This window comes from Olea europaea, unplaced genomic scaffold, assembly GCF_002742605.1.
Source record: "Olea europaea var. sylvestris unplaced genomic scaffold, O_europaea_v1 scaffold622, whole genome shotgun sequence".
Classification (NCBI taxonomy): Eukaryota; Viridiplantae; Streptophyta; class Magnoliopsida; order Lamiales; family Oleaceae; genus Olea; species Olea europaea.
In genome coordinates this window covers 420,252-477,635 of record NW_019264576.1, presented here as the reverse complement: position 1 = coordinate 477,635, position 57,384 = coordinate 420,252, and the positions used below count along the sequence as shown (strand labels likewise).

General features: G+C 33.8%; 6 protein-coding genes across 12 annotated transcripts in view; 5 read left to right on the top strand and 1 right to left on the bottom strand.

Annotated features, from left to right (window-relative positions):
* The window catches only part of LOC111389805 (F-box protein At5g07610-like), a 9,156-nt gene extending 7,771 nt beyond the window's left edge, over nucleotides 1-1,385 (top strand). The window contains exon 2 of the mRNA XM_023014783.1: nucleotides 641-1,385. Coding sequence (XP_022870551.1) covers nucleotides 641-1,385 — 745 coding nt within the window. The remainder of the gene's footprint in view (nucleotides 1-640) is intronic.
* A 1,905-nt stretch (nucleotides 1,386-3,290) lies between these two features.
* On the top strand, nucleotides 3,291-9,248 carry LOC111389783 (probable GTP-binding protein OBGM, mitochondrial). 3 transcript variants are annotated; one of them, XR_002701794.1, is made up of 7 exons: nucleotides 3,324-3,386; nucleotides 6,005-6,304; nucleotides 6,428-6,536; nucleotides 7,001-7,083; nucleotides 7,225-7,287; nucleotides 7,403-8,731; nucleotides 8,868-9,248. XR_002701794.1 is itself a non-coding variant. In XM_023014752.1 (6 exons), exons 2-6 carry the CDS (start codon nucleotides 6,173-6,175, stop codon nucleotides 8,603-8,605), a joined length of 1,590 nt encoding a protein of 529 aa, XP_022870520.1. In that variant the 5' UTR covers nucleotides 3,291-3,386; nucleotides 5,989-6,172; the 3' UTR covers nucleotides 8,606-9,248. The 3 variants fall into 3 exon arrangements, 2 of the variants coding, with proteins under 2 accessions (XP_022870520.1, XP_022870519.1); XM_023014752.1 differs by having other exon boundaries at nucleotides 3,291-3,386; nucleotides 5,989-6,304; nucleotides 7,403-9,248; XM_023014751.1 differs by having other exon boundaries at nucleotides 7,403-9,248.
* A 1,316-nt stretch (nucleotides 9,249-10,564) lies between these two features.
* Nucleotides 10,565-12,424, top strand: LOC111389796 (myb-related protein 306-like). Its single transcript, XM_023014770.1, has 3 exons — nucleotides 10,565-11,069; nucleotides 11,212-11,341; nucleotides 11,533-12,424. The coding sequence occupies exons 1-3, from the start codon at nucleotides 10,937-10,939 to the stop codon at nucleotides 12,197-12,199; spliced, it is 930 nt and encodes a 309-aa protein (XP_022870538.1). The 5' UTR covers nucleotides 10,565-10,936; the 3' UTR covers nucleotides 12,200-12,424.
* Nucleotides 12,425-31,481: 19,057 nt separating this feature from the next.
* On the top strand, nucleotides 31,482-38,077 carry LOC111389792 (probable zinc metalloprotease EGY1, chloroplastic). Its single transcript, XM_023014761.1, has 7 exons — nucleotides 31,482-31,962; nucleotides 34,542-35,006; nucleotides 35,143-35,283; nucleotides 35,575-35,676; nucleotides 37,035-37,246; nucleotides 37,580-37,630; nucleotides 37,709-38,077. Exons 1-7 carry the CDS (start codon nucleotides 31,636-31,638, stop codon nucleotides 37,839-37,841), a joined length of 1,431 nt encoding a protein of 476 aa, XP_022870529.1. The 5' UTR covers nucleotides 31,482-31,635; the 3' UTR covers nucleotides 37,842-38,077.
* A 3,193-nt stretch (nucleotides 38,078-41,270) lies between these two features.
* On the top strand, nucleotides 41,271-50,170 carry LOC111389791 (probable zinc metalloprotease EGY1, chloroplastic). The gene is made up of 10 exons (XM_023014760.1): nucleotides 41,271-41,723; nucleotides 45,037-45,501; nucleotides 45,638-45,778; nucleotides 46,070-46,171; nucleotides 47,560-47,771; nucleotides 48,106-48,156; nucleotides 48,235-48,304; nucleotides 49,154-49,222; nucleotides 49,612-49,662; nucleotides 49,782-50,170. The coding sequence occupies exons 1-10, from the start codon at nucleotides 41,397-41,399 to the stop codon at nucleotides 49,938-49,940; spliced, it is 1,647 nt and encodes a 548-aa protein (XP_022870528.1). The 5' UTR covers nucleotides 41,271-41,396; the 3' UTR covers nucleotides 49,941-50,170.
* Nucleotides 50,171-50,869: 699 nt separating this feature from the next.
* Nucleotides 50,870-56,466, bottom strand: LOC111389794. Of its 5 annotated transcripts, XM_023014768.1 has the most exons (6): nucleotides 56,336-56,466; nucleotides 53,707-53,834; nucleotides 53,262-53,580; nucleotides 52,726-52,893; nucleotides 51,520-51,763; nucleotides 50,870-51,291 (listed from the first exon to the last, which is right to left on the bottom strand). In XM_023014768.1, the coding sequence occupies exons 2-5, from the start codon at nucleotides 53,733-53,735 to the stop codon at nucleotides 51,551-51,553; spliced, it is 729 nt and encodes a 242-aa protein (XP_022870536.1). In that variant the 5' UTR covers nucleotides 53,736-53,834; nucleotides 56,336-56,466; the 3' UTR covers nucleotides 50,870-51,291; nucleotides 51,520-51,550. The 5 variants fall into 5 exon arrangements, with proteins under 5 accessions (XP_022870536.1, XP_022870532.1, XP_022870533.1 ...); XM_023014764.1 differs by having other exon boundaries at nucleotides 53,262-53,834; XM_023014765.1 differs by having other exon boundaries at nucleotides 50,934-51,369; nucleotides 53,262-53,834.
* Between the last annotated feature and the right edge of the window lie 918 nt (nucleotides 56,467-57,384).

Below are 57,384 nucleotides of genomic sequence, written 5' to 3'. Positions count from 1 at the left end.
GGGTGTTTTAATTTATCAATTTTGATTAGATCAAAATAATATTTCACGTCGTTAGGCATCGTGGTCGGGAACCTAATGGGTCACACACAAAAGAGAATTGGAAGATTGCAAATTGCCAATTGATTAATTTAACAATCGTTGGATAAATTAATTAATTGGATTTGTTATTTATATTTTCGAATTAATTAATTGGATTAATTAATTCACGGACCGGGTTTAATTAATTGGATTAATTAATTATTGGGCCGGACCGGGCCGAGCCTATTTGGGTTTATATAAATACATAACTAGGGTTTGAGGTTCATTAAGGTTTTCATTATTCTTGCTAGCACAAGAGAAAACCCTAGAGGCTGCAATCAAATTCTCTGTGTGGATCACCGTTGGAGGCTGGACAATTGGACAGCTGTGGTGGCGAATCAAAGTTGTGGAACGAAAAGAAAAGCAAAAGGATTGCAGATCTGGAAAAGGTACAATCTTATCACAATTCCTAACCAAACACAATGAGATCTATTGGATGGGAATCGAAATATATTTTAAATTCCGCTGTGCATGTATAAGTAGATTCCCAACAATTATTGCTCAAGTGTTCTAGTCCAGAAACTGCCGTTGAGGACTAGTTGATTTACAATCCAATCACTAGGCAATCGAGGAAAATAGCGCTATACAGCGATGAAAAGAATGCAGGTACAACTGTTCTGGGACTTAGCTTAGCCTTCGATCCTTCAGAATCACCCTATTATAAGGTTGTTTGCCTGAGGACTACGGAATATTCGATGTATTCGTATCAGATTGAAGTGTATGATTCCAAGACTTGCACATGGAACCGCTGGGGGGATTTTGTGCTTCCATATGACACGAAATTCTGCAATGGGGTTTACTGGAAAAATTGCATTTATTGGATTAGACCGACTGGAGAATTGTTTCACTTTAATCGCCAATATGGCACTCTTGAAAAGCGAACTGGTGCTCTCCCCGGTTCCATCAGGGCATATTTGGCAGGAAGCGAGACTTTCCTCACAGAATCAAATGGCCATCTGCACATGATGCTTTTGCTGTCTGAAGCGAAATTTTTATCGGTTTGGGAGATGCGGATGGACAAACATGGTTGGTTTCTCAAGTACAGTGTCGATCTGATTACAATTCCAGCTGCATTTGCTGTGATCAGCGGTAAAGCGGTTAGTGTTCTGGATATCATTAGAGGAGAGTGTGAAAATGATTCCACCCTGGTGTTCCATGTGTCGGGCAAGATTATGGCTTACAGGTTTTGTACCAAGAGTTTTGAGGTGCTTGTAGACTTGCGAACAGAGGAATTTTACCAACCGGGTTCATTGCAATTTGGATGTTCTGATGCTTACCAATTCATCGAGACGCTAGCACCCGTCTGAGATTGATGCCCGTAGTTGAATTAGTTGTATGAATTCTCTAGGGAGGATTATTCTTTTCAATTCTGAGAATAGGTGCATAATCTCCTTGATCCTCCTGTAAATTGCCAAGTTTGAATTTTATTTATTTAGCAGTGTTTGGTTTGATAAATCTATGTTGGTTGTGAGAGATTTGTAATTGAATCGTTCATTAACTGATGCCTTAACCAAATGAGGATTTGAAATCTCTATTCAAGCATACTGGAGAATGAGGTCAGGCAGCAATAGCATTAGATAGACAGTGATGAAGAGCAGAAATTTGATATATTTTCATTTTTAAATCGAACTAATCTTTCGTTCAATAACGTCACCCAAAACAGCAGGGGAAATGAAAAATCGAATACAATCAACCTAATTATAGACAATTGGGGACGCAGTAGCAAATGAAGCAAGATTATAGGTCACACTCTTCCCCTTGTGGGGAATAGAATGACACGGACGAACGCATACTTCTGACATGTTAGAAATCTTTGACGCCGGTTCGCCACTAACGCGAACCAACGATGATAACTTCAGCTCAACTGACAAACCACAGCAACAAAATCGAGGAACCATTGTCTTTTTTGAGATGAAAAAAGCTTGAATTGAGTGAAAAGTTCTAACGAAGGTACATAGAGAGGGACAAATCCTCAATTAACTGCAAATGCATGGTCCAAAAATACTAAAAAATTCATTGAAAAAAATATTATTTAGACCCGATTCAAGTATATTAGAAAGAAACTAAAACACAAATTTTTAAAAATTATTTATAACCCTATACCGAATATCTCGATATAAATAATGAGATACCTCAAACAAGGTTCATTTAACAACATTTATGAATTTTCAAGAAGCTAAAATAGCAAAATATAAAAAATCATAATAATAAAATAAAATAAGTTAGTAGTGAGAGTATCTCGTAGTCCATTACAAGGAAAAGAAAAAAAAAAAAAAACTAATATGAATTAAAACATAAAAAATTAATTGATATCAAAATTGAATGTGACGAATAATATTGTCTTTACGAAAACTACGTTTTAATTCCATTTAGTGCTGTCGAAGTCAATTCACAATCACTATGGGCAGACTCCTAGACGAAACAGAATGTATTTTATTTATTTTTATTGGTAAATAATTTATATTGATCAAAATTTTTGAGTCTCGCTTAATAGTCCATTTTATGAATAAAATACAATTTAATTCTAGAGCGAGAATTTTCATAAAATATCTTTTTCCCCTTTTAATTAGTTAGTGCGCGTTACATTTACTTTTTTCGGACTGTTTTCAATTTTTCAAAACACACAAAGCACGTTTGATCTATTATTTTTGAAATACATTCTAAAAATAAGTTAAAATATATAACATAAAATTCAGAACCATTTTTTAACTCAAAACACGTCAAACTAAATTAAGCGTGTGTTTGAACCACATTATTTTGATTTTTTAAAAAAGAATATGATTCGAACATGGCCTGAACTCAAATTAAGCCCTTGTCTGAGCCTCATTTTTTTTAAAAGCGTTCTTAAGCCCTCGTTTGGTTCTATTCTTTCTAAATTTTAATGGTTGGAATAATATTTTTTGAAAAATGTGTAGTTGAAAAAGAATAAAATTTTTTTGATTTACGTGTAATATTATTTCATGAAAGATTGTGTGCTTAAAAAAAAAAGAGAGAAAAAATAAGGATGAGAATGGGACCAAACGAGATCTAAATAATATTTTGACATTATTTCAATCACATATTTTCTTAATAAAATAATATTATATACAAATTCTATTTTTTTTAAAAATTAATTACACATTTCGTCTCAATACATTTGTTTTTCGTGGGCTCAGGAGGCTAAAACTTTAAACAATTAGCCTCTTCTCACTCAACCTAATCAATTCCTCTCCTCTCACGAGTCGCCTTCTGCCAACAAGCCCATCCGGCGACGTCCTCGCTGCGGCAACATCCTCCACTCCGACGACGTCCTCCAATCCGGCGAGCAGGTACCTAATTTTCTCTCTCTGAACCAAATAATCAAATTTGTAAACAACGATTTATGTTGAAGTTTCTCCACGTCTTGAACCAATTGCAAGAACTCAGAAAATTTCATATTCTCAAAGGGTTATCAGTTAAATCTACATTTTTTCTTCACCAAACCTTGCCTGTTATACTCAGCTAATAGATTCGTGAAAGGGGTGCTCGGATTTCACTATGTCTTAAGCTAACTTTTTATCTGATAAGGAATTTTCGACTATCGATTAGCCCCTTAATCATGGACCAAAGTGCTCCTCACTAAGCATATTATTTGGCCAATTCAAAAATTCAATACGTAAGATCACTAAAAGAAAAATTTTGCCAGAAAAACGTTACTTATTTGTTCATAAGTTTAGAATATAGAAAAATGGAACAGAGAGTCATTAATGTACACCATTAATATATGGATTCAGTTTAGACAATTGAGGTATGGACCCAGTTAATATGTTATTATTGTAATTTGCTAGGTATCTATGTGCTATAGCATTTAAATTTAAAAAAAAAAATGGAGAGGAAAGTTACTAGTTAAATATATTTGAAAGAACCTTGTAATTATGCTCTGAAAAGCTCTGCTTGGATCGGCTGTTCTCATTGTATTTTGATTCAGGTCATGGCCTTGTTGAATTCTGAAGGAATAGTTGCTGTCAGTAGACTTGTTCCTCTAATCTGTTTGCCATCTGAAGATTTCTATATTTCAAAGTTAGTGTCTTCTATTATAGAAGATCTCACAAGTCTAGTATCTTGAACTATATGCTTAAGCCCACTTTTTCATACTATGGTCAGTTCTAGCAACTTTTTCACTTACATGATACTGGTTTTAATCAGTCTTTCATTTATACCTCCCTATTTTCAATTGCAAAGCCATTATTGGTGTGATGATCCATTTGACTGTGCTGTTTGTTTGTGTGAATTTAAGGCAGAAGATAAGCTTAGGCTTCTGCCTAAGTGTAGCCATCCATTCATATGGAGTTCTCCTCTCTTTGTAGAGAAATTTTGCTTCCTGACTTTTCACCGAATGGTAATTGCTCCCCCTATGATCCATGTTCATGAATATGGGGGAATAGAGCAGCTATAGAAGTTTGAGAAATGTGTGGTATGATTTGTCTGTGTCTTCCCGACTTTTCCCTTGTGGTCCATTTTATTTTCCATTTTGCTATTCAGTTTATTAATGTGGTTTATTTTTTTCACTATTGTAAATAAACAAGACTGGGTGCAATACATTTAGGAATGAGGGAAGTTAGCACTTTAAGCAATGCTTCTACTCAATCAGTTTATTATTTTGTTTTTGTAGCAGGAAAAAATAGTAAATTCACCAACTTTAAAATGTATATTACTTGATAATATATTAGCATGAAATTGTTATATTTACTAAAAGATCAAATTAATTGAATAAATGTGATAAAACAATTTCTAAAATTTTCTAACCAAACGCATTTTCTAGTTTTTTGTTTTGAGTGGCTATTTTTCAGAATGACAAATCAAACACGTTTATTGAGATCTTGATATGGTCCCTCAAAACAGAAAATTGAAAATAAATTCAAAACTGAAAACTGAAACGCAAACCAAATGCACCCTTAATAATTATCTGCTATTTTTGTTCTTGAATTGCTTTATCTACCCCTTTTCATTTTTTATTTCTGGGGGTAAAATTAACTATCCTTATCAGTACAAATTAACGGCTTATTGCCGTAGACCATTTCAGTTGAGCAATCCTCTTGCAAGTTGTGGTTCTGAATCAGTACATTTTTTGATTGTTCGATTTTTATTTTTTTTTATTTTTTTGTGTTGAATAATAACCTACTTTTTGGTTTGATTGAATTGGATGAGTAAAGGGGCTCCAGAAAGTTGAAAGTCAAATCAAGCAATACACCACTTTCTCGTGGAGCAGATTAATTGTTTCATAAAATGTTTAAATGGGACTGACTGCTTTTTATCTATTTGTATACATATTTGTGGACCCAAAGTTCACGAGACATTCTTTTTATACCAATTGCTAATATAATTTATCATTTCTTCATCTGCATTTTATGTGAGCTATATTCATTTTGCTTGACCCACAACTTTGGTTTGCTGGTGCATATGGAACTTGGTGCTAATCATAGTTGTCAAATAGGCAAATTGCGTATAAACAAGGTGGATTACAATGTGTTTGGATAGCAATGGCCAGGGGAGGGGTGAGGTGGGGGTGGGAATTCAGTGAAATTGGACGGAAAATATAGGAAAGGTCAATTTATCTCTGTGTTTAATCACTTGGGGAAGCGTTTCTTGTACTTTGATGGTGGAGCTTTTCTCATTGGTTATTCTTAGTCTTGCTTATGTCCAGGGTTGGGTGAGCAATTTCATATAATAACAAAAATCACACCCATTATAATTAATATGTCAAATGGTTGTTAGTTCCTTTCATGAATGGTTGTATTTTAGATGAAAATGACAATTCAGGGTTGGGTTTATCGTACTTTTTTACTAGTTGTTTAAAACCTTATTTTGCTTAAAAATAATCTGAGTTCACTAGTTCTTATTTGTTGAGGTGATATTTACTGGGGAAGTTTCTGATTTGCTAATGCAATGTAGAATCCAATAGCACAAGCCCAGTTTTTAATTGAGGGACCTGTGAGGAACAGGGACATCTGCCTGTCTTCTTCATACTTTCTCTATCAACTAAGGGTTGATTAGAGCATCACATATGTCAAGTGACTAAGGTCTTCGGAGGTTCAAAGATTTGGGAATTTCCAAGTGACTATAAATTGAAGTAGAGATGTGGTTACGCAGTTTGAAATCCCTCCCGTGTTTTGAACCTTTTACAAAATTCTTGAGATCACCATGGCTTCTCCAAGCCTGTTCTTGTTCAGATATTTCTTACAAGAAAACAAAACTAGCACCATTACAGGTATTCCCCCTGCTTCTGCTTTCTCTCTTCCCCTCGACATCTGTCCGTGCATGCACGTCATGTATGCAATTAATTTATTGAATTTTTATAAAATGTAATTTGATTTCCTCTATAATGTTGCAGGAGCGAAGGATGATAGACCGGTTCAGGTTATGGGCTAAAGGAGGTGATGGAGGCAATGGTTGTTGCAGCTTTCGTCGTAGCCGTCATGATCGCCGCGGTACACCTGATGGTGGGTTTCACTGACTAGTAATTGCTGGATATTATTTGAAGTTTCCCTGCTTTTAGATTTTCAGTGACTTGGCAATTTTTCTGTAGTCACTTGGTTTTAGTCATTTTGTCTAATTTATTCTCAATAAGATGCACATTGAGTTGAATCATTTTTCATCTTTCTTGTAGAATTTAAGTTCAAGAGCACGTGAATTATTGATATTGCAAAGTTGTGCTATCATTGAATGGTTATAGACAACAGAAAAATTATACTAACAAGGAAGAAGCTTCTCTTGCTTTTTCTTGATATCAGATTGAGCTTAAAAACCTGAAAGGATTAATACCTACAAGTGATTATAGTTTCTCTCTTCCCAATAGCGTCTTCCTGATTATTTGAATAATGAAAGATAACGGATAAAAACGAGTTCAATTTGCTACTGTCGACTTTCATGATTTCCTTCCTGATTTTGATATGACCTAACACAGGTGGGAATGGTGGAAGAGGTGGCGACGTAGTCCTAGAATGCTCTGCAACAGTTTGGGACTTCAGCGGTCTCCAACATCATATTGTATGTTACCTGTTACCACATTCATTGCATTATGATTGTCTTCCCACTTCTTCTACCTTGGTAGCGTGTGTATGAGGACATTTATGTGTTGGCTTTCTGCTGTGAAAATCTTTTATTAATAGTACTTCTGAAATGGCCCAGAATGCAAGGAGAGGGGGAAATGGGGCTCCGAAAAATATGATAGGAAGCCGAGGAGCTGATAAGGTTATATTTATGTATCAGTTCGTCTTGTTAGGTTTCAGCTTCTATCTTTAGTAGCTTATAAATTAAGGAAGAATGCCTTAGACTGACAGAAAACTTGTTTGTGTGTATATGATAGGTTGTTGTGGTACCTGTTGGTACTGTAATTCATCTTTTAGAAGGTGAAATTCCTTCTTTAGTTGAGAAGAAATCTTCTGGATCCTTGGACCCCTGGGACATTCCTGGTACATTTGATTTTGATTCATGTGATTATTCCCAACAGTCTCCTCCTACTGACAGAATCGTGAAGGAGGAGAAAATAGACAGTACTAGTGATGGCTCAGCTACTTCATATAAACAAAACGTCAAAGAATCAGCTCGTACTTCACCAATTGAAGTTTTTACTCAGTTCTCACCTTCCAGAGATGAATCCAGGACTCAACATAAAGCTCATGATTTTTCGAAGGAACAAAGCTGTAGTGACTTGGAGGATTGGGCCAGTAACAGTAATGCATCTGGAACAGAATGTGAAGAAGATGTGGAGGAGACAGAACTTGTAGAAATTAATGTTGCAGAGTTAACAGAGCCTGGCCAACAAATAATAGTTGCCCGTGGAGGGAATGGTGGCATGGGCAATGTGCGTTCTGCAAAATGTTCTAAGATGCACAAGGATGACAACTTAAATGTTGAAGTTTCTGATGACAATGACTTTGCATCACTTAATATTGGTTTGCCTGGTTCTGAAGCTGTCTTTCTGTTAGAACTGAAGAGTATCGCAGATGTTGGACTTGTAGGTATTCCAAATGCTGGTAAAAGTACTCTTCTTGGGGCTATATCAAGGGCTAAACCTACAGTAGGTCATTACGCCTTCACAACCTTACGGCCTAACTTGGGGAACTTAAATTATGACGATATTTCCATTACTGTGGCCGACATTCCAGGGCTTATACGAGGAGCTCATAAAAATCGTGGCCTTGGACATGCTTTTTTGCGTCATATAGAACGCACTAAAGTTTTAGCTTATGTGGTAGACTTGGCTGCGGCCCTAGATGGTAGAAAAGGTATTCCGCCATGGGAACAACTAAAAGATTTGATAATGGAATTAGAGTCCTATCATGATGGTTTGTCCGAACGACCATCATTAGTAGTGGCAAACAAAATTGACGAGGCAGGGACGGAAGAAGTTTATGAAGAATTAAGACAAAGGGTGCCTGGCGTTCTTATTTTTCCGATTTGTGCTGTTCTCGAAGAAGGAATACCAGAGTTAAAAGCTGGTTTGAAGATGCTTGTGAATGGAGAAGAGACATCCAGATTAAACTTAGACGGTATAATGACCGACTAGGTGGCCGATATTCCTGGAGTTTAGTGACTATAACCGTCTCTAGCAGTCAGGGATTACACTCGGAACCAGTTCATTTATGTCATTTTCATCAATGTATCAGGATGTCAGAAACTCGGACAACCTCTGGTTACTATTTTATTCTCACTGTGGCATTCATAAATGTCGTTAGTAAGATTAGGATAATTTTTATACATAAAATTCTGGCTGGCTTGGGTCGCAGGCCTCTATGGTTAACCTCACCACTGCCTGCGCCTGGATGTAGAGGTGGGTCCATACACGACACAACTTGTGATAAACCAATAGGCCGTTCCCGCCTAGGCCACATATTGATATCCCTACTTAGCTTTCCAGGTGAGTGCCTGAGAGGCATTTTTATCTTGAGGGTAAAACATGTACAGCCCAATACTTGATTTCTCTCCTGTTTTGCTTTTGGGCGTCAAACAGATTGAAGTTATAGTTCCAGTTGAAGAAAACAAATCCTTTGGAACATCTGAAAGGAGATCATATTATTGTGATTTAATGAGTTAATGACTTCTTTCATAACACCCTAATGGCTCTGTTGGCGGGGCTTTTGAGCTATGGAGTTGCTTTCTTATTTATTTGGAGAATTTTTTGAAAGTGCTTCTTCCAGTTGAAAGAGTTTATAAGGATGCTGATCGGTGGCTTATTGAGGAAGCTCTTTTACAAAAAATAGAATCAAAAGTCTTGTCAAATGGGCTTTAAAGAAGACTTTGCCTTTTGGCTTATATCTATGATTGTGTCGAATGTTGTTCGTACAAGATGGAAAACCAAGGCTTCAATGGATCTCAATCAATTAGGAGGTTCATTTTATTCTCTTTTCGTTGGAATAGAGGTGTAAAATGGTCTGGATATATGGCTGGCACGTATTTTCTATTTAAAAAGAAGCTCAGCACAACCTGACCGGACTAAAACAATTTTTTGACATATCATTCTTGTGCTTGCTTTGTTGATTTCTTTAACTTTTGCAAGTGAATTGGAAGAAAATGAAACAAAAATAACATTTCCAACCTTCTCCCGTGTAAGAAAACACATGTTAGTCTACATTTGCTTCTTTCGGTCGTTAATTTAGCTCTCGTTTGACCCTTATTAAATTTCATTTCATTTTTCTCTCTCTTATTTTTAGTCATACAATTTTCTATAAAATAATATTACAAGTAAATAAAAAAATTTCCTTCTTTTTCAATAACTCGTTTTTCAAAAAAATACTATTTAACCCATTTTTATTTCAAAAAATAGGGGCCAAACTGGGGGTCACTGTGCTGGCTCTCTCATCTAATTGTTACAACAATTTAATATATATGCACGTGGATTTCCTTCACGTTTTATGGAAATTAGATTAAAAAGTTAAGTGAACAAAGACCTCGGTCCTACTCTTCCAAGAAGTTGTGATTTTTAAAATTAATTAAGATTGTCTATATGAATGTTTTTTTTTGACTGTTTTGTTCGATCCCACGTTATGAACAAAGTCGAATCTTTTGCAGCCTTCCATCTTCTAATATTTCCAAATGCATATAAATTTTTATCATAGGTGAGATTTAGGCCTCGTTAGATTCTCATTTTAATCAAAATACATTTGTCTCTTTGTTCTTTTTAACCACACATTCTTCATTAGGATAATATTACATGCACGTAAAAAAAAATTCCTTATTTTTCATCTACACATTTTCCATCAATCTATTATTCTAAAGTTCACTTTTCCGTAAAAATGGGTGTCAAACGCCCTCTCATATACGCATCTAGCTAGAAGTGTAAAAGGGTCGAGGATCTTTCCTCCAATCTGTGGCTTGGCTAGGTTGCATACCTAACTCGAACTCAAAAGACTTGTGTATATTACAACATTGAATATTGCATAGAAAAATTTTCTATGCATTTTGGCATATTTTTCTATGCATTTTGGCATTGTTATAAAATTCAGGGAATATAATTTGAAATGACTCGACTGCTCCATTTTGTACTTTTCACCATTCGCCATTAACAGTCTATTCTATCATTTGTAGCAAACAATAAAATTTTACATGAGGCTATTAGGGGGTGGGGGCCTGATAACTTATTGCCTATAATATGAAATTATTATTTCTGAATTAATAATACAATCAAAAGAAAATTAACATGGGATGCAAGTTTCAATTTGAGGACAGCAAAATAAAGAGCTCCACGTGATCCTTTCAAGAGAAACAGAAGAAGATGGAAATAATTAAACTTCCCCTTATCATTTGGAGGGATCCACCTTAGACTTTTTACTCAGGTGAGTAAGACCCTGTATTTAAACCCGTCACAAACTCTTGTCACTACAGACACAGAGAGGAAGAAATGGGAAGGCCTCCTTGCTGCGATAAAGTTGGTATCAAGAAAGGACCATGGACTCCAGAGGAAGATATAGTATTAGTTTCCTATATCCAAGAACATGGTCCGGGAAATTGGCGATCAGTACCTACCAACACTGGTATCTTTGAATCTTGAATCTTCGATCTTTAGATTTTCCTATCAAGATTTGTTCATGTATAGAAAGACAGTTTAGTTGAATTATATGTGTGATTTTGATCTTGTTACACATTGTGATGGATCAAAGTTCTTTGCTTGTTCAGGTTTGTTGAGGTGCAGCAAGAGTTGCAGGCTTAGATGGACTAATTACTTGAGACCTGGAATCAAGAGGGGAAACTTCACTCCACATGAAGAGGGGATGATAATCCATCTTCAAGCCTTATTGGGAAACAAGTAATGTTTAAAATCTTCGAAACCATCTCACTTGTCCTTGATATTTTCCTACCATCTGAGACCATTTCCTTAATAGTTTGATTGTGTAATTAGCGCGCAATTCTTCTTTTCTTAGACGTAAAAGTTACACAAGTTGTTTTTTCCCTTTTGGTGTTGTTCATCATTGTCTAGTAGTATTGTGTTTTGGACAGATGGGCAGCTATAGCTTCATACCTTCCACAAAGAACAGATAATGATATCAAGAACTATTGGAACACTCATCTCAAGAAAAAGATCAAGAAACTTCAATCAGGTTTTGATACGCAATTGGCATCCGATTTACCAAATTATCGATTTCTGTCCACAAGTTATAACGAAAGGGGTGTCAACAGTAGCAGCCAGAATGATTCATCAAGCGACGTCAAGTTAACCGAAAATTCTAATTCAATATATGCCTCAAGCGCAGAGAATATATCCCGATTACTAAAAGGATGGATGTCATCTCCCAAGATTGGTTCTCAAAACAATCCCACTGCTGAATGTTGTGAGGGTACTACTGCTACTGCAGAATCAGTTCATTACTATAGATTGAGGGTTGATCAGCAAGAGGGAAATAAAGTAATTCCAAGGGATGAATTTGAATCCATTTTGTCTTTTGATCAAAGCAGAAATGGATTAGTCCGTGACAAGTCTTGTGATTCTAGTCAAAGGGGCTCTGAGATAAGTGGAAATGATGAAGAAAAAGTTAAGTTAGATGTGCATGAGCTGAAGCCAAAGATGGAAAATAATCCTCCTCTGTCATTTCTTGAGAATTGGCTTCTGGATGAATCTGCAAATCATGAAGTTGAAGAAGTTATGGGACTCCCACCAATATACTAGCTCATTTTCAGTTAAAATAAGCACCTAATTTGCTAGATGAGTCACTTATTCTATGAAGAAAATATGATCCAAAAATGAGGGGATCAGTCTTTGAATCTTGTTCTAGGGAACCAAAAAGTTGGATCTCTCTACTGCTTCCTTTTCGAAATCTGTAACTTCTATTTTCTGTTGATGGACTTTGAAGGTCTCTTTTCATCAATCCATCTTTACTTTTGCCATCTTTAATTATCTGTTAATATATTTTAAGTTCAGACTTAAACCACTTCGTTTAAAAGTTTACCATCATTCTCTCATTCATAGTAAATTTTACAAATTTTCGCCGGTTTTGCTCCAAAAACTTGCATAGTGAAGGATTTCTCACTAAGCACAAGTAGTTACATAGAAAAATTTATTTATTTTTACCTTAACACAGTTTCTCATCCTGATACTTAAATTAACTCGTTAAAGATGAATGGCTTTAAATTGAAGAGAGAAACATAAAATAAAATTTAAAGGCCTTGATAAAAGGTTGCATCAACTGATAAGAGCATATAGTTGACGTTTACTACGCATTTATAATGCCAATCAAACTCGAATTTCACGCCATTGTAGCCACAATGTCTTTTGCCGACGAATGGAGATGGTGACACGCCATTAAATTGAAGAAAAACAATACTCAAATGTCAAATTTGGTTTGCAATTTCGAACAGCATAATTTATTCTTTAGTATTATTCAATATTATGCACGAAACATGAAATAAATTGATAGCCATTGAAAGAGACTATATCATATGCTGGAACTGTCACAGCCATCTTGTCCTGTTTATATATGTAACGGGCTCAACATGCATGTGCTTACACATAAGACACTATGCAACATTGAGCATGTAAGTTACTAGTCGCAAAAATTTGAGTCGAGTCATATCACAAATTAGGTGGCTCATAATTTCGTATATGGGGACTAGTTGATAGAGCAAAGGAGATAGACTTATAGACTCGAACACGTAGCGAAATCAGCTATATATCCCATTGGACTATCAGGACACAAATAAGTTGGGGGCAAGGACTCGACCCCGGCAGTAGGGTACAATATTGTAAGATACTTTCGGGATTACGGTTCTATATAAAACAACTTTATTCAACCTTTTTCCTTTTCAAAATTAGTGGATTATTTGAGTCGTACAGAAGTGGACATTAGGCACGTAGCCGAATCACTTACATTTCCATATGTCGAAATTATTGTTCTTGTTTTCTGATATTATTGTTCTTCTTCTTTTCAATTTTATACAATATTGGATAAGTAGTACTCGATTGAATCATATTTTTTAGCACTTAAAGTTTAATTCTTTCTATACAATTCATTTTACTAAACCTATCTTAAAAACGCGTTATGATTTTTACGATGAGAACATGAAAGGATATTGGACAGTACAGTGTCACGGAAGTCTTGCTACTGAAAATGGTAAATATTACTTGTTTCTTCACATTTGATCTGACTTAAGAGGGAATTGCATGTGAATTCTTTTGCTTTTCGGTATGGAAACTTGAATGCTGGATCAAGTAATTATAGGAAATTGCTTACGTTTTAATCAATTAAGCTCCAAGTACAGAAATTTTTTGACAAAATTGATACCGACACTGACCTGGACAAACTTGATTGGCCTTTTTCCTTTTCAAATCTTCCAATGTTGTTATATCAAGTGTTGTCTGTCAAAATTTTTTGTCAGAAAGATCTATACCTATAGCATGATTGCATTTTAATAGCCCAGCTGGTGTAATATTTTTCGTGAACATTTTTATGAAAATTTTGTTTGTCAATATATATATAATAAAAATAAATTATATCTACATTTATTGGATATGGTAAAGATTCGATAATTGGCATGAATAAAATTTCATTTCTACGTTTGTGACTTTTGAAGAAATTCCTCGCTTTTATCTTAATTTTCGTTGAATTTATTTTTCAAGATAGCGAAAATAAAATTGATATTTCGTTTATAGATTTTGACTGCAACAATGATAAATTAAATATTGTGACCATTTTAATTTTTAAGTATAAAAAATAAAATCAATAGTTTGTCACCACCGGATATTTGGGTGATTACAATTGTTTCCCTCTCTACAGGGAAGACATTTAAAATTGTTAAATAAATGAATTCATGTCTTGCCAATTAGGTGTGGTGACGCAAAAATGAGTTTTTGAATTTATTAGACCGCTTTGGGTATTGCTTTGCGTTTTTACATAAACGCGTCTTTTATTTCACAGGAGATTAAGGATTTTCAGAAAATTATCAAAACATATTTAAAAGCGATTTTTTAATCTCAAAAACAATTTTTTATTTTTCAAAAATCTTGTCAAACGTCGCTTGAAAATCCTTTCTAAGTTAAAAATCATAGAAAAATAAAGAAAATACAGAAATTTCTTGTATGAAACAATCGTCATGATAATTCTTTTGTATATTTGTTGAACTTATAAACCCATGATCATCTTTTGTTTTCGAATGATCTAAAGTCATCAAATTTAATCATCAATAGCAAGGACTCCACGTGTAGTTTGTATGTGATTGACAGTCTCAACTTTTCTATGTTCCAAAAAAGCACAAATGTCCTAACGATTTTGCGCCTTGTATGGATAGGGATTGCTGACGAGGAGAGGGTGACAGGATGGGGTGGCAAGGCGTGATTGGGTGTTGTATATATTTTTTCAGACAGTCCAATCATGTATTAAGCGTGTCCACTCTATCGTTGAGCCTGTCATCATGGCAAAATTGATGTCCTAAAGATCCACAAAAATCATCTAAAAAACAAAAAAAACAAAAAAACAAAAATTAAACTCATAACCCTAAAAACAATTAATTAAAATTTGGGTGATTATAATCACGTGATATTTTTTTTTTTTTTATAAATACACGACATTTTAACTACATTACAGGTATTAACATTTATTCATTATCACAATATCCTTAACATTTTTTTTCATCACATTCTTATTTTTAACATTTCATTAATAAAAAAAATTTGTCCTTAATTACGGTTCTCGTCGAAAAATATTATTATTGTGATGGTCAAATATTTAATCGTTCTTTTGCATTATTATTTGTTTTGCTTATTTAAAAATACAACGGACATATGAGTTTTTTTACTCTATCTTAAAGAAAATTTTGGAGAGAAATCATAATTAGAAACAAGGTATGTTAATTTGAGCGTAAGAATACAATGATAAAAATGTTGAGGCATACATATGTGTAAAAGTTATTAATCTTTCAATATATTTAAAATTACATTTTAATTATCAGTGTGAATATATTTAGAAAATTTTCATCCCATCACTTTTCACATTATTATCAAAGCTACCTAACAACAGTAATGGGTTGGCCGTTGGCATGCATGTGATATAAAAGCCACTTCATACGGTACTGATCCTCATGAATATACTTATTACCTTTATTGCCAAAAATTAACAATTTTTTGTTGAGGGACCACTCATGCAAAATTTTAAACCCTAAATTTACAAGAGTACACACGTCCAATCCCTTCAAATGATACGTGGTTCAAATCAAATGGTCACGTACACAACAGCATTGGCCTCGTTGTCCGTCCGATTTAGGATGACGATTCTAAACGGACAAGGCCACATAGGCCTTGTCCGTATGGCACTGCTCTTTTGAGATAAGTCTTTAGCCACATATAAAATATCTTAAGATCCACTTTATTTTATCAAATTAACTATAAATATGTAAAATTTTATAATAAAATGTTTAATTATTATTTGAATGTCTTGTGACCCCTAGATCTCAAGCTCGAAATGCTTACATTATTCTAATATAACATGTTTTCAATTAAACAAATCAAATGTTAAAGGCAAATTGGACGTGATTCGAAAAATAAATATGTAATTCTAACATTTATCCAAAGGTTCTAGGACATTTGTCCCCAACGTTTTAATTTGAGGATATAAACTTTTCATCGTCCCAAACTCAAAACTCCCATAATATACTATTAGATGTCCAATCTTTGAAACCGCACCAGAGGTTGAACCTCATCAACTAGCTACTGTCCTTATCACTTAAGATAATGATACAAATCGAACTCACTTTTAGAAGAGCCTTATTTTGCTCTAGATAGCAAGCTCAAAAATACTGATTAGTTCGAAGATGGAGACGGCTAGTGTGACACCTCTCGTACTCTATTTGTTTATTGAATCATGCGTAATTGATGGATTCCCCTTTTACTATCTAGTGCTCTATTTATGGATTGAGTAAGGATCTTTGCCTAGAGTTACAAATACATGCTTGGGCTTGGCCCATGAAGTGCAGTGCACCACTTAACTACTGCCACTAGACGTCTTCATTTACATTCTCGTCAATGAAAGTTCGACGTATATTATTCAAATGTTCACCTTGTTTTAATATAAATTAGGTTTAGGATTAATTCTTCTACAACTTTGTTAAGAGTTGGGGTACATCTTAATAAGATCAACCTTGTTAAGAGGAGTGACCTAAGATCTTTTTAAGTTGGTCAATATTTCGATATTTTACCGATGTGGGATTATTTTCCCTTAACATGCCCCCCGCAAGATGGTGGCTCATTTTTTGAGCAGACCATCTTGAAATTCATGTGCTCATTTTTGAGACTTAATCGGATTGAATAGCTCGTTGGAGCATACTGGACTCTGATATCATGTTACGAGTTGGAGTCCATCTTAATAAGGTCAATCTTGCTAAGAGGAGTGGCCCAAAATCTTTTTATATATTGGTCAATATTTCAATATTTTACCGATGTGAGATTATTTTCCCTTAGCAAACTTTAACTAATTTAAGTTTTAAATCAAGAAAACAATGTATGTAACAACTTGATATATTTTACAATTTTAATTTTCTCTCGCTTCAGAGTCCTCCCCAATCCTAGAGAGACATGGTGAATGATTTGGGGCCTTTTTGATTAATCAACGTCTCCTAGGATTTAATAACCTCCTTTTCGGCCTTCAAATTAGGATTACAATGTTGGTCCATTGCAATAAGAAAATGAAAAGTTAATTAATTTGATGTGATGCAACTGACCCGTATATTGTCAAACACCTTTCACAAGGAAAATGGATCTTGGGCACGTAGGGACTCTACATTAATTTCAGAAAACAACAATTAAATTGGATATAATCCGTTTGTAAAAATGTAAAAATGGTATATTAGCTTATCCCAATTTACATTTCAACGTTAGCACGTCATCGTGTGGGGTGACATTACGTTTGGGTTACCGTGTGAGGTAACCATTGCTTGTGTTGTAGATTTAGGAATTACGTGTCAGATTTGAAGTGTTGAATTTAAATTGAAGTTGGTAATTATTTTTTATGCTTTAATTATCATTTAGTCACTGTGTGAGAAACTAAATTCTCACGAAGTCTGAAAATCTAAAACGATGTATACTGCAGCCTTAGAATTACTTGATGTGACCCCCATTTGTACACTTTAATGGGAATGGAGGCATTTTAATTTGGTAACAAAAGATTAAGTAAATTTTGGTTCAACGAAAAGTTTCAAAATCCAAGAATAGCAAATTTCCTGCAATTTTGACAAAAGCACAAAAGAAGAAATGTTGAACTTGCTTACACTTTAATTATTTTACACCTATTAAATACTATTTTGAGAAAAATTGAAAAGCTTAATTCTACTGATTAATTTTGAAAAAAGTTGGAGGATTTATATTTACTTAAGTCCACTCCTAATAAGTTATACTTGTTTGAAATATTTTTCAATTTTAAAATTGATCTTTCAAATGATCGTGATGATAATTTGAATGTTTTTAACGAACTTGTTCAAGATATTATTAACTATGATGAAAAGGTGTCTAAAACTTATAACGCCATTATTTTGTTGAATTCTATGCCTGACTCATATAGGGAGGTTAAAAATGTAATTTAGTATGGAAAGAATACTTTAACACCTGATATTGTCACCGATTTTTTTAAAAGTAAGGAGATCGAAATAAAAACTGAAAAAAAAGGATACGATGAGTGTTGAGTTATATATGATGAGGAGTAGAATAAAGTTTAAACAAATGAATTTGGGTAGAGCTCAAGATAGTAATAATTCGAGTAGTGACTCAAGTGAAGAGGGTGACAATAAGAAGGACAAGGGTTGGGATAAGTCCAGTAGTTAGCGGTGCTATAGTTTTGGTAAGTCGGTACACTTTGTGGAGGACTGCCATAAGAAAAAGAAAAAACAGAACGATAAAATGAGATGTGAGGCAAATTTGGCCATTATTAGCTTAAAAATACATGCCGCAAGTACACGGGTAGCATTCAAGTAATAAAACGGGCCTTTTAAGTCCGGACTGTCCATCCCTCAAGGAATGTTTACTCTCAATTGCACAACTCTAATTAATTTAATTCTAACAATAAAAATAAATATACACAGTTAAAAATATAATTTTGAAATAAGAAAATATAAAAATCTTGAAAATTTCAGAAGACAACATGGTTGGAATTCATGATTTTGCTTAACCATCACCTAATTAATTCATTCACATGTCAATTAACAAGTTACTCATTTACGATGTTAGACCCGATTTTTTAATTTTAGTTAATTACCTCCCTCAAGTGAAATTTACCATAATTGATTGGTTTAACCTACTATATCTCCATGTCTATCAAAATCAAACAATCGCATTAAATATTTGTAAAAATAGTTCATTGGATCACCTAGAGTTAGGGGTATATCTCTATCCCCTATACAAATTTAGGGTTTTTACTATTTGGTCTAAAATGCACAATATTCTCGAACGATGTACAAATCACTAAACACAATCATTCATTGACCACATAATTGAAAATGCAATAAATACAATAGTAGAAACACAAGGAAACAAATATTTTAATATTATATAGCAAACATAGAAATTATTTAAAACTAGATTAAACTAATACCACAAATCCCAACACAATAAACTAGTCCATTTTATAGAATTGATAAAAAAGAGAATATTTTGTACAATACATTGCAAGTTTGACAAAATAATTGAGAAAATACAAGGTGTAGATAAAATCATTTTTTGAGTTTGCTTTTAATTTTCTCAAAACTTTGCCAAATTCTTAATTGAATCTTCTTATACTCTAGATTGTGTCTCAAAAATTACCAAAGGAAAGAAAAGAAAAAAAAAACAAATGAAAAGGACAGTGGAAAAGAAAGAGAAGGAGGCTAGGGTTTTCTTCAAGGTCAAGAGAGAATGGGAAGAAAATGGTTGAATTAACCTTTTAAATGGCCCAAAAATCGTTTTTGGTAAATTGCAAAATGGTCCCCGCATGTAATCTTTTCTGCATGTGTCAATGCCTAATTCTGTTGCATGATTATATTTTGCATTTCAATGTGTTTGATATGTATATTTGAATGAATTTGAGAGCTATGTGATTACTTAGTGTAATTGTTCGCATGTATAGTATGTTGAGATGTATTAGCAATAAGTGTGTTGAGTGTCTTTTGATTATCTGCTTCTACTTGGATATTTGCTTGTGATCTTAGTTTTGGTAAGTATATGAAGCAAGTATGTTATGTATTTCAAGTCTGATTAAAATCTATGATCCTAATTTTATTGGTTGCCTTGATTATACAAGTATTAAATTTGTGTTTTGTTTGCTTGCGGGTTAATTGGGTATCAAAGTGGAGATTAGTTGGATTTCGATACCCAATAAATCCGAACTATGATATAAACGTCGGATTGAATTTTATATGCATTGACCGATGAGTGAAATTGTTACTAACAATCAAGTTCCAATGCTCGATCTAAAAACAAATGGACCATTCGAAGTACCTTAAGAAAATAATATTACTCACGTCCTATATATATTACCTCTTGGATGACTTTGAATCTTCGTCAATTTAACCTTTTATCGGCCCAACTAAAAGCCTAACCTGGCCCTATATATATGTTGCCTTCTACCCTACCCGTTAGTATGTGATTTTGGTATGAAAAGGTGGAAAAACGTGGCTGCTCTTTCTGCTAAAAATCAATTGTCATAGTTGAGAGAAAATCGGTGCTTTCATCTTGCGTATTTTGGACTATTCTCCTGCCCTCTTCCGTTGTTTTTCCGTGCCTTTGTGGCATACAAATCATTATCGTTATCTTATCCTTTGTGGGTGATTCTTCTCTTGCCCCCTTCCATTGTTTTTTCATGTCTTTGTGGCATACAAATTATCACCGTTATCTTATCATTTATGGGTGAGATTGAGAAGCAATCGAAGTGAATATATTGGTTGTGAGTATGTATCGCATTCTATGAAAATGTTTATTGATTCTGTAAAAAGTCTATAAAAGTCAATCAACTCTTACAAAATTATTTACTTAAAAAAGTTTCTAAAATTCTTTCAAAAATCTAAATTGAATACAGGCCTTACATTTGTTAATATTACTTTTTGTTCCTGTTTGGTTAATATTTGAAAATAATAATAATGAAAAAAGGGCGCTTATTCAAAGTGTACCAAACAAGGCGGTTCAAAGCACGATTTGTCTTCAATTAAGAGGGACTAAACAAGGACCAAATTAGCCTGGGGCCTACACAGCTCTCTTATTTTTGAGTCTTTGACACTTCTGTATCGAGTACGTCACCAGAATTAACTTCGGGTTTCATTCATCAATTAACCATTAAGAGGGCACTTGGTCCATTGTACTTGTTCTTTTGACCTAGACGTCTCAAATGATAATGACCCCATAGAAGCTCTAGTCCGTTGAAAATCCATAGGTTTACGATATTTTACGATAAGTAACTAAGATTTATCTATGTTTGGTGTGGTCATGTTGTGCCATTATAATTAAACTTTGACACGACTATAACATAGATATACGACTGAATTGGAAAACATTAAATTATTGAGTTATATCAATCAAACTTAATTTAAGTTTAATCAATTAAAAACATTTGAAAACATATAAGAAAATTTATGGGTTAATTTCACAAACGGTTACTGAACTTAATCGAAAATCTCAAAACGGTCATTGAAGTTTAAAACTTGCAACAGCGGTCATTGAACTTATGGGCGCTTTTACTAACGGTCACTGATGGACCAAAACACGTGAATTGGATCCTTGAGGACCTTAAGTGTAAATTTCATCTAATTTCATTTGCTCAAAACCTGCCCCTGAAATTTAGAAATCGAGTCAAATTCCTCCCACTTTCACCATATTTCGTCGAAGCCGGAATTTGTCAAATTCAACCACCATACTGCCGGATAAACTACCTGATTTTTACACCACCAACACCTCCTCATCCCCCTCCACAATCCTATACCAACAATCAACCAAAATACATCAAAAATCACATGAAATTCAGGTTCAAAAAAACCATCCCCACCCACGATTTTATCTCCAATTCCGGCCAATTTGAGATAAATTGGTATGGACCCATATGTGCATCTTGTTCGCCATGATGAGTAGAAGGTAATGGTGGTGGTGGTGGGCGACCGTAATTGTTGACACCGGCGTCGAACATTGGGGAGAAAAGTTCGTTGTCGCTGCCTTCAAACTGGTATGGGTTAGATTTTGATTTAAATTGTTTTGTGATGGTATGGGACCATGTCCCTGTTCGTCTCGACAAGTACTAACAGCCTGTGATGGAGTTTTGGTATGGGTGATGGTGGATTGGCCGGAATTGGAAATAAAACCATGCATGTGTATGATTTTTCGAATATGAATTTCGCCATGATTTTTGATGTATTTTGGTTGATTGTTGGTATAGAATTGTGGAGGGGGATGAGGAGGTGTTGGTGGCGTAAAAGTCTGGTGGTTTATCTGGAAGTAGGATGGTCGATTTTGGCTTTGAATCTGTCGACATCGGAGAAGAAAGCTGGAAAGGGAGGAAAATTTGTCTAAAGAGTGATTTGGTCCTTCAAGTTTGAATGAAAAGCATAATGGGCCTTCAGTGACCGTTTCTAAAAGAAAATGTAACTTCAGTGATTGTTGTTGCAAGTTTTAAATTTCAATGACCATTTTGAAATTTTCGGTTAAGTTCAGTGACCGTTTGTGAAATTAACCCGTTGTGAAATTAACCCGAAAATTTATTGTCTAATCATCATCTCAAACATACATTAAGGCCATGTTTGATTGTGTTATATTTTCCATGGAAAATGGAATTATCCATCTTTTATGTGTTTGATGGAACAAATTTGGCATGGAATTCCTTTTCTACATTTTGTTGCCACATAAACAAATTCCACATTTTGACGTCTTTTTTATTTATTTTTATTTTGCAATTGAAACAAATTTTAAGAATTATTGTAATAAATTACATCCATTTAATTGACAATTTTCATATAAAACAAAGTCAAACGAACACCAAAAGATAGATAATTTTCTTCAAAATTTTTTTGGGTAATGGAAATAAATTTCATCTCCAATATCAGTAAATTTTATCATTTTAATTGACAATTTTCATGTAAAACAAAGTCAAACGAACACTAAAAAATACTTTTATTTCAACATTTTTCACATGAAAAAGTATACCAATCAAATACAATAATTTAAAATTTCTAGGAAAATAATTTCTAGACAATTCGATTATCTGAAATTCGTTTTTTCTACTCAAATTCCATCTTTTCAATCAAACGGAACCTAATTTTTTTACTTAGTCAACAATAAGTCAATATTATGGCACGTTAGAGAGTTTAACGAACGACAAAATGTTAAAAACGTTGAATGTTTTACCCACTAAATGGGACATTGTTGCAGAGGCGGATTTAGGTGGGGTGGGGTTGGGCTGTAGCCCCCTCTCAGGCTCAATAGCTTTTTTTAAAGGTATTTTTTATTTTTTTTTGGTAAAAAAATCAGTTTTTTATAGGGCTGGACAAAACTCCCGAACCGAACCCGACGGTTCTTCTCGAGTTAAATACCCGAACGGGTATTTGAATCAAGAACCGACGGGTATGGTTCGGTTCTCGGTTCTAGGCCAAAACCCGAAGAACCGAATCTTCGTAATTTTTTTAATTAATTTATTTTAAATAAGTAAAATTATTTTATTTTTTCTAAATAAATTTGTTAACTAATTAATTTAGTTCAAACCACAAAATATGATTTTTCTATTTCTAATATTTAGTTCAAAATCGACTTAATCAAATTGGCATCAATTTTATCCAAATCTGTTATTCTACTGTAGTGTCGTTTCTACCAGAGAAAATCAAATTAAAGATCTACAACACCTCTCTTAATTATTTTGAGCTCGCTATCTTTCTCTTTCTATGATTTTAATAATCAAATTTATAAAGAATTCAACAAAGAGAAACGTGAAACACATAAGATTGAACTACGTTATTTTGTAAGAGCTAATATTAAATATATCATTAATTAAATTAACGTAATTTTGTATATATTAAAAAATTTAATTATAATACGGAATTGAATGGAACTGAACCGGACCGAACCGAATGGAATCGAACCCGAACGGTTCCGTAATTAAATTTGGACCCGACGGTTCCACTTACTAAATACCCGAGAACCGAACCGAATCGAACCATGTCCAGCCCTAGTTTTTTATGTGTAAATTTTTTTTTGGGCATAGTAGCTCGGTCTTGGATCCAATTCTAGATCCGCCCCTGCTTGTCAGCATAATATTTAATTTAATTTTCGACAAAGCGTGATTGGTACGTATAATAGGAATTTAATAGGTGGAACCTAGTTCTATAAATATATTGTTTGGGTTTTTCCGAAAATAGGTTTTTTCTATCAACCCAAATTCTAACTGAAACGTGTTGTATTTGAAACCAAGTTTTAGTTACATTGCAATAGAACTATTTTTAAAGAATCATTTATGATGGTCCTACTGCAATTTATTGTCAATGTTATCACTAATAACAACAAATAAGACATTTGAAGTTCGTACGAGATGTTATGGTGACTGTTAGTTTAAAATCGACATCTTCGTATGGGCAAAAAATGTATATAGATTAGTAAATAAAAATCCAAATGAAGGTAAAAAAATTGGGAGCTTTATGAAATTGTGGTCCTAAAATTGATTTTGAGGCCATTTGGAAATGCTTGAATAAAAAACTATAGATAGTAAAGTAGTTGTTATATTTATAAATTAAATGGTATGTATATGATAAGAGGGGTTTCCACATTAGTTGACTGGACATCGTTGAAGTCAACTGATTGGGCTGATCGAATCAGGCAATTGTATCTTCGGCCCGATCCACTAATCCATCTTAGCTCATTTATCTCCTTTTATATATAAGTGAGCTCATTTTTACAATCAAGATATGTGTTATAAATCCTAGCCAAATCCCCTCACACATCTCTCCTGCGCTTATTCTATTATTGTTACGACGGTTGACTTAATCATCGGGATGCAACGTGATCATGGACTTGTTGTGCTTTTCTGAGCCTATGACATTTTGTACCCTAACGATGTGTTTTAGTATGCAAGTGATGCTAGATGGATGGAAAGGTTATTTAAATTCTGTAGACCACTCAATCAAACATAGTTGAATATAGGGCTTTGAGGCCTTGTACGTATATCTTTATCCAACATATTTTCAAGTCAACAATGACAACTAATGAGCACTACAAAAATTAAATGGGGTATAATGATTTTTCTTTATTTAATTGCATTATTCTTGGATTATAAATTTGGATAAAATTATTTGTTTTTCTTTGATGTGATATATAGATTATAATTTAACCTTGTTGGTAGAGATTTTTAAAACTCGTTTTTTTTCAAACTCACTTTCAATCATGCATTCTAGTTAAGGAATTTTGCACGTGAATTCATAATTTTTTCCTAATTTTCAATCACACGTTCTCCAAATAATCATTTTCGCAAAATTTATGCTCAAAAAATCTACATCAAACAAGTCCTTAATTTCAGCAACATTATATATTTAATTAAACCTCTAAATCGCTCGCAATCCATGTAAAGAAAATGGAATTTTAGCTCTCTTAATTACTTTTGAGTTTCGATTATCACTTGAATTTTTTCAATTGAATTAGGGAGAAGAAGTTTGGGTTGAGAAAAAAGAATATTGACCGCAAAAAGTGATGCAAATAAATTACAAGATGAAACTGTCATGTTGTTTTGTAGTTAGTGTTATGAATAAAACTAGAAATCAAAATAAAATCAAGATGCACAAGTTCAGGCAAAGAGCCAAGTCCAAGAGGCTCACAGCTTCGACTGAGAACCCAAAACCTTGATTTTTTTAAGGCCCATATGTATTTAATTGCACATGTCACAGGCCTGATTTGTGAATAACGAAACTTCATTCCTAATTTTTGAATTTTAGTCTTTAAATACTTGGAATTATGTAATTTCCACTTAATTGCAAGTGTCACGAGTAGGGCTGGACAAAACTCCAGAACCGAACCGACCGAACCGAACCCGAACCGAACAGAACCGAACCCGACGGTTCTTCTCAAGTTAAATACCCGAACGGGTATTTGAATAAGGAACCGACGGGTATGGTTCGGTTCTTGGTTCTAGGCCAAGACTCGAAGAACCGAATAAGAACCGAATCTCCGTAATTTTTTTAATTAATTTATTTTAAATAAGTAAAATTATTTTATTTTTTCTAAATAAATATGTTAACTAGTTAATTTAGTTCAAACCACAAAATATGATTTTCCTATTTCTAATATTCAGTTCAAAATCGACTTAATCAAATTGACCTCAATTTTATCCAAATTTGTTATTCTACTATAGTGTCGTTTCTATCGGAGAAAATCGAATTAAAATTCTACAACATCTCTCTTAATTATTTTGAGCTCCCTATCTTTCTCGTTCATGTGATTTTAATAATAAAATTTATGAAGAATTCAACAAAGAGAGACGTGAAACACATAAGACTGAACTACGTTATTTTGTAACAACTAATATTAAATATATTATTAATTAAATTAACGTAACTTTGTATATATTAAAAAATTTAATTATAATACGGAACCGAATGGAACCGAACCAGACCGAACCGAACCGAATGGAACCGAACCCGAACGGTTCCGTAATTAAATTTGGACCCGACGGTTCCACTTACTAAATACCCGAAAATTTCGGGTCGGTTCGGTTCTCGTTAGAACCGAACCGAACCATGTCCAGCCCTAGTCACGAGCCTGAAAACTTGATCCTAATATTGAGACGAGATCAAGATACAAAATTAAACCCATATTTAATTTAATTAAAAATCAGTTTTTTAATAAATTTTGATAAAAGTTGATAAATATATAGTTGAAAAGATTATAAAATTCGTGAAACCCTTGAAATATATGATTGAAAATGAATTTGAGTAAAAATAAATTTTAAATAGAATCAAACGCTTGTGTTATATATAATCTTTTATATTTCATGTTTTAATAAATCATTGACTTCTGTGAATACAATATCTTAAAAGAGGAAAATGTAGCTGAAAAAATGGTCACAAACATGTTTTGAGATTAATCAAGGAGACCTTCAATTCTCATTCCTATTTGATTTTGATTTTGAATTTGATTTTAATCCAGACGAGTGACATAATTAATTTCTATAAGAAAGTAATAAATTTCTGAAATAATTTATTTGTTAATATCATCAACCGAAATTATTATTGATGTTATTTAAATTGTTATTTTATTCAGTCGATTTATTATTTTATCACCAATTAAATTCCCCATCGATGATATTTAGTTTTTTTATCGCTTTACTTGTGGATGAAAATTCTTTTGGAATATTAAATTTATTGAGATAAAATTTTAAAATTATTTCTCTTGTTAAACTTTGATAATCTTAATATGCCAATCATCTAAGTGGAATTTATGAAATTGCTAATTGGCTTGGTCATGAGCTCGTCTCTATACATTGATTTGAAATTCTTTTGTGGCTGGAGAAAAAAGAAGAAGAAGATATTTAATCACCTTAACGGTGAAAAGTTTTTTGCAGATAAAACTATTTGATTATATATTTAAATTACAACTGTTTAAACTCCATGGATAATGTTAAACAACTTTTTTAATTATTGTTTTGTTATTGACCAAAAATATTTATTTTTTTGGTTTTTATTACTTTATCTTTTAACAGAGTTCCCTTTAATAAATTATAGAATTTCACTTACGTAATGCTTAGAGAATTCGGCTTATCACGACTACAATCTTCTTCGCTTCCTCCTGTATTTTTTTGGTTCTTGATTGCACATTTACATTCTATTATGTTATAATGAGAGTGAAAAATGACTGTGTTATATAACACTTTTATATTTCATATGTTAAAAAATCATTGATTCTTGCAAATGGGATGTCTATTTTAACATAACGTTTAAATGAGTAACTTTTTATTTACCTTTCGAAAATTTAATAGTATAAATCACTTATTTTCTAACAATTTAGCGATTTTTTTTTTCCTTTTATTCTTTCTTTCATCTTTTCTCACTGCTCTCGTTTCTCTTCCTTGTGTGTTGTGTGTGTTTATGTGTGGAATATGGATTTGGATTTGCATAATAGGTGGATTGATCCTATCCCCCATTTTTTCCTATGAAAATGTGCAATTGAAAAAAGTGGTAGAGATAGGGGCTTCAGTTCCTTTTTTTTTTAATGACCGAAGAATCCGCAGCCGATACCTTTTGGGTGCGCATTAGGTAAATTTTTGAATTAATGCAATAGCCTGCAAACCATGCCAGCTATGTAAACTATACTAGGCAAGCTCTGTGCGACATGATCGACTGAGAAAGTGTTGGTAGAGAGAATTGAATTCCTGACCAAGGACTTCAATTCTTATTCCTATTTGTGTTGTTCTACCTCTATTTGACTTTGAATTCGATATGAATTTGGTTTGATCCAGATGATTAACATACTTGTCAATATTTATATTTCCATTTGTATAATTTTCTTTATCGTTGTAACGTTTATAAAAGAAAATAATAATATTATCAATCAAAATACTATTAGTAATTTTAAATTGTTATTTTATTACCAACTGAATTCCCCATCGATAATGTTTATTTTTTTGTTTTTAAATTATTTTCATCACTTTACTTATCTGTTAAAATTATTTTGTTAATATTAAATTTATTGAGACAAGTTTTCAAATTACTACTCTTGTTAAACTTCCTTGGTAATCTTAAATTATTTATTTTAGTTAATGTTTAGTTACCAACATACTTTTTCATCAATACCATTTATTTATTTTTTGTTTTACCAGCATAATTTCATTCAATAAATAAATTACTAAATATTTTAATTCTTATTTTTGTTATATTTATCATCTTATTTTTTTATTAATATATTTATTTTTTCTAAATATTAACCAAAAACCATTGATAAGCTTAAATTATTATTTTATTGCAGACGATTTTTTTTTTTTTCAAAAAATGCATAGTTGTTTAAAAAAAAGAAGCTTTTTATCACTTTACTTGTTGACGAAAATTATTTTGGTAAATTTATTGAGATAATGTTCTCAAACTAACTTGTAGTTAAACTTTGTCGATAATTTTAAATTATTTATTTAGTTATTGATAGATTTTTTCTTCAATAACATTTATTTATATGTCATTTTTATTATTTATTTACTGCAAATATTTTTTCGATTATTGATTATTAAAATATTTTAATTATTATTTTGTTATTCATGGACTTTTTTCTCATTAACAAGGCTACTCGACAGCCATCCTCTCTTTTCCAAAAACTTTCATCTCGATTTCAGCTGGAGAATAAATCAGTTTATTCGATCGTTAGTCAATCAAAAAAATCAGCTTGATCACACTTTGATTAATTTTAAAAGAAAAAAAATTGTAATTTTGTATTCCCCCAATTTTAGGGTTCTTATTCATGCCAGTTTGGTAAATTAAATTAAGAAATATTTCTAAATGGTTGTACTGTTAGATAAAAGCATATCAGGACCAGCAGGAAATACTCGAATTCGATCAATCCACAACCACCGCCACCATGAATGATAACGGGGAAAAATTAACCCATCTAAAATCTGTAATCAAACCTCAAAAACCATATGGAAAAAATTTCTTTAGTTATTTGAAAGCGGGTGGGGGCTACTGCACGGAATAACAAACAATTGGAGGAAATCTCGGTGAAAATTTTGGAGTCTTTGTACAATGAGCTTTTGGCTATGGTGGTAGTGGCTGAGATGGATGATTTTTTATTTTGTTTGGAATTGGTGGGGAGGGGAGGAGAGGGGAGGTTGATTAAGATGAAGAGTTCTCAATTTTTTTTCCAATTTAATTTTCAAATATTTTATTTGGAGAAATATTAAATTACAATTTTGTTCTTTTTAAATTAATCTTAATATGTTCAATTTGAATTTTTTTTTTTTTTTTTTTTGGCTTGACCAACAATCAAATGGACGGATTCGATCCATTTATCATCCAACCGCAATTGAGATGAAAGTTATAGTAACCCATCATCTAAAGATAAAAAAGGTTTTGTATAGTCTGCAATAATTTTAAAGGTCTAGCCCATCTGCACTTCTCCCAATGAATTATTTTACCTATTTTTCTTTCCAATTATTCATAAGGCTTTCTAAATTTTTTTATTTCAATTTGTGTCAATTTTGATGTGTTAATAGATTACACATTCCTCCGCTCAGATCGTGTCGATACATGTTCAAGAATGTAAAGTATCCTTTCAAATAACTTGCACCGAGTTAGGGGTGGAGCAACATAGATGCCAGTTCGAGCACCTGTCCGCATTGGATTTTGAGTTTGAAATAAGAAACTCCAGTGTGCGTGCACTGGACTGTGAAGGGAAGAAGCAAAATAGAAAGCATCTACTGACATATAAAGAAACTTGAAGTGCAATTGAAATTTATAGTCGTCGAGAGGAAGAATCTTGAAATGCAGTCACACAGGATGACAGTAGGGTTTTTTTTTCATTTAAATTGTGGGCTATTCTTTTGGGCCATTTTTTTTTATTTTTAAAATTAGGCCCAATCTGCTGCCTTTAGGCTACTTTTGGTTTGTATTATTTATTTGTAATAATTCACAAATCAATTACAATTTGCAAAACACATCCAAGCAATTTCAAACCCTATCTAATTTCACCAGTATTTCTCAAGACCAGACTGCAAATGAGTTGTGGAGTTTACAAACAATTCCACCTCCAATTCCACTCGTGACATCTTAGATCCCCATGCCTTTACTCGTACTTCTCATGACCCGATTATTGTGTGTTGTTTTCTGGGTTTTTTTCGTTATACATAATTTTTGATCGAGGTGTTGATTTGACTTCATTTGTTTTTTTATATAGGATGATTTTGTTGTGAGTAAATAGAATAAGGATGCTGAAGCAAATTGGAAATTCTAAGTTTTTTTCTTGTAATTTAGTTTTATATATATATACTTCGAATTTATCAGAAGAATTTTGCGAGGGAGTATACATTATATATTTTAAATTTTGAATTGATTATGATGAAAAATTAAATTATTGATCTACTACTCTTAAGTTTTGAGTTATCAATGGAAGAGAGTAGATAGAAAAAACAATTAGGCCCTCGTGTGGCTCTTATTATCTTTCATTTTTTTCTATTTTATTTTCAACCACACAATCTTTCATAAAATAATATTACACGTAAATCGAAAAAAATTTCATTTGTTTTCAACAAAACATTTTTCAAAAAACACTATTCCAAACATTAAAATTTGGAAAAAATGAGGGCCAAACGGTGGCTAGATTAATCAACTTAGTTGTATTAATAATCTTAAATCAATGTTATTTTATGAGGTGGTTTTATGAGGTGGGCAGCCAAGTGTGGCAAGAAGAGACTTGAGGGTAGGGATGGCAAAAGAAGAAGAAAAAAAAAAAAGAACAGAAAAGAAGAGAGAAGGAAAAAAAAACTCTTTAAATTTGATACATGCGGATGGGAGGGGAATCACTTGCCTAATCGGGTAAACGAGACGAAAACTGTTCCTTTGAAACAGGTATGGAGTATAGGAAACATGAGCTATGTCTCTCCAACACTCTGTATTGATCAGGTGAAGCTATTTTCGTTTATAAGCTTCGCCCCTACACTGAGTCACGTGCTCGCCCTACTAAACCTTTATATAGAATGGAAGCTAGATGGTAAAAAAAATGTGAAATGCTACATTGAGCCCTATTTTGATATAGTTATTTTAAAATTTATTTTTCTTTAAATTCATTTACAATTACACATTATTACGATAAAATAATTTTGCGCTTGAATTCTTTACTTTTCAAAATATTTTAACTATACTCTCTCTCTCTCTCTCTCTCTCTTAAATCAAACAAGTTCTGATAATTTTTTTTAATTCACGTTTTTCAAAAAAAAAAAAAAATCTATGTAATTAAAAAAAAATAAATGGAATATTAGAGATATTTTTGAAATGCTAGAAGACGATATGTTCGTGTGCCCACAGAACCTCTAAAAATCATTCTTCCCACTCTCTTCCCTAAACTTGACATTGAAAACCTAAACCTTCAAAATCTGAAAGAAAACCTGGCGGAGATACTTACGCTATACATACACACATAAGAAGCCAAATAATTTGAATTAAATGGCAACACTCACCAGCTGTAGCTTTAGATTGAACCCTCCGAACAGGTTTAATTTCAGAGTGAAAATAAAAAATATTAACGCCAATTTTTGTTTGTGTGGAGCATCACTATCGAAGAGGCGGCGAATGATTTCGAAAGGGAATTGCACCAGGTTAAATTTAATTGTAAGGTCATGTTATAACGATAAGAATAATACCAGAAATGAAAATAATGCTACCAATGGTGAAGGAGAAAATAGAGACAATTCAAATTTGGCGACGATGAGCTCAACTGATGAGAAGCCCGATGATAATTCTGAGAATTTGCCAACTTCTATATCGAACCGGGTGAGATTTTCCCTTTTTTTTCCCATTCCTGAATTGTTTTTAATTTCTTATTTCCCTTTTGATTATGCTGGTTTGGGAATGATTAGAAATGTGATATTTTTAATTGCTATAAGGTTCAAACTGTTTGGAGTAATGTACAAACATGCGATTGTCCTTGTATGCTTTGTTGGTTTTCTGAAAGAGTTGGAAACTGAGAAGCGAAAATAAAAAAGGGTGATGATGGGAGGGAGGTATTTGAGTGGGAAGTGTTCGTGGTGCTTCATTAGTTGAGTCTTGATCCAGGAGTTGTTAGCTCTGAAAACTAGAAATTGAAAAGAGGATTTATATGTGAGACGCTCTGGATTGTAGACGAGTTTCCCCTTTATTTGTTATTGTTGCCATAGTCACTGGTGTTACTGGGTGAATTTGACGTGAATGATAGTAAAATGAAAAATGATCACTTGCATTTACTTTGTCAGAATTTTGAAGATAAAATGATGGCTTTGCTCGATGAATATATCATATCTTCTATTTGATCATCTCATAAGAGCATCTTCAATACATTATATGGATTGCTATCTAGGTGACATACAAGTTGAAAGACTTTCGGTCTACATGATATTGATATCTAGATACTTAAGTAGAAAATTAGTCTCCAATGGATCCACCTACAACCCAATAATACTATCTTTTATTTTCTTAAAACAATAATAAAATCACATCTAAGTGTATGTAGGAAATGAAAATTCTGCATGTCTAACAAAATTGCTAAGTTTAGATGAAGCTCTTGATAATTTTTTTCCCCTTTGCCACGTCAGTTTGTTCTTACGTGACAATTTCTTTTAGCAATCCATGGTTGTATTGGAGATTCTATGATAATTTCCAAGTAGACTCTTTTAAATTGATGGAACTTCTAGAGCTAATCACTGGATTTATTGGAAGAATTGACATGAATGATATTTAAATTTGAAAACGATTACTTACATTTACTTCGCCTGAAATTTGAAGATAAAATGATGGCTTTGATCAATTAATATCTTTGTTTTCTCATACACTGATTATATTTTCTATCGGATCATCTTACAATTTCCATGTAGACTCTTCTAAATTGATGGAACTTCTAAGGCTAACAGTCACTGAGTTTTATTGAGTTAAATGTTTCAATGGCCATTGAACTTTGCACCATGTCACGACGAATTTCAAAAGTGTGTTATTAACCATTGAACTTTACTCCATCATCATTCATTACTCATCGGGTGGATGTCGTTTGAATTAATGTTGATGTGGAGGTCAATGACTTGTTTAGCTAACTTCTTCCAAATGGTAAGACCTCCGCCTACTCAACACCACGTCATAAATTAGTCAATCATACTAGAGATGGATCGGGGTATGCCTCAGCGCCCTTATGCACCCCCTTGCCTTATCAATTCTCTGAACTCCTCTTCAGTGCTCTTCAACGTCAATGGCAAACTAACCACAATTCCACACTGTACAATCTCCATGGGCCAGGGCTTCATCCTCCTTTCCAAACTAAATGCACAATACTGTGGAAATTCCTTCAGTTTATCCAAGTCGCCGTTATTTCCTTGTCAAAACACTCAAATTTAGGCTTGAAATTGTTCTCATGCTGAGAGTGAACAATCTGGGACACCTTAAAACCGGGTAGAATAAAGTAGGTTTATGCTGGTCTCTTGCACTGGAAATTAACATTCTGGGACGTTTGTTTATCACCTTTCTAGAATTTTCTTTACGGGCTTTTAAATCATAGGATAGGAAATTGAAAACTTGGTTAAGGTCAATTGTAATGTTGGATTTTAGAATTTGGGGGCACATGCTAAAGATTCTGCCTAAATCCTTTTGATGGATGCGTTTGGATGGGAGGAAGGTGATAATTTCGATAATGGAATGCAAAAAAGTGGTGTGCCAAGACGGGTTTTGGGAGACTGCTTGACCAGAGTCCATGCCCATGATTTCGAGGCATAGGATTTTCTCCTTGAATTGAAGGAAGATGTTTGAAAGAGTTGGTGTATAAATTTGGGGGCACATGCCAAAGATTCTGCCTAAATCCTTGAATTGTTAGAAGATTGGATTGTAATTTGGAACCCGAGACTCCATATGGTGGTTTTTGAGCAGAGAAGCGTGGTGAAAAACGAAATGGCGTCGCTGCAATTGACATGGTGGCTCCGTCACTATAGAGTGGAGATTGTAAGGTGGAGGGGGTGAGTGAGGGGAAGAGGGTAATTTTTTGACGTGGCGATGACATGGTGTTGAGTAGGCCGGAGTCTAATTATTTGGAAGGAGTTAATGGGACATGTCATAATTCCATCCTTCACGTCAGCATTAATTCAATCGGCATCCACCCGGTGAATAATGGACAATGATGGAGTAAAGTTTAGTGACTGGTGGGATGCTTTTGGAAGTTCGGTGAATAAGCCATGACATGGTGCAAAGTTCGGTGGCCATTGAAACATTTAACTCAGTTTTATTGGACTGAATTGACCTGAATGATAGTTATATTGAAAAGCAGTGACTTGCGCCAGAAATTGGAAGATAAAATGATGTCTCTGATCTTTCTTTCTTTCTTTTTTTTGTGTTCTCAGAATCCTACTATATCTTCTATTGGATCATCTCATAATAATTTCCAAGTAGACTCTTTTAAATTGATGGAACTTCTAGGGCCTGAAAAGGTTGATCCGGCTGATGTAAAGGCTATTAAGGAAAAGCTTTTTGGCTATTCTACCTTTTGGGTAACCAAAGAAGAGCAGTTTGGGGATCTAGGAGAGGGCATTCTTTTCCTTGGCAATCTTAGGGCAAAGAGGGAAGATGTTTTTGCCAAACTTCAAAGTCACCTAGCTGAAATAATGGGAGATAAGTACAACCTGTTCATGGTGGAGGAACCTAATGCTGAAGGACCAGATCCACGTGGTGGTCCTCGTGTCAGCTTTGGTATGCTACGGAAAGAGGTCTCAGAACCAGGTCCAACAACTCTTTGGCAGTATGTGATTGCTCTTCTGTTGTTTCTTCTTACCATTGGTTCCTCTGTGGAGCTAGGAATAGCATCTCAGGTATTCTTATTACCCCCAAGATATATATATATCTGTTGATGCCGCCATGTGTGAACTTGGTTTATATAATTATCGGTCATTAAGAATATTTCCATTGTAAACTACCTGAATTAGTTTATAATTTTTCACTAAGCAGATAAATAGACTTCCTCCAGAGGTGGTTAAATACTTCACAGATCCAAATGCCATTGAACCACCAGATATGCAGCTTCTATTACCATTTGTGGACTCTGCTTTGCCCCTTGCCTATGGTGTCTTGGGGGTTCAGCTATTTCACGTGAGTGGATTTTCTTTTGTTCCAGCTAATTGAACATCTTTTAAGACAAAACCATGTCAGATAACAGAAATTATTGTCCAAGGCTTGATGTTTTTGTAGTTCGCTTCTTTTTTGGCTGTATGAAACTTGCAATCAGATATAACCTCTTGTTCTGCACGTAAAGACTTTCAATTTAAGAATGCTCATATATCTATTTATTAACTGCTTGCTTCGAGTAAATGAGAGAATGTTTTATGCTCTCTAATATTCTGCCTTTTGATATAATTTCTATATGGAGTTAATTTACTGCAGGAAGTTGGACATTTTCTGGCTGCATTTCCAAGGAAGGTGAAATTAAGCATTCCTTTCTTTATTCCAAACATTACCCTTGGAAGCTTTGGAGCAATTACTCAGGTGAAGCAAAGTTACGCATAGAGTTTTTTTTGTTTTTTGTTTTTTTTTTTTGTGACCCGCCAAATAGTTATTTGTTTCCATTATAATCCCGTCTTTATCTGGCTTATAGAAGTAATGGATCTCATATAAGCTGGTATTCTTGAAATCTTCATAATTAGTTATCATTTTATTTTGTCTTATCTGATTATCTATCTGCCAAGTACTCTGGATCAGCTCAATTGGAATGATAGCCTACAACTCAGGTTGCAACATACAGATGCATATTGGAGTGGAATTTCATATCCCTAAGATTGTTTTAGAGTATAGAGTCTCAGAATTCTTTCTCTGTTATTCGACAGATATATTGATATCTAGAGATGTATGATGGTCTTCATTTTTTTTTTTGGTTTAGTTGCTGTACGACTCAAATTTGCACCTTATGTTATTTTTGTTTACATATTGCAAACTTGCAACTGAATTTAAGATGGTTATGTACTTGCCAGAGAAAAAACTCATCATACACCATCTGTATGTTTGTCAAACAATAACACAGCATCAACACAGATTGGATTAAACAATGTTTGCACTCCTTAGCTTAAAATAGGTTTTATTTCCGTGGTTTAGAAATCAGCATTTTCATTACTAGTTCAAAGTCCTCTTCCGTTTATCTTCTTTGCAAGAAACATTGCCTTTTTAGCTGCTTTTTACTAATGGCTTTGTATTACACTTAGGTACTCTGTCTAGTGAAACATTCTGCTATTCTTATAGGTGAATGATGCTACTGTACAATTGTATCCCGTGAATTTTGAGCCCCTGTGATGGTCATTATTTGGCAAAAGCAATGTTTTGAATAGTGAATTTTTTAAGAATTTGTGGTTAAAAAATAAGGAAAAGTTTTGGGCTTACTTGCATAATATTTTATTGTGTGAATATATGGTTGAAATTGAGTATATAGAAAACTGAGTTTTGAAATGAATTCCATCAAAGAGGGACTGAGTGCATTCTTTGGTCCATGTTCAGATGTAAGGATAAACATATTCATCCGATTTCTATGCTGAACCCCATATGAAGAGCTGAAAAGTTATGTTCCTGTATTATGAAGACACGTACCTTCTCGAACCATATAACTAATGTTAATTTTATTCCAGTGGTCTTGTCATGGTTTCCCTCTGTACTGATTTCTAGAACATTATAAATCCTTAAATATATTTTTTTCTATCCAAGTACCACTACTAATTCATTCATGTTCTTTTCCTTTTTGCCTAAATAAGTTTTCTAAAACATTTTGCACTGCAATTTATATAGCATTTAAGTTTTTGACTATTCATCAATCATTGACAATGTTCTCTACATTTTTTCCCCTTTGCCTCCTTTTGTAGTTCAAGTCCATTCTGCCTGATCGAAAAACAAAAGTAGATATTTCTTTGTCCGGACCATTTGCGGGCGCTTCATTGTCTTTATCTATGTTCACCATTGGCCTGCTACTTTCATCAAATCCAGCAGTGGCAGGAGATTTAGTTCAGGTTCCTAGTTTGCTTTTTCAAGGCTCTTTGCTTCTTGGACTTATTAGTCGGGCTGCTCTTGGTTATACGTAAGTGTTCTCTAGTTTGCCTTTGTAATTTATCTGTGCTAACATGTTTCCATAAAACCCAAAGCTGTTCGGGATTAATAACTTTATATATCATTTTGGTCATATAGTGTAGATATCCTAGTCATCCCCTGTGTTCCTTCAATTTGGAAGTCACATTCCATTTTAGAACGAAAAGATTTGTTATTTAAGTTTGTTGTCTATATGTACATAGTACATATGGTTGTCATGTCTTGCTTTTAAACCGACTCATTTTTTATTGAAATCATCTCATATTTAATTTCTTTTCAATCCTTAAATGGAAGTGATTTGATTCTTTGTTATGTACATTCACAGGGCAATGCACGCCGCAACAGTTTCAATTCATCCCCTTGTTATTGCTGGCTGGTGAAGCATCATTGTGGGAGTAGCTTTGTTATGTCTTTTCAATATTAATATGCTTACTGATAAGCTCTTTGCTTTTAGGTGTGGGTTAACGACGACAGCTTTTAATATGCTACCTATCGGATGTCTTGATGGTGGAAGAGCTATGCAGGTAGTATTACTGTTATGTCTTCTCAAGGTGCATAATGTAGATTGGACCTTTAACACTCGTTAAAGATGTGGGGGCAACCTCAAATTTGTAAACGCTAAACTGAAAATAAATGATAGGCAAATCTAAATATAAAACTAGTTCAACTACAACCGGTAGAAATATCTGTTCAATTCTCTGCAATGTGGAAATAGAGATCCTTTTCCATATTTTATGTACCAAAAAGGTGTTGAGCTGCTAATATTCATTTTTTCCTAAATAAATGTGAGTGGACCAGAACAACCACTTAAAATTGAAAACAGGAAAGGATAATTTAGCCCTCAAACAGGTTTGCCTACAATCGTAGATATGATTCTGTACTCTTTGGCCTAAAGTTCGATCCTTATGAAATCATAACATCTTGATGTCCTACTTATGGCCCTAATTTCATACAACTCACCATTGAATCTATAGTTCCATTGTTGATCGAATTGGATCATATGATTGTACTGTGTTACAATCCAGTTGCAATTTTCACATTTATGGTCTACAAAATTATTTATTTAGTTATTGATAGATTTTTTCTTCAATAGCATTTATTTATATGTCATTTTTATTATTTATTTACTGCAAATATTTTTTCGATTATTGATTATTAAAATATTTTAATTATTATTTTGTTATTCGTGGACTTTTTTCTCATCAACAAGGCTCCTCGACAGCCATCCTCTCTTTTCCAAAAACTTTCATCTCGATTTCAGCTGCAGAATAAATCAGTTTATTCGATCGTTAGTCAATCAAAAAAATCAGCTTGATCACACTTTGATTAATTTTAAAAGAAAAAAAATTGTAATTTTGTATTCCCCCAATTTTAGGGTTCTTATTCCTGCCAGTTTGGTAAATTAAATTAAGAAAAATTTCTAAATGGTTGTACTGTTAGATAAAAGCATATCAGGACCAGCAGGAAATACTCGAATTCGATCAATCCACAACCACCGCCACCATGAATGATAAAGGGGAAAAATTAACCCATCTAAAATCTGTAATCAAACCTCAAAAACCATATGGAAAAAATTTCTGTAGTTATTTGAAAGCGGGTGGGGGCTACTGCACGGAATAACAAACAATTGGAGGAAATCTCGGTGAAAATTTTGGAGTCTTTGTACAATGAGCTTTTGGCTATGGTGGTAGTGGCTGAGATGGATGATTTTTTATTTTGTTTGGAATTGGTGGGGAGGGGAGGAGAGGGGAGGTTGATTAAGATGAAGAGTTCTCAATTTTTTTTCCAATTTAATTTTCAAATATTTTATTTGGAGAAATATTAAATTACAATTTTGTTCTTTTTAAATTAATCATAATATGCTCAATTTGAATTTTTTTTTTTTTTTTTTTTGGCTTGACCAACAATCAAATGGACGGATTCGATCCATTTATCATCCAACCGCAATTGAGATGAAAGTTATAGTAACCCACCATCTAAAGATAAAAAAGGTTTTGTATAGTCTGCAATAATTTTAAAGGTCTAGCCCATCTGCACTTCTCCCAATGAATTATTTTACCTATTTTTCTTTCCAATTATTCATAAGGCTTTCTAAATTTTTTTATTTCAATTTGTGTCAATTTTGATGTGTTAATAGATTACACATTCCTCCGCTCAGATCGTGTCGATACATGTTCAAGAATGTAAAGTATCCTTTCAAATAACTTGCACCGAGTTAGGGGTGGAGCAACATAGATGCCAGTTCGAGCACTTGTCCGCATTGGATTTTGAGTTTGAAATAAGAAACTCCAGTGTGCGTGCACTGGACTGTGAAGGGAAGAAGCAAAATAGAGAGCATCTACTGACATGTAAAGAAACTTGAAGTGCAATTGAAATTTATAGTCGTCGAGAGGAAGAATCTTGAAATGCAGTCACACAGGATGGCAGTAGGGTTTTTTTTTTCATTTAAATTGTGGGCTATTCTTTTGGGCCATTTTTTTTATTTTTAAAATTAGGCCCAATCTGCTGCCTTTAGGCTACTTTTGGTTTGTATTATTTATTTGCAATAATTCACAAATCAATTACAATTTGCAAAACATATCCAAGCAATTTCAAACCCTATCTAATTTCACCAGTATTTCTCAAGACCAGACTGCAAATGGGTTGTGGAGTTTACAGACAATTCCACCTCCAATTCCACTCGTGACATCTTAGATCCCCATGCCTTTACTCGTACTTCTCATGACCCAATGATTGTGTGTTGTTTTCTGGGTTTTTTTCGTTATACATAATTTTTGATCGAGGTGTGATTTGACTTCATTTGTTTTTTTATGTAGGATGATTCTGTTGTGAGTAAATAGAATAAGGATGCTGAAGCAAATTGGAAATTCTAAGTTTTTTTCTTGTAATTTAGTTTTATATATATATACTTCGAATTTATCAGAAGAATTTTGTGAGGGAGTATACATTATATATTTTAAATTTTGAATTGATTATGATGAAAAATTAAATTATTGATCTACTACAAGGCTGAGGAGGTGTTGTAGTGATCGAACTTGTATCTACTACTCTTAAGTTTTGAGTTAACAATGGAAGAGAGTGGATAGAAAAAAACAATTAGGCCCTCGTGTGGCTCTTATTATCTTTCATTTTTTTCTTCTATTTTATTTTCAACCACACAATCTTTCATAAAATAATATTACACGTAAATCGAAAAAAAATTCATTTGTTTTCAACAAAACATTTTTCAACACTATTCCAAACATTAAAATTTGGAAAAAATGAGGACCAAACGGTGGCTAGATTAATCAACTTAGTTGTATTAATAATCTTAAATCAATGTTATTTTATGAGGTGGTTTTATGAGGTGGGCAGCCAAGTGTGGCAAGAAGAGACTTGAGGGTAGGGATGGCAAAAGAAGAAGAAAAAAAAAGAACAGAAAAGAAGAGAGAAGAAAAAAAAAATCTCTTTAAATTTGATACCTGCGGATGGGAGGGGAATCACTTGCCTAATCGGGTAAACGAGACGAAAACTGTTCCTTTGAAACAGGTATGGAGTATAGGAAACATGAGCTATGTCTCTCCAATACTCTGTATTGATCAGGTGAAGCTATTTTCGTTTATAAGCTTCGCCCCTACACTGAGTCACGTGCTCGGCCTACTAAACCTTTATATAGAATGGAAGCTAGATGGTAAAAAAAATGTGAAATGCTACATTGAGCCCTATTTTGATATAGATATTTTAAAATTTAATTTTCTTTAAATTCATTTACAATTACACATTATTACGATAAAATAATTTTGTACTTGAATTCTTTACTTTTCAATATATTTTAACTATACTTTCTCTCCTTTTTTTTTTTTTTTTTTTAAATCAAACAAGTTCTGATAATCTATACCCAACATGATTATTTTTTTTTTAATTCACGTTTTTCAAAAAAAAAATCTATGTAATTAAAAAAAAAAGAAATGGAATATTAGAGATATTTTTGAAATGCTACAAGACGATATGTTCGTGTGCCCACAGAACCTCTAAAAATCTGTCTTCCCACTCGCTTCTCTAAACTTGACATTGAAAACCTAAACCTTCAAATCTGAAAGAAAACCTGGCGGATATACTTACGCTATACATACACACATAAGAAGCCAAATAATTTGAATTAAATGGCAACACTCACCAGCTGTAGCTTTAGATTGAACCCTCCGAGCAGGTTTAATTTCAGAGTGAAAATAAAAAATATTAACGCCAATTTTTGTTTGTGTGGAGCATCACTATCGAAGAGGCGGCGAATGATTTCGAAAGGGAATTGCACCAGGTTAAATTTAATTGTAAGGTCATGTTATAATGATAAGAATAATACCAGGAATGAAAATAATGCTACCAATGGTGAAGGAGAAAATAGAGACAATTCAAATTTGGCGACGATGAGCTCAGCTGATGAGAAGCCCGATGATAATTCTGAGAATTTGCCAACTTCTATATCGAACCGGGTGAGATTTTCCCTTTTTTTCCCATTCCTGAATTGTTTTTAATTTCTTATTTCCCTTTTGATTATGCTGGTTTGGGAATGATTAGAAATGTGATATTTTTAATTGCTATAAGGTTCAAACTGTTAGGGGTAATGTACAAACATGCGATTGTCCTTGTGTGCTTTGTTGGTTTTCTGAAAGAGTTGGAAACTGAGAAGCGAAAATAAAAAAGGGTGATGATGGGAGGGAGGTATTTGAGTGGGAAGTGTTCGTGGTGCTTCATTAGTTGAGTCTTGATCCAGGAGTTGTTAGCTCTGAAAACTAGAAATTGAAAAGAGGATTTATATGTGAGACACTATGGATTGTAGACGAGTTTCCCCTTTATTTGTTATTGTTGCCATAGTCACTGGTGTTACTGGATGAATTTGACGTGAATGATAGTAAAATGAAAAACGATCACTTGCATTTACTTTGTCAGAATTTTAAAGATAAAATGATGGCTTTGCTCGATGAATATATCATATGTTCTATTTGATCATCTTATAAGAGCATCTTCAATACATTATATGGATTGCTATCTAGGTGACATACAAGTTGAAAGACTTTCGGTCTACATGATATTGATATCTAGATACTTAAGTAGAAAATTAGTCTCCAATGGATCCACCTACAACCCAATAATACTATCTTTTATTTTCTTAAAACAATAATAAAATCACATCTAAGTGTATGTAGGAAATGAAAATTCTGCCTAGTCAGCATGTCTAACAAAATTGCTAAGTTTAGATGAAGCTCTTGATAATTTTTTTCCCCTTTGCCACGTCAGTTTGTTCTTAAGTGACAATTTCTTTTAGCAATCCATGGTTGTATTGGAGATTCTATGATAATTTCCAAGTAGACTCTTTTAAATTGATGGAACTTCTAGAGCTAATCACTGGATTTATTGGAAGAATTGACGTGAATGATATTTAAATTTGAAAACGATTACTTACATTTACTTCGCCTGAAATTTGAAGATAAAATGATGGCTTTGATCAATTAATATCTTTGTTTTCTCATACACTGATTATATTTTCTATCGGATCATCTTACAATTTCCATGTAGACTCTTCTAAATTGATGGAACTTCTAAGGCTAACAGTCACTGAGTTTTATTGAGTTAAATGTTTCAATGGCCATTGAACTTTGCACCATGTCACGACGAATTTCAAAAGTGTGTTATTAACCATTGAACTTTACTCCGTCATCATTCATTACACATCGGGTGGATGTCGTTTGAATTAATGTTGATGTGACTTGTTTAGCTAACTTCTTCCAAATGGTAAGAATTAGGGGTGGGCGCGGGTCGGTTCGGTTCGGTTCTAAAGAGAACCGAATCGAACCAAACTTTTCGGGTATCTAGTAAATGGAACCGTCGGGTCTAAATATAATTATAGAACCGTTCGGGTTCGGTTCGGTACTATAATTAAATTTTTTAATATTTATAACAACATTATATAAATACAACTAATGATACATTCAATGGTTTTGGAATGTCAGAAACTAGTAAACTACCTGTTCAAATGATCGTTACGATCAAAGTTTCGGTTGGCGGAGGTCACAGTTTCGATTGGAGGTGACGGTGTCGACCGACGATTGTATAGGTTTTGGAATATTAACGAGGTTGCGAAAGTGAGTGCGAGAGTCGAGACAACGTTATGTACTTTATTGTAGGTGTTTAGGGTTGTTTAGTGGATTTGATATTGTTTGGCTAAGAAATGAAACAATAAAATGGGTAATTGGGCCAAAAATTAAAAATTTAGAAATAAAACAAATTATTGAGCCAAAAATTTGGATTTAGAAATCGTTAATTTGTTAATTTGTTTAGAAAAAATTAAAATTAAAATAATTTGATTTACTCAATATAAAAAAAAATTAGAAAGATTTGGTTCTTATTCGACCAAGAACCGAACCGTACCCGTCGGTTCTCAATTCATATACCCGTTCGGGTATTTAATTTGACAAGAATCGTCGGGTTCGGTTTGATCGGTTCGGTTCGGGAGATTTGCCTAGCTCTAGTAAGAATTCCACCTACTCAACACCACGTCATAAATTAGTCAATCATACTAGAGATGGATCGGGGTATGCCTCAGTGCCCTTATGCACCCCCTTGCCTTATCAATTCTCTGAACTCCTCTTCAGTGCTCTTCAACGTCAATGGCAAACTAACCACAATTCCACACTGTACAATCTCCATGGGCCAGGGCTTCATCCTCCTTTCCAAACTAAATGCACAATACTATGGAAATTCCTTCAGTTCATCCAAGTCACCGTTATTTCCTTGTCAGAACACTCAAATTTAGGCTTGAAATTGTTCTCATGCTGAAAGTGAACAATCTGGGACACCTTAAAACCGGGTAGAATAAAGTAGGTTTATGCTGGTCTCTTGCACTGGAAATTAACATTCTGGGACATTTGTTTATCACCTTTCTAGACTTTTCTTTACGGGCTTTTAAATCATAGGATAGGAAATTGAAAACTTGGTTAAGGTCAATTGTAATGTCGGATTTTAGAATTTGGGGGCACATGCCAAAGATTCTGCCTAAATCCTTTTGATGGATGCGTTTGGACGGGAGGAAGGTGATAATTTCGATAATGGAATGCAAAGAAGTGGTGTGCCAAGACGGGTTTTGGGAGACTGCTTGACCAGAGTCCATGCCCATGATTTCGAGGTATAGGATTTTCTCCTTGAATTGAAGGAAGATGTTTGAAAGAGTTGGTGTATAAATTTGGGGGCACATGCCAAAGATTCTGCCTAAATCCTTGAATTGTTAGAAGATTGGATTGTAATTTGGAACCCGAGACTCCATATGGTGGTTTTTGAGCAGAGAAGCATGGTGAAAAACGAAATGGCGTCGCTGCAATTGACATGGTGGCTACGTCACTATAGAGTGGAGATTGTAAGGTGGAGGGGGTGAGTGAGGGGAAGAGGGTAATTTTTTGACGTGGCGATGACATGGTGTTGAGTAGGCCGGAGTCTAATTATTTGGAAGGAGTTAATGGGACATGTCATAATTCCATCCTCCACGTCAGCATTAATTCAATCGGCATCCACCCGGTGAATAATGGACAATGATGGAGTAAAGTTTAATGACTGGTGGGATGCTTTTGGAAGTTCGGTGAATAAGCCATGACATGGTGCAAAGTTCGGTGGCCATTGAAACATTTAACTCAGTTTTATTGGACCGAATTGACCTGAATGATAGTTATATTGAAAAGCAGTGACTTGCGCCAGAAATTGGAAGATAAAATGATGTCTCTGATCTTTCTTTCTTTCTTTTTTTTGTGTTCTCAGAATCCTACTATATCTTCTATTGGATCATCTCATAATAATTTCCAAGTAGACTCTTTTAAATTGATGGAACTTCTAGGGCCTGAAAAGGTTGATCCGGCTGATGTAAAGGCTATTAAGGAAAAGCTTTTTGGCTATTCTACCTTTTGGGTAACCAAAGAAGAGCAGTTTGGGGATCTAGGAGAGGGCATTCTTTTCCTTGGCAATCTTAGGGCAAAGAGGGAAGATGTTTTTGCCAAACTTCAAAGTCACCTAGCTGAAATAATGGGAGATAAGTACAACCTGTTCATGGTGGAGGAACCTAATGCTGAAGGACCAGATCCACGTGGTGGTCCTCGTGTCAGCTTTGGTATGCTACGGAAAGAGGTCTCAGAACCAGGTCCAACAACTCTTTGGCAGTATGTGATTGCTCTTCTGTTGTTTCTTCTTACCATTGGTTCCTCTGTGGAGCTAGGAATAGCATCTCAGGTATTCTTATTACCCCCAAGATATATATATATCTGTTGATGCCGCCATGTGTGAACTTGGTTTATATAATTATCGGTCATTAAGAATATTTCCATTGTAAACTACCTGAATTAGTTTATAATTTTTCACTAAGCAGATAAATAGACTTCCTCCAGAGGTGGTTAAATACTTCACAGATCCAAATGCCATTGAACCACCAGATATGCAGCTTCTATTACCATTTGTGGACTCTGCTTTGCCCCTTGCCTATGGTGTCTTGGGGGTTCAGCTATTTCACGTGAGTGGATTTTCTTTTGTTCTAGCTAATTGAACTTCTTTTAAGACAAAACCATGTCAGATAACAGAAATTATTGTCCAAGGCTTGATGTTTTTGTAGTTCGCTTCTTTTTTGGCTGTATGAAACTTGCAATCAGATATAACCTCTTGTTCTGCACGTAAAGACTTTCAATTTAAGAATGCTCATATATCTATTTATTAACTGCTTGCTTCGAGTAAATGAGAGAATGTTTTATGCTCTCTAATATTCTGCCTTTTGATATAATTTCTATATGGAGTTAATTTACTGCAGGAAGTTGGACATTTTCTGGCTGCATTTCCAAGGAAGGTGAAATTAAGCATTCCTTTCTTTATTCCAAACATTACCCTTGGAAGCTTTGGAGCAATTACTCAGGTGAAGCAAAGTTACGCATAGAGTTTTTTTTGTTTTTTGTTTTTTTTTTTTGTGACCCGCCAAATAGTTATTTGTTTCCATTATAATCCCGTCTTTATCTGGCTTATAGAAGTAATGGATCTCATATAAGCTGGTATTCTTGAAATCTTCATAATTAGTTATCATTTTATTTTGTCTTATCTGATTATCTATCTGCCAAGTACTCTGGATCAGCTCAATTGGAATGATAGCCTACAACTCAGGTTGCAACATACAGATGCATATTGGAGTGGAATTTCATATCCCTAACATTGTTTTAGAGTATAGAGTCTCAGAATTCTCTCTCTGTTATTCGACAGATATATTGATATATAGCGATGTATGATGGTCTTCATCTTTTTTTTTTTTTCGTTTAGTTGCTGTACGACTCGAATTTGCACCTTATGTTATTTTTGTTTAGTACTAGGAGGCGATTGACCTGATACATATTGCAAACTTGCAACTGAATTTAAGATGGTTATGTACTTGCCAGGGAAAAAACTCATCATACACCATCTGTATGTTTGTCAAACAATAACACAGCATCAACACAGGTTGGATTAAACAATTTTTGCACTCCTTAGCTTAAAATAGGTTTTATTTCCGTGGTTTAGAAATCAGCATTCTCATTACTAGTTCAAAGTCCTCTTACGTCTATCTTCTTTGCAAGAAACATTGCCTTTTTAGCTGCTTTTTACTAATGGCTTTGTATTACACTTAGGTACTCTGTCTAGTGAAACATTCTGCTATTCTTATAGGTGAATGATGCTACTGTACAATTGTATCCCGTGAATTTTGAGCCCCTGTGATGGTCATTATTTGGCAAAAGCAATGTTTTGAATAGTGAATTTTTTTAAGAATGTGTGGTTAAAAAATAAGGAAAAGTTTTGGGCTTACTTGCATAATATTTTATTGTGTGAATATATGGTTGAAATTGAGTATATAGAAAACTGAGTTTTGAAATGAATTCCATCAAAGAGGGACTGAGTGCATTCTTTGGTCCATGTTCAGATGTGAGGATAAACATATTCATCTGATTTCTATGCTGAACCCCATATGAAGAGCTGAAAAGTTATGTTCCTGTATTATGAAGACATGTACCTTCTCGAACCACATAACTAATGTTAATTTTATTCTAGTGGTCTTGTCATGGTTTCCCTCTGTACTGATTTCTAGAACATTATAAATCCTTAAATATATTTTTTTCTATCCAAGTACCACTACTAATTCATTCATGTTCTTTTCCTTTTCGCCTAAATAAGTTTTCTAAAACATTTTGCACTGCAATTTATATAGCATCTAAGTTTTTGACTATTCATCAATCGTTGACAATGTTCTCTACATTTTTTCCCCTTTGCCTCCTTTTGTAGTTCAAGTCCATTCTGCCTGATCGAAAAACAAAAGTAGATATTTCTTTGTCCGGACCATTTGCGGGTGCTTCATTGTCTTTATCTATGTTCACCATTGGCCTGCTGCTTTCATCAAATCCAGCAGTGGCAGGAGATTTAGTTCAGGTTCCTAGTTTGCTTTTTCAAGGCTCTTTGCTTCTTGGACTTATTAGTCGGGCTGCTCTTGGTTATACGTAAGTGTTCTCTAGTTTGCCTTTGTAATTTATCTGTGCTAACATGTTTCCATAAAACCCAAAGCTGTTCGGGATTAATAACTTTATATATCATTTTGGTCATATAGTGTAGATATCCTAGTCATCCCCTGTGTTCCTTCAATTTGGAAGTCACATTCCATATTAGAACGAAAAGATTTGTTATTTAAGTTTGTTGTCTATATGTACATAGTACATATGGTTGTCATGTCTTGCTTTTAAACCGACGTCATTATTCATTGAAATCATCTCATATTTAATTTCTTTTCAATCCTTAAATGGAAGTGATTTGATTCTTTGTTATGTACATTCACAGGGCAATGCACGCCGCAACAGTTTCAATTCATCCCCTTGTTATTGCTGGCTGGTGAAGCATCATTGTGGGAGTAGCTTTGTTATGTCTTTTCAATATTAATATGCTTACTGATAAGCTCTTTGCTTTTAGGTGTGGGTTAACGACGACAGCTTTTAATATGCTACCTATCGGATGTCTTGATGGTGGAAGAGCTATGCAGGTAGTATTACTGTTATGTCTTCTCAAGGTGCATAATGTAGATTGGACCTTTAACACTCGTTAAACTTAAAGATGTGGGGGCAACCTCAAATTTGTAAACGCTAAACTGAAAATAAATGATAGGCAAATCTAAATATAAAACTAGTTCAACTACAACTGGTAGAAATATCTGTTCAATTCTCCGCAATGTGGAAACAGAGATCCTTTTCCATATTTTATGTACCAAAAAGGTGTTGAGATGCTAATATTCATTTTTTCCTAAATAAATGTGAGTGGACCAGAACAACCACTTAAAATTGAAAACAGGAAAGGATAATTTAGCCCTCAAACAGGTTTGCCTCCAATCGTAGATATGATTCTGTACTCATTTGGCCTAAAGTTCGATCCTTATGAAATCGTAACATCTTGATGTCCTACTTATGGCCCTAATTTCATACAACTCACCATTGAATCTATAGTTCCATTGTTGATCAAATTGGATCATATGATTGTACTGTGTTACAATCCAGTTGCAATTTTCACATTTATGGTCTACATTGTTTTTTTCTTTCTTTTGCTTATAATTGCTACCCTATTTCGAACTTCTTGAAAACAGCTGTTTGTGAATGAAAAAGTCCTCCAGCCAAAGTGAAACTTTGATAATTTTTGAAAACTTCAAATATTGCCATTAAGGTCTTAGTAGGTTTTTTCACACCATTACAAACATATTGATCAGATAGCTCTTCAATTATGTTTTAGTTTCATTTTCTAGCTTTGCATGTGCATGCATTTTTAATTTTATAAGGAACCAGTTGTGCACATTCAAACCATGATGTGGTTACAAACTATTATTTCTTATATTCTTCAACAGGGAGCATTTGGGAAAAGTGCCTTGATTGCTTCTGGTTTGGCCACTTACACATTGCTGGGATTAGGAGTGGTATGATTTGTCTTCAAGTCCATCTTTTATGAAGTTCATTTTTCGTTTTAGTATATCTTGGATATTAAATATATGGTTTTACAGTTGTGGTAGATAAGAACAGAATATATTGAAAGATATCTCTTCCACTACTAAAGCTTCCATTACTCTTTATTCCTTCCTTTATCATTTCTGGTGGTTGCCTTTTTCTTTCATTCTATCTTTTCTTTTTATGAAGGATAGGTTTTCTTTATTTTTAGGTGGTTGGGTTCCAAATGTTCGATACTATTGTTGCGGGGCATGTTGCCAAATGCTTTGTTTTGAACTTCCCTGTTGAAGATTTACCTACCTTCGATTTACTTTTTCAGAAATGATTTTATTCCTGAAGGTTTCCTGTTTGTTACTGTCAGCTAGGTGGGCCCTTATCACTTCCTTGGGGATTGTACGTGCTTATATGTCAGGTAAGCAAACCTTTAGATGCACAACACGAAATGAAGAAAATAAAAACGGCACTGGAGTTATGATTTTCATTTTGTGCCGATAAGTGTCATCTTATAACTATTATGTGTACCATATGCAGAGGACTCCCGAGAAACCATGTTTGAACGATGTAACGGAAGTTGGCACTTGGCGTAAAACGATTCTTACAATAGCAATTATCCTTGTAGTAATGACACTCCTTCCAGTGTGGGATGAACTTGCAGAAGAGTTGGGTATAGGTCTTGTAACCACGTTTTGATTCAATACTTGAGCTGGAAATCCAATTTTGATGTTGAATGAGATGAAAATAGCTATTTTTGCCACTTTCAAGTGGATCGTTTCATACTATCTGATCAGAAATTCGTCGACTTTTTATCTTTATCGTTTGTGTGTGTATATAATGAGCTGCTAGTTCATATGCACATCAATTGTTTAACTATTTTCGCACCTTTGATGAATGCATACTGTTCAATCCCAGTATGTTATGTACTTGATCTTGGTAAACTCGAATGAATAACTTTAAGTATAACTTCAAATGATCTGGTTTAGATGAGAAATCAGTTTTGTTGCCCGCTCATAATATTTCATTCTCTATACGAATTAAGTGAAGAAATTATAAATCCTTGTTTAATGACTATTCATGTTTGCTCATTTCAATGTGTCCCTAAACTTTAAAGTAACTTAAAGTTAATAAATGGTTTGAATTGCTCAAAAGCAAGTTCAAGACCATAAAGTAATTATGATTGTGTACTCTAATCGAATCTAGACTGCTTATAATCAACCGTTTATGTGTCAATTAAATGACATTAAATAATTGGACTTCTTGAATGAAATGATAAGTCCTACTTAAGATATTCAATCACTTAATTGACATCTAAATTGTTGCGGTAAGCTTGAATAGCCTTATTTTGCTTAGGGTCCATTTGACAAGGCTTTACTTTTTGTAAAGAGCGCCATAGGCTAATTTTCATTAGAAACTCTTCTAGTGAAATGAAATGATTTTAGAAGATTATTAAAGCATGTTCAAAAGTAGATTATTTATATCAAAAGTAACTTCCAACTTTTCAAATGTCTTGCCAAATAGCCCTTAATCAGTTAGTGACAGCTGTTATTTGTGGAAATGAAGTCATGGGAAGTGGATTAAAATTCCAACACCATCCAACCTCGAGAATAATGAATATGCCAGGGTAAAACAATGAATAATTTTGATTACATTTGGGAACACACAAAATATTTATTTTTAAACAGGTAATTTTCCAGCAATCAGGGTAACTATGGTACCATTCACTTCTTGAATAAAACGAGTGTATGATTTGCTAAACAATGAATTTAAGAGCGTAGAGTAGGGCCTGCCGTGCAGCAAGCAAGAAATGAAATTCTTAAGGCAAACCTGCTATTGTGTATAGTATACAACTTCACTTAGACTCCATTTAGGTCTTTTCAAGATCTCATAGCCAGATTGTCCTGAAGTTCTAAGGGACGCATCTTGATAGAAACAGAAAATAACGTTCTCTCAACAGTAAGGTTTTAAAAGAATCCAAAAGAAGACTTACGCCTGAGTCATTGATGAACAATTTGATGTCTTGAGGCAAGCTCATGGCAACTGATTTCTGAAATAGGATGAATATGAACATCACTTCTCTTTTCTTGTTGAATGACAACCAGCACTAGAATGAAACAAGCTGTACCTTATGAACATTAACAATATAATCTTATGATTCTTAAGACATAAAAAAGTCTCATTTCAACATTGTAAAATAGAAATTAGATCTATCCTTCTTTTATTCTCTTTAATTACTTTTATCTCGACTTCTGTGTTAGTGTTTTTCCATACTTACGGGATAATCAGCAAAGCCAACTAGTAAGCCACTAGTGAGCAGAAAGTGCATTATGAAATACTTTCTCAGCTTCCACTCGTATGCACAATAGATTTGTTCTTATCTCCCTGCAAAGTCTGCCTTCGACTAGGCCTACAGGCAACCACAATTTGGGTTCCACATCAACGGCATACAAAAGCGTTGTTTGCAAATCCTGGCCAACGATAGAACCACTTTGCTCACTTTCCATATTGCATTCCACCCCCTGAAAAACGAAAAAGTTTTTAGACTGCTACAAATCATAAGAGTTACTTGGAGCAACCAAAACAGAATACTGAACTTGGAGAGCACTAAACTATCTAAATTATTTAATTTTTTTGCACATGCTCATATTTTTGAACTGCACTTATGATTTAACGTAAATAATAAAATTGTGTGAACTTCTTTCCATAACTAGAGACTTGAACTGAAGACCTCTTAGTCTTACAACTAGCAAAAATAACTCCAGATTCCAATTGATGTACAACTCCCAAAACGAACTCTATTTAACAAGCATATTGTAATTTAGGTATACAGATTAAAAAGAATAGACAAAAAAAGTTCGTCTATTTGGTATCAAATGATCCACTAACAGCATCATATGTCACTTTCCCTCCTGTCTAAAATCCTAGGATCAGCAACTTCTTTTCGTGCATGTTCTTCGTTTTACTTTTCCGCTGGTAGCCTACTTCTCCACATAACAGTACATGTGTGGAAGTACTCTTTGACATCTGATCATAATGCATTAGCAGCACTCCGTTGCATTATAACTTTTGGTTAGATAGTCTCGATGGAAGAAAATTTCTGTTCCAAATTCAGTTAATTAAAGTCTAAAAGCCCCCCTTAAATTTCCTTGAAACTAAAATTTTGATCAATTGGGAGATGAAGTCTTGAATCTTCAGTCCATGAAATTAAGGTAGCTCTGCCCAACTCACAAGAAATTGGAAGCTGAAAATTCTTAAGAGAGAAGGAAAGTCCTCCTGCCATCTGAAAGATTAAATTATAGTTTAAGGGTCCAGTAAAATCTTCAAATATTTTCATCATCCCCCAAATTTATTGTCCTCACCCAGTGATTTTTCATAGTTGCATTTTACATATTATATGACAATAACTGTAACCACAGAGTCCTCATAAGAGAAATGCAAATCTAGAAGTCACATGTAAAAGTTGAAAAAGGAAGAAACATACCTGTTCAACAGACCATTTTCCTTCAAACAGTTGAAAATCGCCCTCGATCATCTTGAACTCAATATCACGCTTCTGGCCATTGGGAAGAGTCTGAAGGTCTTTCTCATAACAATCAATAACACCTTTGGCATTGAATTTGAGTCCAAATGCCAAATTCTGCTGCCCAATCTGTTCGTGCATGATAAGGATAGAAGTTAAGAAAACAGGGAGTGGACAAGATTGCTGATAGAAGCAGGCTATTTTGTGTATTTGGAAAACAATATCTATAATAATTAAAATAGCATATTTTTTGACTTTCATCTCCAAGGAAATTATTTAGTGCATAAACAACTTATAGATGCATAAGCAATAACAACTGTGACACCAAATACTGATGTAATGACCTGAGCGATGCAAAATGAGGGTGATGGAGTATTTGTGTGAGACATTTGCAAAAAGAAAATGTACTTACAAATTGGTAGAATCAAATCGACAGAATGCCCCTAATTTGTTTAAGAATGAATAATGGTGTGAAGAGATATAAATTAGCACAAGACCTGAAAGAGACGGGCAAAATTATCGCTCTTCTCAAGCAAGCGGCTGACAGCAAGGCCAGGAATAAAGTCAGCCAATCTCTCGTAATCTGTCAAGATGTCCCAGACAGTTTCCAGGCTGGCCTCCACGTTTACCTTTGATTGTATTTTCCGGCTATTATTGCCTGTCTTTTCTATCTTTATCTCAATGCTGTCATCCCAACTTTCAGGCTCAACAGAGACTTCATAAGCATCCTGGTCATCTTCATTGTCATTATTGTCAGTATCTGGACTGCTTCCTGAATTACGGCCAACATAGGACCTCAAATTGAAGAGGTTGTAACTTGAAGATTTTAAAATAGGATTTCTTATTAGTTTTGGGCATGATAAAGAATAGGACTGAACACCGTTAGCCCCAAAGCCAATGCGTTCTAATAAGAAGGCTGGAAGAGGAAAAGAGGAGGCATACCCCTCCAGCGTGATGGGAAAGCCTAACATTTGAATTTTCTTCTCATTCCACCAAGGCTATTAATATAATGATTGCCTCTCCCAAACAAATCAATACTTGAAATCAGTATGGTATTTCGCCACACCTGACTGCAGAATATTAAAATTCAGTCACCTTTAACAGTTAGCTTGTAATTATAACCAGAGTAACATTCAAATTCTGAAACCTTTCATAAACAGAGTTTGATGAAATAGAATGATCGTGTGTGAACTAAAAAGAAAAAGAAAAAGATTTGCCGTCACGTGTTAGTTCCTTTAACCTTGAAATTTTAAGTTACACCATTTATTCAGATTTAGATCCCACCAAAGTTAACCATTTCACAAGCGATTTTGAGTATTTTTGTTAGGGATGTTTAAATCTAACCTTTAATCATCAAAAGAAAAAAAGCTACGTAGAGTTTGCCTCAATCTTCTCAACTGTGCCTTGTTATGCATTGGATTTGTCTCCAAATTTAACAATATATAGATCCTTGTTCAAAACATCATATCACGCATGATCAAACAGTTTATAACTGACTCGTGACAATCCTTTTTACCTTGACGACTCATGATTGTGTTAAAATAAAGCTAGTCTAAGGCTGGCTCATTAATAAGAAAGCCAAGCTTGCACTTGACTCGGAGCTTGCAAGCAATCAAGTCAAGATTGATAAAAATTCAATAAATCCATTTGCTCCTCTATTCAAATTTTCACCAAATACATACTGTTTTTCCAATGGAAACCTAGCTTAATTTGTATTTCATGCTTAATTAGGTGTCAAAAGTGGTGTAGCGCTTCACGACACATGTAAGTTTCATTGTTCATGCATACATGTCAAGTAGAGCTCTTTGATGAGTGTATTGCACTCATTCTTTTGAAGTCATTTAATCTTGATGTTTAATTTATTTCTACGAGTTTTGGAATGTCTTGAATTGTGTTTTCGTGTTGTTTTATAGGTTAGGTGCATTGGTTTGAATTATGTAAAACTTGGAAAAGAGAGTGATGTTGGCATGAATCAAGGAGAAGTTGATGTTAATTAGTTGAAACTCGATGGTTGGAAGCTAAATTAAAAAAAAAAAAAGAAAAAAAAAAGGGTGAATAACTATAAAAAATGGTGAAATTCAATGTTTGAGGACTCAATTGCAACTTTTCAATATTTGATTCGGATCATAAAACAATAATTGACTATATCTAGGAGTCAATCGAATGCGATTAGAAGCCAATGAATGAGTGAAATATGATCAAAATATTTTCACAAATCAATTTTCTACCGCACAAGTATGTTCCGGATTTTTAATCGGAGATTGAGACTCATTTTTTACATAATAATTGTTCAAATTGGAAAAAGCTATCTAAAGTAAAGTTGTAGCCCTTTCAGTTATCTTTCAAAGCAATTTGAATTGCCTAATTCGAATATCGAAAGAAAAAGTTATGATAAAAATACCGACAGATGTTCGGTGCTGATTTTCTTTCTAAAAGTAGACGTCATGATGCCACTTTAGTGCTGCCCCAACGCCACAGCAACACAGCGCAGCGCCATGCATGTGGAGCCGCTGGGCGAGAGGAAGAGTTTTGAATTTTTTTGACTCTTTTTAACGTTAATCCGATTCCAACTTCTCTTCGGAGTTCAAGATGAGATAAATACCAATTGAGAGAACTATCATAGAATAACACAACCTAAATTTTTTAGGTTTCGAAAGAAAGTATAGAATCTTTGAAGCACGTCCTACATAAGAACCACAAACTTGATAATTTCTAGATTTTAATTCGAAATAGAGATATTGCAATTGAAATATGAGAATAATTTTTACTATGCACCCGAGAGAGGGATTAGAATTAAATTAGGGTTCTTGTTTATAAACTTGGGAAAATTGATTAGAAATAATTATATAATTGAAAATCAGGTAAAATCATAACCCTGGGCTATCTTATCTTGATAAATTGCATTTATTTGTTGAATTCGTCACCATATTCATCATGTTAACTTAGTTAAACCATTGATTCCAAATTTAATTCATTAAAATAAGAGCTACATAAATATAGTATTTGGTAGAAACTAAATATAAATCCCAGCGAGTTCAACATCTGAATTCTGTTATTATATTACAAAACTTGACACTGTCATGACACTCTTAATGAACACTGGTATATAGCTGGGGCAAAAAATAGAAATGTAGTTTGAACTGCAACCTAATTTTTTGTAAGATTGAAATCACGTTGAGTAATTAACCAAGTTCGACCAGAATACAATTTTACTGAGTGAAAAACAAATAGGGTGCTAATTCTCCAACAATATCCACCATTGTTGTATATCATCGCCAAGACACAAATTTACAGCACAGACTCTTTAAGCACTTTCAGTTTCTCTAATATTATATTTATTGATGCATAAAACAGCCACATAATTTACACTTATCCATTATAATTTTATTGCAGAATCTTGAACAATTGCCAATAAATATCTACATATAACAAAAAAGCAGGAATTTCAGAATGATCGAATCTCACCCAATTTCGGTTCCTATTTAACCCATTTTGATTACAGTATAGAACAAAAGGCAATAAATTGGAGGTAAAACCTAAGCAAATAAAACGGAGACAATCTGGTAATTACCTGTAGATCGATGGGAAGAGTCGACGAGTGGATTATACCGGTGAAGAAATTTAAGCCTCAGAATGCGCACTGAACAAAAAACGCACGTACATTATTTAGCATATTTTAAAATGGGTAAATTTCATAGTTAGTCCCCAATCTTTGTCGAAAGTTTCGATCTTGTGAAAGTTTAATAGAATGGAACAGGAAAGATTATTATTATTATTATTATTATTTTTTTAAATCCCAAAAGTTGCGATCTTGTCGAAATATCCACATGACACAAAAGATTTTATTAGAATGGGAAATAGGGTTTACAATTGGAAAATCAATTTCTCTAATCTTTGAAGATGTGTCATGATTGACTATGGAGAAGTTGTCTTTGATTACTAATCTCTAGATTTCTCCCATCACATCCTTTAAAGATTCAAGGTTTGCAAACAAATACAACTTACATAGTAGAGCTAAACAATAAAATCGTCAAATCACAAAATCGAATCAAAATTGCTTTTTTTTTCCTTAAATCTTTAGTTTGGTCCACATAAAATCTTAAAACGTTTTGATTTTGAACCGAATCAAACACTTCAAAGTGATTTGGCTTAGGTTTCAATATTCAAAAATTTTGGTCAATGTCAATTTTGGGGTCAACTAACGGTTTTGATGGTCAAACTAACGGCTTTTGTCAATTTGGACTCCGAATGTGAATTTTTTGAAGGTTTGGTAACTCCGGTGGCACAAACTAAATGTTTGGGCAAAATCTGCTAATAAACGAAAAGTTTGGTACCTCACCTGCAATTTTCCCTATATATAGCATACATCTCTCTCTCTATAAAATTCCCAACCACCCATACCATAAAAATCCCCAACAACTGTTCAGAACTTTATTTTGATTTTCATAACATTTATATAATTTCAAAAATTGTAGATCTATTTCGGAGCTTCATGGATCTTCATGTTTTATAAATACAATGTTATAACTGTTGATCTGCATGGTGTTTTATATATACATCAATCATGATCAAATCTATTTACAAACACATATTTACAAGCGATTGTGCTATCAATTGGTG

What these genes read in the sequence shown, in the direction of transcription:
- LOC111389783 (XM_023014752.1), top strand. Translation starts at nt 6,173, where the DNA reads ATGTGGTTACGCAGTTTGAAATCCCTCCCGTGTTTTGAACCTTTTACA. An exon ending in TCGCCGCGGTACACCTGATG is followed by an intron (nt 6,537 to 7,000) that starts GTGGGTTTCACT and finishes GACCTAACACAG; the next exon opens with GTGGGAATGGTGGAAGAGGT. An exon ending in GAAGCCGAGGAGCTGATAAG is followed by an intron (nt 7,288 to 7,402) that starts GTTATATTTATG and finishes TGTATATGATAG; the next exon opens with GTTGTTGTGGTACCTGTTGG.
- LOC111389796 (XM_023014770.1), top strand. Translation starts at nt 10,937, where the DNA reads ATGGGAAGGCCTCCTTGCTGCGATAAAGTTGGTATCAAGAAAGGACCA. An exon ending in ATCAGTACCTACCAACACTG is followed by an intron (nt 11,070 to 11,211) that starts GTATCTTTGAAT and finishes TTGCTTGTTCAG; the next exon opens with GTTTGTTGAGGTGCAGCAAG. An exon ending in CAAGCCTTATTGGGAAACAA is followed by an intron (nt 11,342 to 11,532) that starts GTAATGTTTAAA and finishes TGTTTTGGACAG; the next exon opens with ATGGGCAGCTATAGCTTCAT.
- LOC111389792 (XM_023014761.1), top strand. Translation starts at nt 31,636, where the DNA reads ATGGCAACACTCACCAGCTGTAGCTTTAGATTGAACCCTCCGAACAGG. An exon ending in AGCTAGGAATAGCATCTCAG is followed by an intron (nt 35,007 to 35,142) that starts GTATTCTTATTA and finishes TTCACTAAGCAG; the next exon opens with ATAAATAGACTTCCTCCAGA. An exon ending in TGGGGGTTCAGCTATTTCAC is followed by an intron (nt 35,284 to 35,574) that starts GTGAGTGGATTT and finishes AATTTACTGCAG; the next exon opens with GAAGTTGGACATTTTCTGGC.
- LOC111389791 (XM_023014760.1), top strand. Translation starts at nt 41,397, where the DNA reads ATGGCAACACTCACCAGCTGTAGCTTTAGATTGAACCCTCCGAGCAGG. An exon ending in CCCCTTGTTATTGCTGGCTG is followed by an intron (nt 48,157 to 48,234) that starts GTGAAGCATCAT and finishes CTTTGCTTTTAG; the next exon opens with GTGTGGGTTAACGACGACAG. An exon ending in ATGGTGGAAGAGCTATGCAG is followed by an intron (nt 48,305 to 49,153) that starts GTAGTATTACTG and finishes ATTCTTCAACAG; the next exon opens with GGAGCATTTGGGAAAAGTGC.
- LOC111389794 (XM_023014764.1), bottom strand. Translation starts at nt 53,735, where the DNA reads ATGTTAGGCTTTCCCATCACGCTGGAGGGGTATGCCTCCTCTTTTCCT. An exon ending in ATTTTGCCCGTCTCTTTCAG is followed by an intron (nt 52,894 to 53,261) that starts GTCTTGTGCTAA and finishes ATGCACGAACAG; the next exon opens with ATTGGGCAGCAGAATTTGGC. An exon ending in GAAAATGGTCTGTTGAACAG is followed by an intron (nt 51,764 to 52,725) that starts GTATGTTTCTTC and finishes TTCGTTTTTCAG; the next exon opens with GGGGTGGAATGCAATATGGA.